Source organism: Triticum aestivum, chromosome 7B, assembly GCF_018294505.1.
Source record: "Triticum aestivum cultivar Chinese Spring chromosome 7B, IWGSC CS RefSeq v2.1, whole genome shotgun sequence".
Taxonomy (NCBI): domain Eukaryota; kingdom Viridiplantae; phylum Streptophyta; class Magnoliopsida; order Poales; family Poaceae; genus Triticum; species Triticum aestivum.
The window spans coordinates 726,216,894-726,288,982 of record NC_057813.1 but is presented as its reverse complement, the minus strand read 5'-3'; the positions used below and the strand labels follow the sequence as shown (position 1 = coordinate 726,288,982).

Genomic DNA, 72,089 nt, shown 5'->3' with positions numbered 1-72,089 from the left:
TCCTCGATGATCTCATCGGATGAACCACGATGTCGAGGATTCAAGCAACCTCGTATACAATTCCCTTCGTCAATCGGTACGTTACTTGCCCGAGATTCCCTCGTTCAATCTCGTTACCGGCAAGTCACTTTACTCGTACCGTAATGCATGATCCCGTGACCAAACACTTGGTCACTTTGATCTCATTATGATGATGCATTACCGACTGGGCCCAGAGATACCTCTCCGTCATACGGAGTGACAAATCCCAGTCTCGATCCGTGTCAACCCAACAGACACTTTCGGAGATACCCATAGTATACCTTTATAGTCACCCAGTTATGTTGCGACGTTTGGTACACCCAAAGCACTCCTACGGTATCCGGGAGTTACACGATCTCATGGTCTAAGGAAAAGATACTTGACATTGGAAAAGCTCTAGCAAACGAACGACACGATCTTGTGCTATGCTTAGGATTGGGTCTTGTCCATCACATCATTCTCCTAATGATGTGATCCCGTTATCAACGACATCCAATGTCCATAGTCAGGAAACCATGACTATCAGTTGATCAACGAGCTAGTCAACTAGAGGCTCACTAGGGACATGTTGTGGTCTGTGTATTCACACATGTATTATGATTTCTGGATAACACAATTATAGCATGAATATCAGACAATTATCATGAACGAGGAAATGTAATAATAATCATTTATTATTGCCTCTAGGGCATATTTCCAACATATGAAACACCTAAATTAACCCCCCAAAACACCCTAAACCCACCCCCTTTCAAAAAAAACAAAAACCTTAGCTCCTGCCAGCTGCTGACGGGTGGATGCCTGTTGGTCCCGGTTGGTGCTACCAACTGGGACCAAAGGCACTCATGCCTGGGCTCACCGCCGCGGCCAAGTGGAGGCCCATCTGTCCCGCTTGGTGTAAGAACCGGGACTAAAGGTATAGGGCTTTAGTACCGACCCTTTAGTCCCGGTTCCCCAACCGGGACAAATGGGCCTTACGAACCGGGACAAATGGCCCTTTTTCTACTAGTGCTACGAGGTTCGGTAGTAACTTGATCTGAAGTTTCATGACCATCATCATTAGCTTCCTCACTAATTTGTGTAGGAATCACTGGAACTGATTTCTGTGATGAACTACTTCCCAATTTGGGAGTAGGTACAGTTACCTCATGAAGTTCTACTTTCCTCCCACTCACTTTTTTTGAGAGAAACTCCTTGCCTAGAAAGGATCCATTCTTAGCAACGAATATCTTGACTTCAGATCTATGATAGAAGGTGTACCCAACAGTCTCCTTTGGGTATCCTATGAAGACACATTTCTCCGATTTGGGTTCAAGCTTATCAGGTTGATGCTTTTTCACATAAGCATCGCAGGACCAAACTTTAAGAAATGACAGTTTAGGTTTCTTGCCAAACCACAGTTCAAATGGTGTCATCTCAATAGATTTAGATGGTTCCCTATTTAACGTGAATGCAGCCGTCTCTAAAGCATAACCCCAAAATGATAGTGGTAAATCGGTAAGAGACATCATAGATCGCACCAGATCTAATAAAGTACGGTTACGATGTTCGGACACACCATTACACTGTGGTGTTCGAGGTGGCGTGAGTTGCGAAACTATTCCACATTGTTTCAAATGAAGACCAAACTTATAAAGTTATAACTCTAATATTCAACTCCACGATTAGATTGTAGAACTTTTATTTTCTTGTTACGATGATTTTCCACTTCACTCTGAATTTCTTTGAACTTTTCAAATGTTTCAGACTTATGTTTCATTAAGTAGATATACCATATCTGCTCAAATCATCTGTGAGGGTCTTCCAACAAGTCAGTTGCTCGCTCCATTGTTCCGGAGAATGGAGTCTTAGTCATCTTGCCCATGAGGCATGGTTCGCAAGCAACAAGTGATTCCAAAAGTCCATCAGCATGGAGTTTCTTCATACTCTTTACACCAATATGACCTAAACGACAGTGCCACGAATAGGTTGCACTATTATTATTAACTTTGAATCCTATGGCTTCAATATTATGAATATGTGTATCACTACAATCGAGATTCAACAAAATAGACCACTCATCAAGGGTGCATGACCATAAAAGATATTACACATATAAATAGAACAACCATTATTCTCTGATTTAAATGAATAACCGTCTCGCATTAAACAAGATCCAGAGATAATGTTCATGCTCAACGCTAGCACCAAATAACAATTATTTAGGTCTAATACTAATCCCAACGGTAGATGTAGAGGTAGCGTGCCGACGGCGATCACATCGGCTTTGGAACCATTTCCCACGTGCATCGTCACCTCGTCCTTAGCCAATCTTCATTTGATCTGTAGCCCCTTTTTCGACTTGCAAATATGAGCAAAAAACCAGTATCAAGTACCCAGGCGCTACTACAAGCATTAGTAAGGTACACATCAATAATATGTATAACAAATATACCTTTCACTTTGCCATCCTTCTTATCCGCCAAATACTTGGGGCAGTTCGACTTCCAGTGACCAGTCCCTTTGCAGTAGAAGCACTCAGTTTCAGGCTTAGATCTAGACCTGGGCTTCTTCCCTTGAGCAGCAACTTGCTTTCTATTCTTCTTCAAGTTCCCCTTCTTCCCTTTGCCCTTTTCCTTCAAACTAGTGGTCTTGTTAACCATCAACACTTGATGCTCCTTCTTGATTTCTACCTCCGCAACCTTTAGCATCGCGAAGAGCTCGGGAATTATCTTTCCCGTCCCTTGCACGAAGCCTTTATAGCTTGGTGGCAGTGATTGAAGGACTCTATCAATGAAACTATCATCAGGAAGATTAACTCCTAGTTGAGTCAAGTGGTTATGATACCCAGATATTTTGAGTATATGTTCACTGACAGAACTATTCTCCTCCATTTTGCAGCTATAGAACTTGTTGGAGACTTCATATCTCTCAATTCGGGCATTTGCTTGAAATATTAACTTCAACTCCTGGAACATGTCATATGCTCCATGATGTTCAAAACGTCTTTGAAGTCCCGATTCTAAGCCGTAAAGCATGGCACACTGATATATCGAGTAGTCATCAGCTTTGCTCTGCCAGACGTTCATAACGTCCGAAGTTGCTCCTGCAGGGGGTCTTGCACCTAGCGGTGCTTCCAGGATGTAATTCTTCTATGCAGCAATGAGGATAGTCCTCAAGTTACGGGCCCAATCCGTGTAGTTGCTACCATCATCTTTCAACTTAGCTTTCTCTAGGAACGCATTAATATTCAAGGGAACGGTAGCACGGGGCATTGATCTACAACAGCATAGACATGCAAAAACTATCAGGTACTAAGCTCATGATAAATTAAAGTTCAATTAATCATATTACTTCAGAACTCCCATTTTGATAGCCATCCCTCTAGTCTTCTAAATGATCACGCGATCCATATCAACTAAACCATATTCGACCATCACATGAGATGGAGTAGTTTTCAATGGTGAACATCTCTATGTTGATCATATCTGCTATATGATTCATGTTCGACCTCTCGGTCTCAGTGTTCCGAGGCCATATCTGCATATGCTAGGCTCGTCAAGCTTAACCCCGAGTATTCTGCACAGGCAAAACTGGCTTGCACCCATTGTATGTGAACATAGAGCTTATCATACCCGATCATCACGTGGTGTCTCGGCACGACGAACTGTAGCAACGGTGCATACTCAGGGAGAACACTTGGACCTTGAAATTTAGTGAGGGATCATCTTATAATGCTACCGCCGTACTAAGCAAAATAATATGCATAAAAGATAAACATCACATGCAATCAAAATATGTGACATGATATGGCCATCATCATCTTGTGCCTTTGATCTGCATCTCCAAAGCACCGTCATGATCTCCATCGTCACCTGCTTGACAGCTTGATCTCCATCGTAGCGTCGTTGTTGTCTCGCTAACTATTGCTTCTACGACTATCGCAACCAATTAGTGATCAAGTAAAGCAATTACATGGCGATTGCATTTCAAACAATAAAGCGACAACCATAAGACTCCTGCCAGTTGCCGATAACTTCTACAAAACATGATCATCTCATACAAAAATTTATATCTCATCACGTCTTGACCATATGACATCACAACATGCCCTGCAAAAACAAGTTAGACATCCTCTACTTTGTTGTTGCAAGTTTTACGTGGCTGCTACGGGCTTCTAGCAAGAACCGTTCTTACCTATGCATGAAAACCACAACGATTTTTTGTCAAGTGTGTTGTTTCAACCTTCAACAAGGACCGGACGTAGTAACACTGGATTCAACTAAAGTTGGAGAAACAAACACCCGCCAGCCACCTGTGTGTGAAGCACGTCGGTAGAACCAGTCTCATGAACGCGGTCATGTAATGTCGGTCCGGGCCGCTTCATCCAGCAATACCACCGAATCAAAGTAAGATGTTGGTGGTAAGCAGTATGACTATTATCGCCCACAACTCTTTGTGTTCTACTCGTGCATATCATCTATGCATACTCGGATGCCACTATTGGGGAACATAGTAATTCAAAAAAATTCCTACGATCACGCAATACCTATCTAGGAGATGCATAGCAACGAGACAGGAGAGTGTGTCCACGTACCCTCGTAGACCAAAAGCGGAAGTGTTATGTTAACGCGGTTGATGTAGTCGAACGTCTTCACGATCCAACCGATCCAAGTACGGAACGTACGGCACCTCCGTATTCAGCACACGTTCAGCTCGATGACGTCCCTCGAGCTCTCGATCCAGTAGAGGGTTGAGGGAGAGTTCCGTCAACATGACGGCGTGGCGACGGTGTTGGTGATGTGATCCGCGCAGGGCTTCGCCTAAGCACTACGATGCTATGACCGGAGGAGTAAACTGTGGAGGGGGCACCACACACGACTAAGACAAATCTTGGTGTGCCTTTTGGGTGCCCTCCGCCCCCCGTATATAAAGGGGGGGGGGAGCGGCCGGCGGCCTAGGAGGGGCGCCAAGGTGGGAGTCCTACTTGGACTCCTAGTCCAAGTAGGATTCGCCCCCCTCCTTCCTTCCAACGGAGGGGAAAGGGGAAAGAGGTGGAGAGGGAGAAGGAAAGGGGGGCCGTGCCCCCCACGCCTTGTCCAATTCGGCTTGGCCTTGGGAGGGCGCCACCTCCTGCGGCTGCCTCCTCCTCTCCACTATGGCCCATGAGGCCCATTAACTTTCCCGTGGGGTTCCGCCAACCTCCCAGTACTCCAAAAAATCCCTGATCGTCTTCGGAACCATTCAGGTGTCCGTATATAACATTCCAATATATGAATCGTTACCTCTCGACCATTTCGAGACTCCTCGTCATGTCCGTGATCTCATCCGGGACTCCGAACAAACTTCGGTCACCAAAACACATAACTCATAATACAAATCGTCATCGAACGTTAAGCGTGCGGACCCTACGGGTTCGAGAACTATGTAGACATGACCGAGACACATCTCCTGTCAATAACTAATAGTGAAACCTAGATGCTCATATTGGCTCCTACATATTCTACGAAGATCTTTATCTGTCAAACCGCATAACAACATACGTCATTCCCTTTGTCATCGGTATGTTACTTGGCCGAGATTCGATCGTCGGTATCATCATACCTAGTTCAGTCTCGTTACCGGAAGTCTCTTTACTCGTTCCGTAATTCATCATCCCGTAACTAACCCTTTAGTCATATTGCTTGCAAGGCTTATAGTGATGTACATTACCGAGAGATCCCAGAGATACCTCTCCGATGCACGGAGTGACAAATCATAATCTCAATCTATGCCAAATCAACAAACACCTTCGGAGACACCTGTAGAGCATCTTTATGATCACTCAGTTATGTTGTGACGTTTGATAGCACACAAAGTGTTCCTCCTGTATTCGGGAGTTGCATAATCTCATAGTCAGAGGAATATGTATAAGTCATGAAGAAAACAATAACAATAAAACTAAACGATCATAATGCTAAGCTAAAGGATGGGTCTTGTCCATCACATCATTCTCTAATGATGTGATCCCGTTCATCAAATGACAGCACATGTCTATGGTTAGGAAACTTGACCATCTTTGATTAACAAGCTAGTTAAGTAGAGGCATACCAGGGACACTCTGCTTTGTCTATGTATTCACACATGTACTAAGTTTTCGGTTAATACAATTCTAGCATGAATAATAAACATTTATCATGATATAAGGAAATATAAATAACAACTTTATTATTGCCTATAGGGCATATTTCCTTCAGCACTCGCCGTCGTGTTAGACTTTGAATGCCTCCAAAGCTTGGAAGGCCTACTAATGTATTGCATGCAAGCATATTGGCAAAATGGATATGGAAATGGACATGCAACCATAAACGGGATGACACAAAAGAGGGTGGCCGCTTGCATACCATGTCTTGCATGCAGATGCCGCTCACGGGGCGGGCCTTGACGCTCTCAAGAGTGGCCCAAAACTTGTTGCGCTCTTGTTGGATCACCCTCCATCGCTTCGAAACGGACACCCACCCGCGCGTTCTTAGTATTTGGTACAGCTGAAACTTCTTGCGCTCACGGAACTCATGGTGGACACGAATCCAAAAGGTTGACGCCTTTTGTTCGGCGCCGACCTTGGGGTCTTGCCCAATGTCTCTCCAACACTCAGAAAGAAGCTTGTCCTCGACCGCCGTGTATGCCTTCATCCGCTTGCTCTTGCTCTTTGGCTTTGCCCCAGCGGCTTGGTTGGCGAGCTCGTCTTCGAACAAAGGCTCCCCTTCGATGTCGCACTCATACTCTTCATCTTGCCCATTGTCCTCCGGAAACTCTTGGTCGAGTGGGAAGCCGTCCATGTCCAGGACGACCTGATCATGCATGAAGGCCACCTGATCTTGCTCAAAGGTGGATGGCGTGAACGCCCCTTGGCCGTCTTGGCTTTGTGTCTCTTCGGGATCGTAGCCGGACCCGGCGGCACCGCCAGCGGCCGCCACACCACCCTTGAAGATGATGTTTTGCATGTCGTCATCGTCGCCGGAGGCCCGCATTCCGTCCCACAGGTTGCGTGCGCCCAGCAGCACGTCCGCTGGCATGTGTTGGAACCGTAGCCCTCTCTCACGCTCGACTAGAGGTAGAAAAAGACACAAGACACAAGAAATTCCGGGCTCGCGCACGAACGCCGCCACGGGCACACGCACGCCCTAATCTTCTTTATCTTTTCAATGGCTACATCGCTGGCTACACACGGCTCAACCAGAACGAAGTGATTACATGGCCCTTTATACCAGCGGCACCTAGCAACTACTTCCTGCGGCACCCGCGCACATACACGCACGATCTCCTGGAGACCCGGCCTGCACACGTACGCACTAATCCAGCTAACAAGCCAACGACCTACATGCATCCCTATCTACTGCGCGCTAACTTTCCTCAACGTCCGGCCACTAACCAGCTAACTACATACATGCAACTAACTAATCAAGATTACTACTAACAGCATGTGCTGCGCGCGTTTCCTTGCGCCTCCAGATGACGAGCCACTGGCCACCGGTGTGGCATTGAGATCGATGGGCACGGGCATAGGCGTGGAAGGCGCCACCACGCTCACCTCGAGCGAGCACTCCTCGGAGAGGCGGGAGGCCTGCGGGTAGACGAGGAATCTGGGTATCGGCTGCGTAGCCGACGTGCGGGGCGAGTCGGGCAGCACCATGCGAGGAGACGCGGATGAGCCAGTGCTGGCCGCGGCCACGGCGGCATTGACGAGGCCGTGCTGGCTAGGGCATAACCCTAGCATATATAGCGCCTCCCTCGTTGCTGCCGCGGCGCGGGCGTTGGTGACCGCCACGATGGCTTCGTCTCTCGCGTCCATCGCGTGCCTCCAGCCCTTCCTCTTCGCCGACTCCCTTGCCCGTTGTTCGGGCGTCAGCGTCTTCTTCAGCTTGGGCGCTGCGGCGGTCTTACGGGGGGCACAAGGCTTGCCTTTGCCGGAGGGGGCGGTCGTCATGCCGGACGAGGCGAGGGAGGCAACGCCGGCGGCGGCGTCTAGGTCGTCGTCCATGGCGGGCGGCGGGAGCGCGCGCTGGCGGGAGGGTTTTGGGGGAAATGAAGGAAAATGGTGGAGGATGCCACCGACCAGCGGGCCAGGAGGAGGAGAAGGCGAGCGCCCGCACGTCCGTCTCGTGTCCGGGCCGATGCAAATCCGGCTTAGAAATGGGCCGGGAATGGGTCGGCAGGCGGACGAAAAGCAGAGGCGCGTCCGTTTGGGTTGGTGCGTTGGGCCGACTTTTCTGTCTGCGCCGACTCAAACGGACGCCCGTGGACGAAATGGGTTGCGCGGTTGGAGTTGCTCTAAGCACTCCAATATCAACCTGCTGATTTGCGGAGTTGGTAAGGAAATGCGGAGCAGGTAGAAAAATCCAGGTAGATGTATTCAAAATAGTATCTACCACGCGGGAGGGCCTGCGGCTGTTTTCCTACCTACTCCGATGTCCTTTTCATGAGCATAAGGACACCGAAATTCATGCCATATTCAACTTCTTCTGCCCGGCTTTATTTGAAAAGCTAGCTAGTAAACGCAAACACATGCAACAATTTCTTTGTCTTGTTGTTCAACTCAGTCGGTCGGTCGTCAATTAGTCGGATGCACATACATCTAAGTTCTTGCTCCATCTGTTCTAGTCTGAGCAAATATTGTTGAGCACATCAAATATTCAAATTGGTGACTTCGCCAATCACTGGGTAGAGACGTTACCGTCGACTAGAAAGCATCATTGATGACTTCGCCAATCACAAGATGTTGCGCCGCCTCAATATCTCGGAGGTACTCTTAATGTAGGATGTGCATGTGTGTGTGTCCATAGGTGTAGTTGTATGGACATGTATGTTTTTTCTTTTGGCATGTTTTTTTAACATTAGTACAGACGCAAGCTCATACATATGCACATGCACTTTCCCCTATGAACGCACACACGTACACCGTACCCCTATGAGCACCTCTGAGAGACTGAGCTAGCATGTCATCTTGAAATTTACGAAGTCATCGTAGGCGCCTCGTCGTCGATGGGAACGTCTCCTCACACTGAAAGCGCATCGCCAGAAATCTTGAAATAAATTCAGGAATAATGCGAGCACCAGGATTTGAACACTAGTGGGCTGGGGATACCACTGTCCCTCTAACCATCCAAACATAGATTGGTTCGCTTCTTTTGGCATGTTAATAAGTGTTTCCTTTATATCATAAAGATGATAATATAATTGACGTAAACAGGTCCTGACAAAGCTGAAAAAACAGCAACAATGTTAGCTTTTGTACATAGAAAAACCAACCAAGAAGTAAAAATACAAACAAGAGCGATGAATCTTATGAGTTTGACACCAACGTCTATCACCTTCCTCTGGCACCACCATATAGCTGCCACCAAAGAAAAAAAATGATGGATCACTTCCACACCCGAACTCAACCTGGCTCCATCGCTGATGCAGCTTTGCGGACCTCCAAGGTGGCTCGCCAATAAAGGTGAAGCCACTGCCGTTGAATAAATCAGACCGGGGCAACACCCCGAACATGCCATCGAACTCCAAATCTGGCAGCCCCACATGACTGGACGTCAAAGGAAGAAACCGTACCTGCCTACTACAAACCACGAATCCAGCACAGAATCCACAATCTTCCAGATGTCATTGATGCGACCACAATCTGCATCCACTCCTGGATTATCTCACAAGACCCATGCAGGTGCTAGAACAAACGTCGTCGCAATGGCGTAGCCCGAGGACACAGGTCCACCACGATGATGCCACCGCCGCCGTACCATCCTTATTTAAACATATCGGTTTTCAAATCCAACCCCAATGTGGATCGCCTCGTCAAGGAAGGATCTAAAGATTTTTTATTCGGCGAAACAATCGCCACCGCCGAACCAAAGACGATCGTACACCCAAAACCCTAAGTTACGAGATATGCCTTTAGCCTTGCAGTATCCCAGTTTGTATAATATTGTACAGCGTAAGGAGGATTACGTGGCTACAGTATTACCATTGGCCCCACTAAACAACTAGTTCAGGCTATCTCTAGTGGGAGAGCGTTGCAACTCCTGGTTGCATCTGGTGCGAAGGCTGATGGATGTTCAACTATGAGACCAACCAGATGTGTTTCAATGGAAATTAACTAGGAATGGTGTGTTCACGGTGAATCCATGTATCTTGATCTAATCAATTCTGACCCAATCCCGCGATGGATTCATATTTGGAAGATTAAAGTTCCGCTGAGAATCAAAATCATCATGTGGTCTGTTCACAAGGAGGTAATTAATTGTCACAAAAGATAATTTACTGAAGCAAAGATGGGTAGGTAGGCCACGTTGTTGTTTTTGTGGCAACGCTGAAACGATACACCACCTATTCATTGATTGCCCTCAGACTAAGTTGCTATGGCGTGCAATACATATAGCCTTTATCATTACCCCTCCAGCGAGTATTGACATGTTGTTTGGGACATTACTTGCTAGAGTGGAACCAGTTAGGGCGGGAAGTATTTAGATAGGAATATGCGCATACTTTGGACTATATGGAACTGCAGGAATGATATGATCTTTATCAGATAAAATCTTATAAACGTTTTGCAGTTTATTCACAAAGCTACAACTTGGATCCGTATATGGTCGTTACTAACTCATACGGACTATAGGGAGCCTTTGGTTACTTGGTGCAACCAATGGAAGACGGTCGCACGGGCTATCTACAACAGATTTGGATGACGGTATACTAATAGGAAAGGTGTTTAGTCATCTAATATTCTTACGTCATAGGTTGTGGCTTTTTTATCCTATTTTCTTACCTTATGTGCCCCCGTTTGCGAGCTGTACTGAGTTTCAGAATTTCTTTGGATTGGATTTTAATAAGATGACCGCATGCATCGATCCGATGCAGAGGCCGGGGGTCATCCTCCTTTCCAAAAAACACCCAAAACCCTAAGCTACTAATGCGTAAACCGATCTGCACGCGTGGATCCGACGATCCCCCCCCCTCACCACCAACGACCGAGGTCGCCGGCGGAGGGGAGCCGCCGCAGGACGACGGCAAAGAGGAAGCGCCTTGACGGCTGGATGCGAGATCGCCTTTCTTTCTTGGAAAAGAAAGCAATCCTAATTTCTTGTATGTGCATGCATGTTTTTTAGGGAGAATTAGGGAGCTTTATTCAACACACACAACCCCAGCATCCAAAGTGCTAGCATGCTTTGCACATAGATGGGCAGAAAAGTTTGTTGTTCTACATACATGTTGAATAATACAATATTTAAAGGAAGAAAAATTGTTAGCCATAATCTTCACTAGTAGAAAAGGGGCCAATGGTCCAGGCCGGTCCAGCCCATTAGTCCCGGTTCAATCCAGAACCGGGACCAATGGGGGCATTGGACCCGGTTCGTGAGCCCCGGGGGCCGGCCGGGCCACGTGGGCCATTGGTCCCGGTTCGTCCCATACGAACCGGAACCAATGGCCCTCGCTCCCGGCCCACCACCATTGGTCCCGGTTGGTGGCTTGAACCGGGACCAAAGGCTGCCCATTAGTCCCGGTTCATGCCACCAACCGGGACTAAAGGGTTGGTCCTCGTTGCGGCCAGAGTTTAGTCCCACCTCGCCAACCGAAGGAGAATCAGACCGGTTTATAAGCCCCTCCCTCTCTGCCATGTTGAGCTCCTCTCAAAATGAAAATAGATGCCCTTATACAGGGAATTTAACCTAAATTCATACTGAATTTCTTTGAAGTTAGTAGAAATTTATTATGAATTTAGGTTGAATTTTCTCTGTAAGCGCATCTATGCTCATTTCTGAGTAGTTTTTTATATAGTTTTTTTTTTCTTTTCTGCTATATTTATTTTTTTTCTTTTTATTTCTGAGTTGTAATAAGTCATTAAAAATAAGCATGTATGCTTATTTTTTAGTAAAGTTAATCACAACTATTTTTCTTCTATTTATTCCTGAATTGTAATAAGTCATTAAAAATAAGCATCTATGCTCATTTTTTAGTAAAGTTAATCACAACTATTTTTTCTTCTATTTATTTCTGAATAGTTTTTTATATAGTTTTTTTTCTTTTCTGCTATATTTATTTTTTTCTTTTTATTTCTGAGTTGTAATAAGTCATTAAAAATAAGCATCTATGCTCATTTTTTAGTAAAGTTAATCACAACTATTTTTTCTCCTATTTATTTCTGAGTAGTTTTTTATATAGTTTTTTTCTTTTCTGCTATATTTATTTTTTCTATTTATTTCTGAGTTGTAATAAGTCATTAAAAATAAAAATGATTTTAGTAAAGTTAATCACAACTATTTTTTCTTCTACTTATTTCTGAGTAGTTTTTTATATAGTTTTTTCGGCACCTTCCCACCATGCGGTAATTTACCGTATGCTAATGGGATGAACCAGTTGACTAGATACCACGTGGTAAATCATTCAGGCCAACACCATGTGATGCAATCACACCTATGGGCAAGGCCGAACCCCGCCCTCAGGGCAGATATCATACAGCTGCCGGAGTAGCGAGTCGCGCATGCCTATCAAAATTTCGATATGACAGCCAACAACTCGGACACCAACTGAGGAGTCCGCGCTACCCAACGGTATAACGGCTGGGTTTACCAGGGTCGGATCAGGAGCCCTCGGACCAACCACAAGAGGACGCTCGGCTACCTCCGAGTATTTGCCTTACAAACTAACTTTGACGCAGAATAGGATTGGTGACGTGGAATGGGCCAGGACACACAAGGGGCCCCCCTAAAGAAGGCAGTCCAGATTCACTCTTGATCCACTCACACCCCCTCCAGTCCGGCCATCATAGGTTCTGCCAAAAAACACCTCTTTTTCATAATCATACATCGTACTCATATGCATAGACATATCATCTTACTACAATGCGTAGACTTAAAAAACACTTAACGGCCGTCGCTTTTCATCGACACCTCGTGTTACGCCCAATTATGCCAGGGGCTTCTCAGTCGCTCGGCACCCCGAACTTATAGCACTATATGCATCAGCTCCGAATCATGTCTTGGGTCATTGGTTGGGTTTGCCCGGCTCCCATGTTTTGGTACCTTACGTTCCGTTATATCGGCTAAGGTAGCGCAGGGAGAACTACTGCGATTGTGTCCCGGATCTGCCGGACGAGCACCTCAGTAGAGAAAGCCGAAAACCGACTGTCATGATACAGCGAGAGCTGGTCAGCTGTTCGAGAGGTTGTAAAATCCTTAAAGATTTATTCCGCACGAATGCCCTCATGAAAATATAATGTCTTTGGCACACTAATCCGCCGCAAGGCGGGCTCCCTTCAGTACACCTTCATAATATAGTTCGGGCTTGCGGTGCTCTTTACCCTCTGGCGGCCCCTTAGTCATTAGCTTCTCCGCATTAAGCTTCCCCCAATGCACTTTTGCATGGGCAAATGCCATACGCGCACCCTCTATGCAGACGGATCGCTTAACAGCATCAAGCTGAGGACAGGCGCCCACAATCCGCTTCACGAGCCCGAAGTAACTGCTCGGAATTGGCTCCGCCGGCCACAGCCGGACAACCAAGTCCTTCATGGCTAGTTCGGCCGCCTGGTGCAGTTCGGCCGCCTATTTATTTCTAAGTAGTTTTTTATATAGTTTTTTTTCTTTTCTGCTATATTTATTTTTTTCTATTTATTTCTGTGTGGTAATAAGTCATTAAAAATAAAAAAGAGGCGCAATGCTAGTTAATTTGCTTCAAGCCTTTCGGAATAGTGTAAACTGCACTGCACATAGCTCCGTGCAGTCTACCCTATTCCTCAAGGCTAGAAGCGAACCAACGTGCAGGTGAGTATTGAGCCTCTTCTTCATCGTCTCTGCACTCAAGGCTTATAAACAGCTGCGAGTGCCTCTCGCTTGGAGAGGTGGTACTAAACTTTCGTGCCGCACCGTGCCAGCACACGGCCATTGGTCCCGGTTCGTGGCTCCAACTGGGACCAATGCCCACCCTTTAGTCCCGGTTGGTAGCACCAACCGGGACCAAAGCCCTCTGCTTCCCGCCCTTTGGGCTGCTGAAAAGAGGCCTTTGGTCCCGGTTGGTGCTACCAACCGGGACTAAAGGGTGCATTGGTCCCGGTTGGAGCCTCGAACCGGGACCAAAGACTTTGCTATATAAGGAAAATTTCAGAACCGCATCCCCACTTCGATCTCTCCTCCTCCTCGATCTCCTGACGCCGCGCGCCGTCGCCGACCCGCCCCGTCGCCGTCGCCGCCCCCGCCCCGCCCCGACGCCGTCGCCGGCCCGCCCTGCCGCACCGCCGTCGCCGCCCCGCGCCGCACCTCGCTGTCGCCGTCGCCGTCGACCTAGTCGTGAGCAACTTAGATGTGTAGTAATTTAGATATGTAGTTCATAGTATGTTAATTTAGATTGTGTAATTAATTTGTTCATATTGTGTTAGATTTTTTTTCTTTTAATAGATTTCTTTGGTGTAATTAATTTGTTCATATTGTGTTAGATTTTTTTTCTGTTAATAGATTTTTTTGGTGTAATTAATTTCTTCATATTGTGTTAGATTTTTTATTTTAATAGATTTTTTTGGTGTAATTAATTTGTTCATATTGTGTTAGATTTTTTTCTGTTAATAGATTTTTTTGGTGTAATTAATTTGTTCATATTGTGTTAGATTTTTTTTCTGTTAATAGATTTTTTTTCTATTAATTTGTGCATAGTATGTTTGGTGATATTTAGATTGTGTTAGTAAGTACTATAATTGAACTAGCTAGTTAGAAAAATATAATTACTATTTGATTTAGATTTTTTTGGTAATATAATTAGTTAGAAAAATATGAGTTAGTTAGAAAAATACTAGTTTATTTTTAGTAAGTACTATATAGTAAGTGCTACTTTGTTTTTAGTAAGTACTACTTTATTTATTTATAATAATAAGTGCTTAGTATAGTTGAACTAGATAGTTGATTTAATTAATAAAACTACTTTATTTAACTATATATAGAAGTAGTTTGTAGTAAGTGCTACTTTATTTATTTATAGTAAGTGCTACTTTATTTATTTATAGTAAGTACTACTTTATTTATTTATAGTAAATGCTTAGTATAGTAGTTGAACTAGATAGTTGATTTAATTAATAAAACTACTTTATTTAACTATATATAGAAGTAGTTCCCGCATCGACGTCGGCGATGCCTATCCCGCATCCTCGTCGTCGTCGACTCGGCGGTGGAGGCTTGCTTGATCAGGGCCATGTTCGGGACTGGGCTCCGCCGGGCTGGTATTGGGAGGTGCTACCTTCCGGGGGACGTAGGTTGGTGAGGAGGCAGCCCGTTGTTGACCCGATCCTTATTTGGTGGCGGTCGCGTGGGCCAGTGACGGTGCCGAGGCTTCCGGACACCGCGGAGGTGGTACGTCACAGTGTCAGCGAGGAGGACGAGCACGTCCGTCGCTACATGGTTGCATTGGAGGGCAGGTTCGACAATACCTGGCAGGTTCTTCAGGGATCTCACTGGAGCTATGATCCTATGATGGTTCCTTATCTTTGGGTGTCCACCACCCACGTCGATACCCGTCGGGCGCTACGGTTTTAGTTGTATTAGTGATGCTATATTAGTGATAATATTCGATGATGTACAAACACCAAGAGATGATGTACTTTTGCTTATAATTATTGAATGCATGCTAGTTTGAATACTACTTTATTTTATGATTTGGTTTTGCTTATTGAATGCTCATATTGGATAAGTTCTCCTTCATTTTAATTATGAACATAGGCCGGAAATGTCATACTCGGACGACGAAAACCGCCCGGGGGAGTGCGACTGGTGCCACGACGACCGAGGTATCTGCGCCAGGTTCATTGAGCTGGACGAAGATCGTCGCTTCAACATTAAGCTCGACGAGACCTTCGATGTTCTTACGGTACGCAACGACGACAATAGTTTTTTTTCGTAATTAATCATGACTTCAAGTATTTTAATCATGACAATATTTTTCATCTTTTCCAATTCGACTAGCTTATCCCATGCTTTACAAGACGCTATGTCTTGGAGGGGATGGGTTTTGAAGACCATGAAAGTTTCGAAACCAAAAACATTATCCTAAGTACCCATCATGGTGTAGATTTTCAAGTAAAGCTGTACAATGCTTAGAGTGTAACCCATTTTGGTTGCAAAAATTGGGAAGCACTTTGCAAGATGTATGGTCTTGATGAGGGTATGCTTGTCACCATGGATCTTGGTGATCCTACAATCGAGCAACAGAGACCTTCGATTTGGGTCCTTGTGGATACACCTCCAATTCTTCCCCCATGTGAGCTTAACATAGTTATTAAGTAATTTATATTGTTTATTTCAAAATAGTTGACAGCTTATTTTCATTGACAGCTTATTTTGATTGTTCAAAGAATGTGCGGAAGATGGTAGACAAAACCCACTACGCCGATGGCTCCGCATTAACTTATAAGGAGAAAAATCATCTGATCGCATTTTGTACTGATCTTGAGAATTATAATGTCTACAATCGAACTCCTCAACATTATGGTCAATACGTGCCACTAGTGCACGTGTTGAACTACGGTAACTACCATGGAGATACCCTGGTAAGATTTTTTACTATTACGACATCCGTGCATCTTTTTGCATACTTCTAAAACTAGTACATCATTGCTAACTACGAAGTTATTACTATGTTTTCCAACAGAGAATCCCAGAGGATTGTGTGCCTCATTTGATGTATGAGAATGGCAGCCTTCATGTTTTGAACATATATACAGGTCACCCTACGAATCTCAACTGTCCATACCGGATTTCTAAAAGAAGTGGAGACATGACAATCAAAGAATGAAAAAAATATATGGACAGTCGTAAGGAGCTTCTTGGAAGCAAAAGGAAGCGAAGCGCAAGAATTGGAGACAGGATGATCTCCATTCTTCATAATGGAGAGTCGGGGTCTATATTGTTTTATGCTATTTTACCTTAAGGGTGTTTAGGTCCTACCTGATACTGATGATCATGTGCTAAGAACAATTATGTAGGGTTGGGTTCGATGACTATGAGGATGATGATCGTATGACTTATTATTAATAACGAGTAAAAGTTGTATAATTATGCATGATTAGTAGGACTTGTTATTATATATGATGATGTATGATGCGAGTATGCATTAGCATGTTATATCAGCGGGTGAAATGAACATAGCAGCAGCGTTGATAAACCAAGGACGAAGATATAAGAGAGGACACTTCTCTCTATTAGCTAGCTAATAACAACCTAAAAATAACCCCCAAAACCCCTAAAGCAGCCACTTTTCTAAAAAAACATGGACTTTTGGTCCCGGTTGGTGCCACCAACCGGGACCAAAGGCCCCCCTGACTGGGCTTGGCGGACCGGCCACGTGGAGGCACATCTGTCCCGGTTCGTGTTTGAACCGGAACTAATGGGTGGAGGTATTTGTAACGACCCATTAGTCCCAGTTCATGAACCGGGACTAAAGGCCCTTACGAACCGAGACTAATAGGTGTTTTTCTACTAGTGCTTGATGCAAGTTTGTTAGTTGACTGCCTACTTAGTAGGAGAGGATTGAGTCACACGCATGATTGGATAAGTTGTTAGTTACCGAGTCAGGGATGAATGCATGTAGTGCCTTAGCTGGTGCGTGCGTGACTTGCGGTGTGGCTGGGCTGTGCGTGCGTGTTTGGCAGTTGGGGTGTGTGTGTGCGCACCGTGTATAAATCTCCCGCCCGTGTATTGCTTGTATGGTGTGAGCCAGCGATGTAGCCATTGAAAAGATAAAGAAGGTTAGGGCGTGCACGCGCCCGTGGCGGCGTTCGTGCGCCGGTCCGGAATTTCTTGTGTCTTGTGTCTTCTTCTACCTCTAGCCGAGAGTGAGAGAGGGCTGCGGTTCCAACAATTGGTATCATGAGCTTGGTGTCTTGGGCGTGCTTGCCCTGTCGGAGGCGTGGCGGCGGTGGCGGCGTTCGCCGGCGGCTGCGCGGTGAAGCTCCGGGCCGTGTGTCGGCCTATGGAGGTGCGTGGAGTGGCGAGGAGGCCGTGGTGGCCGCGGCGGACGCGGCGTGCGCGGCCGACATGGAGGCATCGGCTGCGGTGCGCGGCGAGCGCGTGGTGACGGCGTCGCGTGGCGAGTCCGCGGCTGTGAGGTGTGATGTCGTGCGCGCGAAGAGCATGGTGGTCGCGGAGACGAGGAGGTCGCGGAGGACCTGCGTGGTGGCGCAGAGGTCGCGGCGGCTCGGCGCGACAACCGTGCAGGCGTGTGGCACGGAGCCGCGGCGGCCCCGGCGGACCTGCGCGGTGGCGCGGCATGGTGGCATGGAGGCGTTGCGCTGCGGTTGAGGCCGCGGCGGTGCAGGGCAATAAGACGCGGCGGCGAGCCGGCCACGACCGGTGCGTGTTATGGGTGCGCACTGAACGCGTCGGGACCGCGGGCGCGCGTACGAGCGTGCGGTTGATGTTGGGAGGAGGCGTATGTTGCCATGATGCTCGAGTCTGTGCTCGAGTTCGGCTACATCCTTCCAGCGTTTGTCACTGGCGGCTGCCATGGCGGACGCGGAGGCAGCACGCGGTGAGCGTCTGGTGCTGTCGGGCTCCTCGGGCGAGTCGGATGCGCGCGGGACGCACTGGTGCGGTCGGGCTCGTCGGGCGCGTCGGGTGCGCGCGGGACGTGCGGGGCGCGGAGGGACGCTAGGCGTGTGTCGCGGCGGAGAAGGAGCTCGGCGTATGTCGTCGGGGTCGTGACGGTGCACGGTGCGACTGGCGTCGGTGCGCCAAATCGGGTCCGCGGGCTGCTAGGTCATGGCTGTGACGACGACAACGACGCGAGCTGCATCAACTCTGGCGACGGCGGGAACATGACACGTCGCAGCGGGCGCGGAGGTGCGTGATAACGTCAAGCGAAGGCGTGTCAAAATTAAGGGGGGAATTGTTAGCCATAATCTTGATGCAAGTTTGTTAGTTGACTGCCTAGTTAGTATAGGAGGATTGAGTCACACGCATGCATGGATAAGTTGTTAGTGGCCGAGTCATGGATGCATGCATGTAGTTCCTTAGTTGGTGCGTGCGTGACTTGCGGTGTGGCTGGGCTGTGCGTGCGTGTGTGGCAGTTGGGGTGTGTGTGTACGCACCGTGTATAAATCCCCCGCCCGTGTACTGCTTGTATGGTGTGAGCCAGCGATGTAGCCATTGAAAAGATAAAAAGATTAGGGCGTGCATGCGCCCGTGGCAGCGTTCGTGCGCCGATCCGAAATTTCTTGTGTCTTGTGTCTTCTTCTACCTCTAGCCGAGAGTGAGAGAGGGCTGCGGTTCCAACAAAAATGCTCCCGAATCTCGGATATCATGGGAGCCACTACCGATCAGGGCTCGTGGTTCTTAATAAAGAGATTCACGATCTCCATGCAGTCTGACTCAAGTACTACCCTCTCGAAGCCTCGGAGCTGTGCAAAGATGATGCCATCATGGAGTGCATAGGCTTCAGAGATGAGGGGGTCAGTAATACCTGAGTAAGGTTTACACCAAGCTGCCATGACGGAGGACTGAGACCTAGCCATCCCTCTCACCCCTCGCTTGCGATCATCAACGGCAATGCTGCCGTCCACATTGATCTTGATCCAGTCATCATCAGGAGGGCGCCAGCCATGGCCTGGTAAGATGCATGCATGATCTCGAGAAAGATCCAGCAACTCCAAAGACTCCCAGGTCATCCTCATAGAATGAGCGGGATTGACACATCCTTTGTCATGTGTAATATTGTTCCTAGAAGTCCCAATGGCCCACATAACTGTCACTATCTTTGCCCTGTCAGATTCAGAGAACAAGGTGTCACACATAATACCTTTCGTCCATGTTAGTGGATGTAGATCTGGCCGTTTGACATCAAGCCATTCTGCAGAATGTCTCCAAAATCCTCTAGCATGTGAACATTGTAGTAACGCACGCATCATGTCTTCATCTTCATGGAGACAAATCTTGCAGTTGCTAACTGAAGCAATGTGACGGTGATGTAGGGTAGCTTGAGCTGGCAGAATTTCCTGCAATAATTGCCACCAGAAAACTCGCACTTTTGGTAGAACTTTCAATTTCCAAAGTCGGGACCATAGCTGTTTTTCTGTCTCTGAAGCTTCGCTTATCGCCCCTTCCTCTAGAGCTCGCTGCTCGTTCTGAGTCATTAGAGATCGATACGCTGATTTTTATAGCACCCGGTTCTTTCGTATGCCCATACCAGAACATCTTCAACCCCTCCCCACCCGAGTGGGATATTTATTATTGCATCCACATCTGGTATGAAGTTGTCTCTCACAATATCCATCTTCCATGTCTAGTTGTCCGAATCAATAAGGTCTGAAACCTTATTTATATTAGCATTGCAGATCCGGGCCACCGAAGACATGGACAAAGTTCCCGGAATCCACTTATCATCCAATATCGAGATAGTGGATCCACTGCCGTGACGCTTGATCAAGCCAGTTTTCAACACATCCCTTCCGGCGATGATAGCTCGCCAAGTCGCAGATGCAAATTTCAGAACTGTGGCTTCCATAAAATCACAAGATGGATAATACCTTTCCTTGAGGATTCGCACACACAAGGAATTGGGATTGGTCATCAGTCTCCATCCGTGCTTTCCGAGGAGAGCTAAGTTGAACAATTTGAGATCCTTGAATCCCATCCCACCCTTATGTTTAGGGGAATTGATTGACTCCCAGGACAGCCAGTGCAAAAAACGACGATCCAGATTGCTACTCCACCAATACTTGGCCATATAAGATGCCAAATTCTTACAAACTTTCTTTTTCATCTTGAAGCAACTCACACTGAAAGTGGGTATCGATTGTGCAACAGCTTTTATTCTCACCTCACTCCAGCACAAGAAATCATACGTTCTGAACCACCTTGGCATCTGGCAAGTATCCTCTCCCCAATGTGATCAAAAGTTCCACCGGTTGTCCTTCCCGCCGCGGTGGGTAAACCAAGATAACGCTCACTGAAAGCTTCCATTGAAATATTCATAGTTTCTTAAGTAGTAGCCTGACTGGATCAGGGGTGTTTGGACTGAAATATATGGAACTTTCATCCTTGTTCACTGCCTGTCCCGAGCTTTCCTCATAGATCCTTAGAATTCATTTATTCTATGTGTACTTTGCACCTTTGCCTGCAGGAAGGTCAAGCTATCGCCTGCGAATGATAAGTGGTTAATCCATGGAGATCCATAACTCACTCGAATTCCCTTATCTGCCTGTTGTCCTCCAAAATGATTCAGTACTGATGTAAAACCCTCTGCGCAGATCAGGAATAAATATGGCGATATTGGATCGCCCTATCGGAAGCCCCTCGATAGGGTGAAGAAAGGAAGAAGCTCACCATTGACACGGACTGCAAATCTCACAGATGTGACACATTTCATAATCAGGCGAACAAAATCCACACCAAAACCAAGTTTCAACATCATAGCCTCAAGGTAATGTCATTCGATCCGGTCGTATGCTTTCATCATGTCTAGCTTGATTGCACAAACTGCATTTCCCCCTTCTTCCTTCTTCTCATTGTATGCACACTCTCATGAACAATCAGTACATTATCTGTGATGAGGCGTCTGGGGAGGAAAGCACTCTGTTCAAGACCAATAATGTCATCGAGGCACACTCTTGCACGATTAGGAATTGCTTTTGCAGCAATTTTATAGATAACCGGACAAAGAGAAATAAGACGATATTGGGAGATCATCTGCGGAAACATTACCTTCGGAATCGGAGTAATGGAAGTGTCGTTCATGCCGGTCGGTAACACTCCTTCATTGAGAAAATAAAGTACTACTGGGACGATATCATCTTTAAGAAGAGTCCAGTGGCGCTGAAAAAACCCAGCCGTGAAGCCATCCACTCCCGGGGATTTTTTACGGAGCCATTTGAAAACCAGCACGTCTAACATCCTCGTAGACGTACGGCTTCTCGAGATAATTGGTCATAGTGGCTGTCACCCGGCTTGGCACAACATCAAGCAAATCATTCATCTGCTGAAAACCTTGTGAAGTGTACAGCTGCTGGTAAAATCTTAAACTTCCGCTTTATCCTCTCTTGGACTGTCGCACTTCGTACCATCTGAGCACTAGAGTCTCTCAATTTTATTCATTCACTTCCGCTGGGATGCTTGGGCATGGAAATATCCCGTGTTACGGTCACCATCGCGAAGCCATGAAACTCTTGATCGCTGATGGACCCAGATTCCCTCTTGGTGGAGCGCAAGTCGAAGTTTTTTGACAGTTGCTTTCTCCTCATCAGAGGGTCCCCTCCCCAGCGATTAGCTCCGTAGAGCCGCAAGTCGCCCGCGTAGCTTACGCACCTTATGTGTCAAACAACCAAATTCGTTTGCAACCCACCTCGTGAGATTACCTTGCAAATTGGTGAGTGCATGTACTACACCTTGCAAACCATATTGGCCTGCCCCTTTCTTCCGCGAGTAAAGGACAAGTTTATCATAATCAACATGAGTATGCCACACGTCTTCGTACCTAAAAGGTCTAGGCCCCCTAGGTACACATGAAACAAGTCGCTCCCGAAGGTCAGCTAACACAAGCAATGATCAGATTCTGTCGTCGCAATGTTCCTGACTATGGTATGCTCAAACATGTTTAGGAGTGCTGGATTGCCAAAACATCTGTCAAGCCGAGCCTTCACTTTGATCGCCCGGGCTGCATGTTATCCCACGTGTACTCCAAACCTAACCAACCAAGTTCAGTGAGAGTGCACTCATCCATGACCTCTCTGAACGCCCTCATTTGCCGCTCAGGTCTTGGTGTTCGGGAGAAGTGTTCAGACTCAAACAAGGTCTCGTTAAAATCTACAATGCATATCCATGCATCATGTTGGATGGAATGCAATGTTCTCATGAACCTCCAGTTGTGGCTCCTATCTTCCACTTCCGGAGCTCCATAGAAACCTATGACTCGCCATTGTTTGGATTCATCACTTCGATTTCGCACCATAACATCTATATAGACGGAACTGTAGTTCTTTAATTCAACATGTAACTCAGCAGACCAAAACATACCTTGCCTACCTTTGTTTTGGAGATTGTTGACAGAAACACGTATGGACTGATTTGTTTGCTAGTGCATATAGAGAGAAATAGTCCATACAAAAACTGAAGAGTATGCTGTCTCCGGTGCCAAGTTCGAGGAACTTCACCGAAGTACATCTGCGTTGCAGAGAAGAATGAGCTATATTTGCTGAAGATATGGATATGAGAAGATTGTTGTGAAGGAATTAGCCCATAAAAAATTATTACTGACGTGAAGCAATTGGTTCAGTGTTGTTGTCCGAAGAAATTGCTGCAACGAACAGAAGTCAAAGACAAATCGAAGACGTAGTATTCTTTTCGTCTTTCTTCTTTGGTTCATACGAGTCATAGGACCTCCGTCCTATTAAGAGGGGTATAGGTTCTCGAAGCTTAGATCCATTGTGATTCTTAGCCCAAAACCTATGAAAGATGCGAGAGAAATATCTTTATGCTCCGAATGATTACTTGGCAGCAGTAGACGTTGTTCTTCGTGCCGCAGGAGATATCTTTTGGACTGAGGAGTTAGCATTACTTGCTCCGCAAGTAATGTTACCGTTATGCTCCAATTTCCGACCGTTGGACTCGTATCATTCAGTCGTTGGCTGCTCCTCGTGTCCAATTTGGTCATTTCCCATCAGGGAAGGCTACGACTATAAATAGCCACCCCGCTCCAACATTGTCCGTTGGCTGCTCCGCTTAAGATTTCTGAGAAGATTGATTCGAGCAACCCCTCTTCAAGTGATTTGAGTTTAAGATCCACCGAGAGAAAAATCAAGAGCCCAAATTTAGACAGTGGTTTAGCATCACTGTAGTTCTAAGTTAGAGTTCTTGTACCTATTACTTTTGAGAGCTGTGCACTCTCTAGACGGATAGGTTTCCGCTCGAGTGTTGAAGAGTTGTTGTCTTCACCGAGCTAGATCTTCAGCAACCAAGAGTGATTGTGGTCCGCAAAGATCGATCGAAGGTTTGGAGATCGCCGACAAGCATCTACCACCTGTGAAATAAACCAGAGTCTGATCAGCTCTGTGTTGAAGGAGAATAGGGTGGAGAGAGTTTATCTTCCGTGTCAAGTCACAGCCTCTCCAACCAAATGTAGTCCTTTGGCAGAAGAGTGAACTGGTCTACCAAATCTCTCTATCGCCATCGAGCACCACTGGTTCATTCTACCTTACAGTAATTCCTTCAGCAGATCGCTTTCGTGCTCTATGACGATTGTTTACCTGATAATTATCATCTCTTGTATTTTTCATTTGTATCGATCAACTATGTTATGCACTTTGTATATCATTGTGTTCATCCCGTTGCATTCTCATCACTTGTTTTCATTCATCACTGTCATATCCCTCGGTTCATCTGTGTTGAGTTATCCAAGTTATTTTTTGCTGCTCATGTCATGTTTTATCTCGTGTTACTTCATGTGATTGCATGTAGCATTACTATCGTTGTGACTAAACTTGTGTTGTCGCAAGCCCGTGCCATAATTGCTTCCTACGTAGATGAATATGCTCCCCAACATCATGCTTGATTGAGCTATTTTTCGTTGTACGTTATTTCCGCTGCTGTGTTTGGGATCAGTTGAAAAGTTTCGAAAGAAATTTTAAATCTCCCATTCACCCCCCCCCCCCCCCCCGTCTGGTCGATATACTCTCGGTCCTAACAATACCGATTCCTCCACTGAGTCCAATATTGTTCACTGCAAAGCAGCCAACAAAACCCAACAAGTTCTGCAGGCTCTCAACTCTTTTGGCTGTAATCTTATTCTCCATAACAAATAGGAGAGCGACCCTTCCTACTTCACAACATTGTGAAGCTCGCGAACTGCCCCAGGGTTCCCAAGCCCCCGGCAGTTCCATCTCAAACAACTCATTTAGTTAGGCGGGGCTGCTCTGCAGCCGTCGCCAGAGTTTCTGAATCCTGGGAATTTGAGGGTGTAGGTTTTTTATTTTTTGGATTTGGCTCTGAACCACCCTCCACCTCACTGGTAGCTTCCTGGTCATTGCCCTTAGCTACGAACACCACCATGGTTGTGATGTTTTCTTTCTCCTGTACTTGCTCTGACGATCCTACCGCTAGCATCTGAACTTGTCTGTACATAGTTTTCTGTCCCTGCTGTCCTCCTTTTCTCTTGTTACTATTCCGTGGCTTATTCTTTTTGTGAGGAGAAACAACTTCTGGATTAGCTTCAGACTGTGACGCCGTCCCATGAGCATTCTTGGTGCTATTTTGACTTGATTGTTGCTCTCTGTACGCACTCTCATTCGACATTGATCTCTTTTTCTCCTCTGGAGCCCTCAAGCTAGTTTTGAATGGCAAGTCGCCTTTCTCATCTCTAGTCACAGGCATCGGGCAGAGAAGATCCGAGTGACATAGACGACCGCAGGAGAAGCAAAAACATGGAACATGTTCAGACTGGACATCATACCAGTCTCTGCTCTATCTCACTGCTGAATCAATCAGGACCCATCTCCGCAAAGGTTTACCGACATCAATTGTTACCCTTGCCCTCAGGAAACCTCCTACTTGATTAAAGTGGACAGACAATGCGCTCTCATCAATTTGCTTTCCCACTGCCAATCCCCACACATAATTCTTCAGATTAAAGGGTAGGTTCATAACCCTAGCCCAAATCTGTAGCTTATCAAACTGCAGCTCTGACGGCCGCATGCATTCCTTGAACTCCACAAAAATCACAGCATGCCAGCTGACATGCCATGGAGATCCCTCCAAGACCCGATCACTATCGCGCCAGGACTCAAACTCCACCACAAACATATTCTCTTCCACCGGTCGGAACGCCAGCCCCTGAGGGTTGCGCCATGCGAGACGCAAAGCATTGGTGATCGTCTATCTGTGCAGCAGGTGAAAAATTTGCCGGGCCCCTCCTCCCAACCCTAGCCGCTCCAACACCTCAACCCCCCTCCCCCCTCTTCCCTTCCTCGCCGCCGCCTGAGGCAGCCGCCGGGCAAGCTCGGGGCGCCAAGGATGGTGGTGGCGGGGCCTTGGTTGCCCTGCTTCTGCTTGGGGAACCCCAGATCTGGAGTGGCGGCCCCAGTGGCAAGGCACGGCCGGCTAGCAGCCGTGCGGGCGGTGGATCTGGTGTCCCGGCCGCGCGGGCGGCGGGATCCTGTGGTCGTTGGCGGCCGGCAGCGGCTTCTGCGGCGGCCGGTGCGCGCGATCTATCGCCTCCCCTCCTCCCATGTTCGGTGTGCGGGCCAACCTGGTCGGGCCGCGCTTCCTCTTGAACTAGTAGAAAAAGGGCCATTTGTCCTGGTTCATAAGGGCCAACCGTGACTAAAGGGTCGGTACTAAAGCCCCCCATGTCCCGGTTCTTATACGAACCGGGACTAATGGCCACCCACGTGGCCGCTGCCTGGAGCTCCACCTTTGCTCCCGGTTGGTAACACCAACCGGGACTAAAGGAATTTTTTCAATTTTTTTTGAAATTTTGAGAATTTTTTTTAAAAAAAATTCAATTTTTTAACTTTTGAATTTTTTTAGAATCTAATCTCTAATCACCCCTCGTCACTGCTCAATTTAACCTCTAATCTCTAATCACGCCTCATCATTCCAAATCATCTAACTTCCCGGCCGGTCACCGATCCTCTCACTACACCAGCCTGAGCACGCTTAACTTCCGGGTTCTATTCCCCCTCGTTTCCAAGTCTGCACTTGTTGTTTTCCTAACAATAGTAAGATGTCAATCCTATTAACCCTCAGGAGTTTAGCTTGATTATGAAGTCACACGTTACACTGTTTGAGTTTGAAACTATTATTCTAAATCACAATAATTATTTAATTAGTAACACTAATATTTCTTGAATAAGTAGCTTGACCACGATTTGACCACAGTTTGACCAGATTTGACCAAAATTGAAAAAAACTGAAATAATTATTTAGTAACACTAATATTCTTGAATAATTATTTAGTACCACTAATACTTCTTGAATAAGTAGTTTGACTAGATTTAACCAAAATTAAAAAAAACTGAAATTTGAGCATAACTTTTTTTCCTTTTAGAATTTGAGGATTCAAAAAATTTGCTAGCTAGTAGATGTAGTAACATAACTACATCTCGAAGAATTTTAATTTTTGAATTTTTTATCATTTTCTTTTGTTTTTTTCAAAACTGAAATAGCGATACACGGGGGGGTAGGATTTGAAAATTGAGGCCATGAAAGGTTAGACCTTTAGTCCCTTTAGTCCCGGTTGGAGCCACGAACCGGGACTAATGCCTCAATCCCTTTAGTCCCGGTTGGTGGCTCGAACCGGGACTAAATGTCTAACCTTTACTCCCGGTTGGAGCCACCAACCGGGACTAAAGGGCATCGCACACTTTAGTCCCGTTTCGTGGTTGGGGACTAAAGGTCCCATTTGAACCGGGTACTAATGCCTGCACAACGTCCTAGCCGCTTGAACCGGGACTAATGGTCACATTAGTCTCGGTTCGTAATGCAACCTGGATTAATGCTCTTTTCTGGCCGAACCAAAGCCCTGTTTTCTACTAGTGTTGGTTGCAGGTTCAGGAGGCGCTGCTGGTGGCGGGGATCTAGTTCGGGCGAAATCCTAGGCCGGCCATGACCGGCCGCGCCGATGGCGACGCCTGAGGGCGTCGTTCCCCTCCTTCACTTCACCTTCCCCTAGGTCTCCCGGGTGAAATCCCTACGCTTTGGGAACCTTGGGGCTGGGTGGCGCTTGTGGGTGATGGGTGACGGCAGCGGTGCGGCTCTATCCTAGCATGGATTTATGTCCGTTGCTTGGAGATGGACTCGCATAGGTGGAGGTCGCAGGCTGGCGTCGTGGTGGCGTCAATGGTGGAGGACCTGCCAAGGCTCGCATAGGTGAAGGTCATCGTTTGGCGTCGTGGTGGCGTCGATGGCGGAGGACCTGCCAAGGTTGTCACCTCAATCTGCTCTGAAGATGGACCAATGGAAGATGGCGGCGACGACACATGTGACTGTGTCGGACCGATTTGAGCCTGGACCTGGCAGATGGCTCGGTTGGGGCCTCCGGCATTAGATGTTAGGCTTAGGTGAAAGGTTTGGGTATGTGGCCAAGCTTGCACCCCTTCATCATTTGGATAGGAGTAGCGGCAGATGTTGTCAAGATGGCGGATTCAGACATATTGTTGTTCTACTTTGTAAGGTCCTCGAAAATAATTAATAAAATGGCTGCACGCATCTCCCAGATGCAGAGGCCGGAGGTCATCCTCCTTTTCCAAAAAAGAAATATGTGCAGCGGGTGCCGGTGCAGAACCTTCCCCGCTAGAGCCCACTGTTGCTTTGCCCCCTCCTCAATATCATTAAGCACAAGCGGTGTTGCTTCCTCCTCGGGGAGATCTAACTTTCCCATTGCTTCCTCCATGCGCGTCCTTGCCGTCCTGGGCGAGAGCGAACCCTTGCCTCGCTCTTGGTCAGATGCCGAGGCCATCGCTAGTCACCATGATGTGCACCGTCGACGAGAGCAATCAAAACGAGCGCCGCCATCGTCACTGAAAACCCAAATCGCTTCACAAGGGCTCCTAGTTTTTCGAGGAAAAAATTATATGTACATGTATGTGAGCGTCTATGATTATACTGTTTGAAAAGAATTCTACTATGAGAATTGTATATGGCCACATGCCTCCACTTGAGTTATGATCAATCTGTGGATGATTGGAGATTTAGGGGGTTCTACGGAGCCCCAAGAGCTGAAGATCGGCATTATAGCTGGCGCTTCCTTTGTACATTGCATACCTTGCCCCACAATGAATGGTTGTGCATGGGAGACTTCAATGAGACGCTATATGGCAACGAACATTTCAGCAACTCGGCGAGACCAGAGTGGCAGATGCGATGTTTCGTGATCTGATGGATGACTGCTCCTTCCAAGAACTTGGCTGGTCAGGTGTACCCTATAATGGGACAATCGGCAAGCTGGAGGTGCGAATTTTAAAGCCCGTTTGGACCGGGCCTTTGCCACTGAGGGGATCCGACAGATGTACAAGTTTAGTAATAATTAGAGTACGACATGTATGTGCAGCTGAGTCAGATCACTGTTTCATCATTGCAAAATTATCTCAGCTAGTCAGCTGCCTCCAGCGGTGTCTCCTAATCGACTGTCTAGCCAGGACAGTACGACAACTTCAGAAACGTCTTGACAAGTTGCGTTGCCAATCTGTCGGGCGAGGACCCTCCGATGAAGAGAAGAAAATTGTACTTAAATTAAGAGAGGCTCTTCGACAGGAGGAGATATGGATGCGGCAACATTCTAGGGTGCCTTGGCTCTGTGAGGGTGACCACAACACAAGACTCTTCCATGCACAAGTCAAACAGGGCCAACGTATGAACATAATTTCAGAGTTGCAAAGATCCAATGGTACTGTTTGTGCGAATGAAGATGAAGATAAAGCAGAGATCCTTCAGTTCTATCAGCGGCTATTACTAAATAGTATAACTCAGCTAGCTAGGAGCCCCTGCAATGTTTTAAAGCTCTGAGCCGTCGGATCATGCGTATGAATGCGCAGGAGTCGCTCGGTCGTCCAGGTTGTTAGACACGTACGAACTACCGTTTCGCGGGCCGCTTCTCGGCAGAATATAGCTGCAGTTTCTGTCCCAGATTGGGCCCTATATGATAGAAGGCCCAGGTCCAGTCCACGTGCAAAACATACAACCATTCATACCTGAACAACATTCCCTCGGAAAAAGGAGAACCTGAACAGGCAGGTTGTCCACGTCTCTTCGTCTATCCATGAGCCATTTCTCAAAAAAAAAGACGCTGATAACTGTCACACGTGTGGTGTATCGGGTGATTGTGCCGCACGCCCTGTGTGGCACGAAGACGACCCCGTCCGTACGACCGCGTCCGAGCGTATGCAGCCACAGCAAAGCACGTCCGATGTGTGGCAAAATCGCCCACACGTCCAGGCAAACGACCTCGCTGCCCGCACGACCCAGCACGCCAGTCGTCCCGGCCTCCTTTCGATCCCCAGTCCGACTCACCGCGTCGTCTCCTACCTCTCGATCCCCTACCTCCATCACGTTCCTTCTCTGATTGCCATGGCAACCAGAGCAAATCCATAGCGCCTTCCCACCGCTAACCCCCCCCCCCCAACCCCGCCCTCCAAAGACAACGAGCTAAAAACAGGTGTTTCTCCGATCTCCTTCTGTTTCTCGTCCTTCTACTATCCAGAAATTTGAAATTGCAAATTTGCCCACGAAGATGGCGACTGGATCCATGCTATCAGGACAAATACTCCACGGATTTGTGTGTATTCGCATTTTCCCACCAACATACGCAAGATCTGCTATGTACTATGCTAGAGTTGAGCTAAGCTTCTCGGTTGGCTTGGTGCGAGTAGTTGGTAATGAAGGATGCGTAGGAATCACTAAGAAAAGGGAGTTAGAAAGAGAAATTTGGCATAGGGATGTAGCAAAAATAATTGCCACTTGTATCTAACATCAGTTGCCACCTATCGTTGACGTTAGCTGCCACCATATTATCTTGTTGCTTGCCATCGCTCAAAATGATAGCTGGCACCCAGATTTCAGAAAAGAGAACGAATGTGCATGTCCTACTTGCCATGATGTGTTGGTTGTCTACGCACGAAATGTGATAAGATTGCCGTTTAATCTTCTACGTGCAAACAGCAGGAAAGCATTTTGCGGATTGTTGATTCGTTCTTGTTCATGCAGTGACTGAAAACACATTGGCAGAAAAAAACGGAAGAATGAATTACGAAGACGACACTGATCCATGGTTTTTTCAAAGGCCGGAAACGGCCCCTTGGGATGCAGCAGAGTACAATCAACTCATTTCTGCAGGGTTGTTGCTGCCACTACTAGAGCAGTACGCGGGCATCGGTATGATGCATGACAAGAAAAAAGAACAGTTGCCATGTTCGCGATGATGAAGATGTCATTCTACTTATGTCCTACAATGTCATTTTTCGCAGGTTCTTATGACCAAACCACGTTCAGGGGGGGCACCATGACAAGTTCAGTCGCAGGGCGCTAACACTGACAAATGTACGGGCAACCAACTTCAAGTAGCTAATGCGGAAAATCAAGGTAACACGTACAAAAAAGAAACATACTGGTGTGGACATGAAATTAAACTTGCAAGGATGGCAAAAGACTCACGAGTTATGTGTCGTGGTTCTAAGCCTGACAGTAGAGTGGGGCGTAGGTATGGAGAGGCAAGGTCCTAGCTATGGAGAGGTTGTAAACACAAGGGATGTACGAGTTCAGGCCCTTCTCGGGAGAAGTAATAGCCCTACGTCTCGGAGCCCGGAGGCGGTCGAGTGGATTATGAGTATATGAGTTACAAGGTGCCGAACCCCTCTACCTGTGGAGGGGGGTGGCTTATATAGAGTGCGCCAGGACCCCAGCCAGCCCACGTAGGAGAGGATGTAAGGTGAGTTAAGTCTGGGGCGTTACTGGTAACGCCCCACATAAAGTGTCTTTACTATCATAAAGCCTACTTAATTACAGGCCGTTGCAGTGCAGAGTGCCTCTTGACCTCCTGGTGGTCGAGTGAGTCTTCATGGTCGAGTCCTTCAAGTCAGTCGAGTGAGTCCCTCGTTGGTCGACTGGAAGGCGACCTCTTCTAAGGGTGTCCTTGGGTAAGGTACTTAGATCAGGTCCATGACCCTACCCTAGGTACATGACCCCATCATTAGCCCCCGAATGGATTGAGGCTTCGAGTGAGGAAGGAGTTGATGTTGTTTCCGATTAACCTTTGCACACTGGTCGTGCGTTGTTCTGGACCAAAGAATCTCTTCGTCGATAGTGAGCAACTTGTCTTCAGTCGACTCGATCCATTCTCTTCTTTCGTCGAGTGATCTTTCGGGCTTCGACGATCTCCGAGCGACGGATCGCGGGAAACCCCGCGTCTGACAGACTGATCTGCCGTTCGCGGATTCCGCGGGATGCGAAATTTGGGGACGCGCGCGAAGCGGAGCGGACCGCGGCGTTCGGATGGGACGGGACATAGACGCCTCGATCTCCGCGCCGCTTTCTTCGCCACGTATCCCGTCTGCATAACTGTTCCTGGATATGATTAGATCGACCGGGCCCACCTGTCATCCACTCGGAAGGGACCTTATAAATGCGCCCGGCGAGGATTTCTGTACTGTGCCTCAGCATTCTCTCTCTCTCTGCTCCCTTCGTCCCCGTCCAGCGCGCTCGCTCTCGCCCCCGCACAACTTCCCCTCGCGCATCTCGCCGGCAACCATGGCCAAGGAGAAGACGGCGGCGCTGGAACGTGCGAAGAAGGCGTCGGCGTCGGAGAAGGCGAAGGGGAGATCTACCAGCCGCGGCGGGTCTTCGTCCAGATCCCGCCTGCCGAAGGGCTGGGTCCAAGGAGACTGGATCCAGTCGACCATCACAGAAAAGACCTCCTCGACATGGCCAACGAGGGCTTGATCCCTCATGGAGCTGCGAGGCTTCCGGGGAAGGAGTGGCAGCCCCAGCCAGAAGAGGGTGAGTGTGTGCTCTTGGCCACCCATGTTGATCGTGGATTTTCTTTGCCGCCGAGTATTTTCTTCCGTGGCTTCTTGAACTTCTTTGGAGCGCAGCTCCACCACTTTACCCCAAATTCTATCGCCTATCTTGCCGCGTTCGTGTCCATGTGTGAGGGTTTCCTGGGCTGTCGACCGCACTGGGGTTTGTTCAAGCATATATTCACGTGTCGCTCTCAGACCGTGAAGAAGGCGAGCCCAGGCGATGAAAGAACCCGAGTCGTCCAAATGTGTGGGGGTCTGGGGATCCAGGTGAGGAATAAGAGCACCTTCCCGCCCATGACCTTTCCCGAGTCAGTCAGAGGCTGGCAGTCGACCTGGTTCTACTGCCAGGACCAGTCGACGCCGGGGCAGTCGAGTGGACTCCCTCAGTTTACCATGGACCGAGTGAACAAGCCCTCCTCTCTGAAGTTGATTCCGGAGGAGAAAGCTGACGTGAAGATGTTGATGGAGCGCGTGGTGCAGTTGGTTCGGGAGGGAGTGACGGGCATGGATCTCCTGGAGGTCTTCCTTAGGCGTCGCATCCAGCCCCTTCAGTTCCGGAGCCACTGCATGTGGTTGTACTGTGGGACTGAAGACGAGACTCGAGTCCATCCAGAAGCAGTCGACGATGTCACTCTGGAAAGATGGATGGTAGCCGTTACCGGAAACAAGGATAACCCACGCGGAGCCAGAAGGATTCCTCCACTCGACCACAACAGCGATCCAAACAAGGTACGCTTGCTCTGCTCTCCACTGTGTTCTTGTCACATTCATTTCTGTTTATCCTGCCGACTGGTCGATTGATCCTTGTCTTGATATCTGCTAGGCCCTCACCGAGCTGTACTCGATGCCCAATGGGGCACAAGCTCCGACTGAGGAGGGTGAGGCGAGTGGGGGCGAGAGCCAGGAAGAGGAGGAATGGGACTCGGACGTTGCAGAGGATGATGATGACGATGATGATGATGACGGTGATGAAGATGACGTTGAAGACGAGGAAGAAGAGGAGGAGGAGGTCGTACCACCGCGCTCAGAAAGGCGGTCGAAGCTTGTCCACGACCCTTCGACTGAACGTGGCAAGGGGGTTGCGACCGTTGCTCAGTCGACCAAGCGCCCTCGGACCACCTCTCCGGTGCCGACTGAAAAGGCGCCGAAGCAGCCCAGGGCGGCCTCGTCGAAGCCGATCAAGCTCCTGCCGAAGATGAAGGTGTCCATCCCCACCATATCAGGGTAATCGTGCTGCTTAAGTCTTCTTATTTTGTGTGAACTTTGTCTCTGGTCGACGCTGAAGTTAGTCGACTGATCCTTTGGAGTTGCAGTGCTGCTACTTCTGAAACCTCAGCCCGGGCTGATGACCATGAGATGGAGGACGCAGCAACTTCGAAACCAGGTACTGTATTCTTAACGCCGTTCTTAGTCGACTGACTCGCGATCTCTGATCCTGATTCTTCTCCGTAGCTCCACCCAATGCTGTTATCAATCTCCCTGATGATGATGAGGATGAAGAACCACTGAAGCGCAGGAGGAGTAGGAAAGCGTCCGCCAGCAAGGTGCCCCAGGATGTGACGGCGCCTGAGATTCTGATTGCGGAGGAAGAGAACACCACTCGACACACGGTGTCCTTCGCAGATCCATTGACGAGTGCTCAGCAGCCCTCCCTCTTCACGACGCACCACGTCCCAGAGGACCAAGCTGGCGCGGCGAAGGAGCGATACGCCAGGCGGGAATCATGATGGAGCAGTTGAAGACCATCCGGGATGCGAGCCAGGCAGCTTATGACGCCAGTTCTGCCCTCCAAAGCAATGTTCAGGTCAGTCGACCACCGTTTGTTCTGTTGGATATGCTACCAAAAACTTTTCCTTTCCGGAATTTATAGTAGTCACCCACTGGGTGTGTCGATTAAACTCCGTGTTAGCGGGGGCACGCTGAGTGCACCCGCTGGGTGTAGTCCCCAAGGCTAAGGTCGACTGCTGGCAGTCGGCCTTAGGCTTTATGATGTCAATCTTTCTGTCAGTCGACTATGTCGACTGGATTTCACAAACCGGTGGGGGCACGCTGAGTGCACCCACTGGGTGTAGTCCCCGAGACTGTGGTCGACTGCTTGCAGTTGATCACAGTCTTAAAGAATACATCTCTCTTTTTTTTTGAGGTCGACTGGTCGACTTTGTCTTCAACAGGATTAGTGGGGGCACGCTGAGTGCACCCACTGGGTGTAGTCCCCGAGACTACGGTCGAATGCTTGTATTCGGCTGTAGTCTTAGAAACGTGTGTTTTTTCCTTTTTCACTCGGAAGTGAATTATATTTGACATTTAGTCGATTGGTTCTTCGCAGAACTCCTGTGATCTTGTGGCTCGCTACTCTGAGCTGGAAAACAAGCACACTCAACTCGAGCTGAGCTTGAAGCTGGTTCAGGAGAAGCTGACGAAGGCAAAGGAGGAGACCGAAGGTATGTTTGGTGAGACCCTGACGACTGCTTTTCCCCTTGCTTGTTTCAAAATCTGATCTTGCTGTAACTTGCAGGTAAGGTAAGGGAGGCCCAACAGAAGAAAGACCTCGAACTAGCTGAGAAGATCAAGCTTGCTGACGAGAAGTTAGCTTCAGTCACCAAGCTTGAACAAGACAATACCAATCTGAAAGCTGCTCTTGGGATCGCCAACAAGGAGGTCAGTCGACTAAAAACTGATAAAGCTGCCCTGACCGACCAAGTCAGTAAGTTGACTGGGAAGAAAACTGATCTGGAGGCCTTCCTGAGTGGTCTTGCCAAGAAGCTGTTTCTTATGCTTGAAGGTAAACCTCTATGCTCGGCAAACATTTCCAATTGTGGTTTTTCCATTCGACCATCCCCTTGACTTAGTGATCATCCTTGCAGAATTTTGTCAAAACTTTGAAGAAGAAACTAGCCGGCTGGAGCCAAACCTCGACCCCGTCAATTCTCCGGTGAACGACGAAGTTGCCATGGATGTTTTCCGACTGGAGTCTCGTGTTGCAGCTGTCGTGGACTATCTCGCAAGGCTGAAGGCCGCCACATCTCGCATCGACTCGACGCTCTGGCCTGAGGAGACACTTCAGAATGACCTTGAGTCGCTGATGGCCCGCTTGAACACGATCCCTGGTCGAGTGCAGGAATGGAAGAAGTCCTCGGCTCGGTGTGGTGCAGATGTTGCTCTGTGTCTGGCCCGAGTCCACTGTAAAGATGCGCGAGAAGAGAAGCTGGCGGCCCTTCGGGTGGCCAACACCAAGAAACACGACTTCAGGTCCTTTATGGAAACTTTCCTTGCAGCTGCCACTCGGATCGCCGACGGAATTGACCTTGATGAATTCGTTGCACCTTCCAGCCCTCCACAGGAGGGGTAAAAAACTTCTTCTGGCTCGACGCTTTAAATTTGCCTCGGTATGCCGAGTGGAATTGTAACCGATAAACCTTAACAGGCTTAACGCCTGAGCACTTTCGGTTCCTTTAGATATCGATTCAAACTTGAATTTGGTGCTTGAATACGATTGCCTTTGGCTCGAAATGTCTTTTGCAGGTTCAAAGCAAGGCGCCTTTACTGCAATCGACTTATTCTTTAGTCCACTTAGGCGAGCACTGGGCTGCGGCTAAGCCTCCGAGTGGAAGCCCGGCTTACCACTCGGTAGGATTTCTATAACTTAGGCGAGCACTGGGCTGCAGCTAAGCCCCGAGTGAGAGGTTTACTCTTCACTCGGTAGGATTTTGATAACTTAGGCTAGCACTGGGCTGCAGCTAAGCCTCCGAGTGAGAGGTTTTCTCTTCACTCGGTAGGAATTTTATAACTTAGGCGAGTGTTTGGACTGCAGCTAAGCCCCCGAGTGAGAGGCTTGCTCTTCACTCGGTGGGATTTTTTACAACTTAGGCGAGCACAGGGTTGCAGCTAAGCCCCCGAGTGAAAGTCTGGCTTACCACTCGATAGGATTTTGATAACTTAGGCGAAACGGATTCGCAGCTAAGCCTCCGAGTGGGAGTCTGGCTCACCACTCGGTAGGATTTTTGTAACTTAGGCGAGTGCTTGGACTACAGCTAAGCCCCCCGAGTGAGAGGATTGCTCGCCACTTGGAGTGATTTTTTAAACTTAGGCGAGCACAGGGCTGCAGCTAAGCCCCCGAGTGAAAGGTTTGCTCTTCACTCGGTAGGATTTTTACAAACTTAGGCGAGTGCTTGCACTGCAGCTAAGCCTCCGAGTGAGAGGGTTGCTCTTCACTCGGTAGGGTTTTTGTAACTTAGGCGAGTCCTTGGACTGCAGCTAAGCCCCCGAGTGAGAGGTTTGCTCTTCACTCGGTAGGATTTTTATAACTTACGCGAGTGCTTGGACTGCAGCTAAGCCCCCGAGTGAGAGGTTTGCTCTTCACTCGGTAGGATTTTTATAACTTAGGCGAGTGCTTGGACTGCAGCTAAGCCCCCGAGTGAGAGGTTGCTCTCCACTCGGTAGGATTTTGACAAACTTAGGCGAGTCCTTGGACTGCAGCTAAGCCTCCGAGTGGAAGTCTGGCTTACCACTCGGTAGGATTTTGATAACTTAGGCGAAACGGATTCGCAGCTAAGCCTCCGAGTGGGAGTCTGGCTCACCACTCGGTAGGATTTTTACAAACTTAGGCGAAACGGATTCGCGGCTAAGTCACCCACTGAGGGGGAATTTTATTGGACAAAAATAAAAAGTGACAGAAATTATGGAGGAACTATGACACTATTATTTTGAGGTCCATGAACTACAGAAGTACTTTATTGCAACTCATCCGAGTGATAAAACTTAAGTATAAAATGGGCGGAGTAGTTCCGCGTTCCAAGCTCGGGGCTCGTCGATATTATGCTCGACGTTGTAAAGACGGTACGCCCCGTTGTGGAGAACCTTGGTGACGATGAAGGGACCTTCCCAAGAAGGAGCAAGCTTGTGTGGTTTGTGCTGATCCACTCGGAGAACTAAATCTCCTTCCTGGAAGGCTCGACCTCTCACATTTCTGGCGTGGAAACGACGCAAATCTTGTTGGTAGATGGTCGACCGGATCAGAGCCATCTCCCTTTCTTCCTCTAAAAGGTCGACTGCGTCCTGCCGCGCTTGTTCAGCCTCTGCTTCGTTGTAGATTTCAACTCGAGGAGCATTGTGGAGAAGATCACTCGGCAAGACTGCTTCAGCTCCGTAGACCAAGAAGAATGGAGTTCTTCCGGTCGACCGATTAGGTGTGGTCCGCAGCCCCCAAAGCACTGAGGGAAGTTCGTCGACCCAAGCTCCAGCCGCGTGTTTGAGATCACGCATCAGTCGGGGCTTCAATCCCTTAAGAATCAGTCCATTAGCTCGCTCTGCTTGTCCATTCGACTGCGGATGGGCGACTGAAGCGTAGTCGACCCGTGTGCCTTGGGAGTTGCAGAAATCTCTGAATTCCTCCGAGTCAAAGTTCGACCCATTATCCGTAATGATGCTGTGCGGGACTCCATATCTGAATATTAGTTCCCTGATGAAGCTAACAGCAGTACCGGTGTCAAGGTTCTTGATTGGTTTAGCCTCGATCCACTTGGTGAACTTGTCGACTGCCACCAGTACATGCGTGAAGCCGCTTCGTCCTGTTCTCAAAGGACCGACCATGTCCAATCCCCATACTGCGAAAGGCCAGACGAGTGGGATGGTCTTCAGAGCCGACGCAGGCTTGTGCGACATATTCGAGTAGAACTGACATCCCTCGCACTTATCCACTATCTCTTTTGCCATCTCATTCGCCTTTGGCCAGTAAAATCCGGCTCGGTATGCTTTGGCCACGATGGTCCGAGAGGACGCATGATGACCACAGGTCCCCGAGTGGATATCATTGAGGATGAGTCGACCTTCTTCTGGTGTTATGCACTTCTGACCAACTCCAGTCGCGCTTTCTCTGTATAATTGTCCTTTGATTACGGTAAAGGCCTTAGATCGACGGACGATCTGTCGAGCCTCTTCCTCATCCTCCGGAAGCTCTTTTCTCAGGATATACGCGACATATGGAACTGTCCAGTCGGGAATGACCACCAAGACCTCCATGATCAAGTCGACCACCGCTGGGACTTCAACTCAGTCGGATCTGTGGCACTCTTGGGCTGTGGAGTTTCTTCGGTGAAAGGATCTTCTTTGACTGACGGAGTGTGTATATGCTCCAAGAACACACCACTCGGAATGGCTTCTCTCTTGGAACCTATCTTTGCTAGATCATCAGCTGCTTGATTTTTCAGTCGGGGTATATGATGGAGCTCCAACCCCTCGAACTTCTTTTCCAGCTTCCTCACTGCACTGCAGTATCCAGTCATGGCTGGGCTTCTCACGTCCCACTCTTTCATCACCTGGTTGACCACTAAATCCGAGTCGCCATAGACCATCAGGCGACGGACGCCGAGTGAAATGGCCATGCGCAACCCATATAAGAGGGCCTCATATTCTGCCTCATTGTTGGAGGAATCAAAGTGAATCTGGAGCACATATCTGAGCTTATCTCCTCTGGGGGAAACCAGGACAACCCCAGCACCGGAACCATTCAACATCTTAGAGCCATCAAAGAACATGGTCCAATGCTCCGAGTGAACTTCAGTCGGCTGCTGTTGTTCAATCCACTCGGCGAGGAAATCTGCTATTGCCTGGGACTTAATGGCTTTCTTTGCCTCAAACTTGATATCAAGGGGAAGAAGTTCAATCGCCCATTTGGCCACTCGACCAGTTGCATCTCTGTTGTGCAAAATCTCTGATAGTGGAGCGTCGCTGACGACTGTGATGGAATGATCAGAAAAATAATGAGCAACCTTCTTTGTGGTCATGTATATTCCATACACAAGCTTCTGATAATGAGGATATCTCTGCTTGGATGGAGTCAAGACTTCAGACAAATAATACACTGGGCGCTGAACTTTGAGAGCTTTTCCTTCTTCTTCCCGCTCGACCGTAAGCACAGTACTGACGACTTGTCCTGTGGCTGCGATATAGAGCAACAGAGGCTCTTTGCTGATTGGAGCAGCAAGCACCGGCTGGGTGGAGAGCAGAGCTTTTAGCTCGGCAAACGCTGCATCAGCTTCTGGAGTCCACTCGAACTTGTCTGTCTTCTTCATCAGTCGGTAAAGAGGCAATGCCTTTTCACCGAGTCGTGAGATGAATCGACTTAATGCGGCCAAGCATCCAGTAAGCTTCTGGACATCGTGCACTCGCACAGGGCGTTTCATTCGGAGAATAGTGCCAATCTTCTCTGGGTTAGCGTCGATTCCCCGTTCGGAAACGAGAAAACCGAGTAACTTGCCACCAGGAACTCCAAATGTGCACTTTGATGGATTGAGCTTGATATCATATCTTCTGAGGTTGGCAAATGTTTCGGCGAGATCAGCGAGCAGGTCGGAACCTTTTCGTGACTTGACAACGATATCATCCATATATGCTTCCACATTCCGACTGATTTGAGTGAGTAGACACTTCTGAATCATTCGCATAAATGTGGCTCCGGCATTCTTGAGGCCGAATGGCATGGTGATATAGCAGAAGCACCCGAATGGAGTGATGAAAGCTGTTTTTACCTCGTCGGGTCCGTACAGACGGATCTGGTGGTACCCGGAGTAGGCATCTAGAAAAGACAGCCTCTCGCATCCCGCGGTCGAGTCAACAATTTGATCTATGCGAGGGAGAGGAAAATGATCTTTCGGGCAGGCCCGGTTGATGTGCTTGAAATCAATGCACATTCGGAGCGACTTGTCCTTCTTAGGAACCATGACGACATTAGCGAGCCACTCGGAGTGGTATATCTCTCGGATAAATCCTGCCGCCAACAGTCGAGCCACTTCCTCACCAATGGCTTTTCTCTTCTGGACGGCGGACCGCCGAAGATGCTCTTTGACTGGTTTTGCAGATGAGTCGACTCTTAGGCGATGCTCAGCCAGTCCCCTGGGAACACCTGGCATGTCAGCGGGCTTCCATGCAAAAATGTCCCAGTTCTCACGGAGGAACTGGATGAGCGCTTCTTCCTATTTTGGGTCGAGTGTTGTGGAGATGCGGGTCGGAGCTGCATCGGGGTCGGTCGGGTGAATGTGAACAGGCTTCGTCTCACCGGACGACTGAAATGCAGACTCTGTGGCGGGTTTCTTTGATCGCAGCAAGTCACTCGGATCTGCGTTTTGCTTGTATTCCTCGAACTCGACCGCTGTCACCTGGGAATCGGCAATCTTTGAGCCCTTCTGAAAGCACTCTTCTGCCTTTTTCCGATCACCGGTGACAGTGATCACTCCTTTGGGGCCGGGCATCTTCAATTTGAGGTACACGTAACATGGTCGAGCCATGAACCGTGCGTAAGCTGGTCTCCCCAAAATGGCATGATATGCACTCTGAAAATCCACGACCTCAAACGTCAACTTTTCTTTGCGAAAATGTTTCGAATCACCAAACACCACGTCCAAAGCTATTTGGCCGAGTGACTCGGCTTTCTTCCCTGGTATAACTCCATGAAAGCTCATGTTACTAGTGCTCAGTCGGGACATCGGAATGCCCATTCCTTTCAGTGTGTCTGCATACAACAAATTCAGCCCGCTTCCACCATCCATCAGCACTTTTGTCAGTCGAGTGCCTTCGACAACTGGATCGACCACCAAAGCTTGCCTCCCAGGGGTGGCAATATGAGTCGGGTGATCAGATTGGTCGAATGTGATGGGTATTTGAGACCATTTCAGATAATTTGCTTTTGCTGGGGCAACCATGTTCACCTCTCGGTTAATGACTTTCAGTCGACTCCTGCTTTCCACATCTGCAAAGATCATCAGAGTGGAGTTGATATGCGGATATCCTTCCTCACTGTCCTCCTTGTCTTCGGCCTTGTCCGACTCCTTCTCCTTGTCCTTAGACTGTTTTCCCTGAAACTGCTGGATCAGGAGTCGACATTGGCGAGTGGTGTGCTTCGGGTAGATGATATTCCCCTCTTCGTCTTTCTTCGTGTGGATGTGACATGGCATATCCATTACGTCGTTCCCTTCTTTATCCTTTACCTTCTTGGGGTTCCAGGATCCTTTTGGTTTCCCCTTAAACTTTCCCTGAGTCACGGCCAGAGCCTCTCCAGGAGCTGCCGGTTCAGCCTTCCGCTTCTGTTTCCGACTGGTGTTTCCTTTTTCCGACTGACTCGGCTTGTGCTTGCCGCTTCGGAGTCGGTCTTCTTCTTCGCCGTTGGCGTACTTGGTAGCAATCTCCATCATCCGACTCAAGGTCATGTCACCGGTTCGACCAAACTTCAAACTCAGTTCTCTGTTCTTGACGCCATCTTTGAAGGCGCAGACTGCCTGATGATCAGACACATTCTCCACAGTGTGGTGCAAAGTGATCCACCTCTGAATATACTCTCTGAGAGTCTCATTAGCCTTCTGCACGCAGACTTGCAACTCTGTCAATCCAGCTGGTCGCTTGCAAGTTCCTTCAAACGTTCTGATGAACACTCGGGACAGATCTTCCCAAGTGTAAATGCTGCTAGGAGGTAATTGAGTCAACCATGCCCTGGCAGAACCTTCCAGCATGAGGGGCAAATGCTTCATGGCCACCTCGTCGTTCCCACCACCAATCTGAACTGCCACTCGGTAGTCTTCAAGCCAAGTTTCAGGCTTAGACTCACCAGTGAACTTGCTGACTCCTGTTGCCAACCTGAAATTGGGACGGATAACTGCGGCTCTGATAGCTCTGCTGAAACATTCAGGACCAGAAACATGCACTCGACTGCTTGTGGGCGCGTCTCTGTCGAGTCCGCCTCGATGGGCTCTGTTCCGGTCGACCAAACCTTGCACGATAATGGATCGCGCGTCGAAGCCTGGTTCTCTGGGGTCGACTGGAACCCTTCGCCCTGTACTGTACTGACGCCTGTCATCTTGCTGCCGAGGAGCGTAAGACCCACCCCTCGGAGGGGAATTGGGCACTCGACGCCTATCATCTCGGTCGAGTCGGTCGCCATATTGATCTCGTCGATTCTCGCGCCCTTCACGCCGCGGAGGCGATCTGGGGCTGTGAGCCGACTGAACCGTATTCGCAGTGACGGATCGACTGTGAATTCTGTTGCGCGACTGAGACATGGCTGAATTCTGATCTCCTGCTGCCCGGAGCAGATCCCTCATCTGCAGCAAACCTCTGCCAGCTTCCGACTGAGAAGGCTGGATGGACTCTGCTATACGGGTCGCAGCTGCTAAATTCTGGATTGGGGTTCGATATACCTGAGTCGGCGGGAAGAGTTGACGTCGACTGGTGTCGGGAACTCGTTGCCGCGCGCGCTCGTCGAGTGCTCGCTGAAGATTCTCTAGTCGAGTGCATTCGGCCAAATTGGCCAGACGTGCCTCCTCCAAGGCACGAGCCTCGGGGGTTTCTCCTGCGATGGGAGTACGCAGAGCATCCACGTTCCTTTGCAGAGAGTCGAGTGGCTCGGGCTGGTACTCTTCGTGGCCTCGTGCGGGGTCGCCTCCATCACCTGCTCCACCATCACGGGCGAAGCCAGGGGGACTGCGGGGCCCGTCGACCATCAAGATTTCCGCCGCTGGATCACTGCTACCGCACTCGGATGCCGTCTCTACGGAGCCAGTCGACAGATCGAACAAGCCGTAGAGAGATTCGTCGGGCTCGATTGCCGCAACTTGGGTGGTGGCCGATTGGCGAGCCACCGTGTGCCTCACCCATCGCTGAAGCCTCGACCGGCCCGAGCGCTTGCGCTGGCGGGAGACCGGGAGGGTGGATGATGGAGGAGCCGACCGATACGGGGTCGACGGTTGCCGCAGCAGAACGCCGCGGACACATGCGCGAAAATGCATCACACCGCGGACGGGGAGCGCATCAACGTCGAGTGGAGCCTCCTAGAGCCAGGCGGAGTCGTCGGCGATGAAGGTGAGAGTGCCGAGACAGATCTCTCGACCCTCGACCAAAACTCCAGCAGCCACCATGATGAAAGTACTCGGAAGAATCGCAACTTCTCCACAAAATCGCTAAAACACCTGCCCCACGGTGGGCGCCAACTGTCGTGGTTCTAAGCCTGACAGTAGAGTGGGGGTAGGTATGGAGAGGCAAGGTCCTAGCTATGGAGAGGTTGTAAACACAAGGGATGTACGAGTTCAGGCCCTTCTCGGGAGAAGTAATAGCCCTACGTCTCGGAGCCCGGAGGCGGTCGAGTGGATTATGAGTATATGAGTTACAAGGTGCCGAACCCCTCTACCTGTGGAGGGGGGTGGCTTATATAGAGTGCGCCAGGACCCCAGCCAGCCCACGTAGGAGAGGATGTAAGGTGAGTTAAATCCGGGGCGTTACTGGTAACGCCCCACATAAAGTGTCTTTACTATCATAAAGCCTACTTAATTACAGGCCGTTGCAGTGCAGAGTGCCTCTTGACCTTCTGGTGGTCGAGTGAGTCTTCATGGTCGAGTCCTTCAAGTTAGTCGAGTGAGTCCCTCGTTGGTCGACTGGAAGGCGACCTCTTCTAAGGGTGTCCTTGGGCAAGGTACTTAGATCAGGTCCATGACCCTACCCTAGGTACATGACCCCATCATTATGTCCGAAAAATATAGGACCTTCATGCAACACGTGGCATCAGGCGGCAACCGTGTACCTGCCATCAACGTCGAACACAGGTGAGTCCATGAAGTGAAGTTGTGGATAGTGAATTAGGAGAAGGAACATAGCTGACAGCTGCAGTTGCCATGCCTGGACAGCTGGAGTTGCCATGCATGGACAACTGCAGTTGCCATGTGTCATAAAATGTGATTGCAAATGTCTAAACAACTGTGGATGACACGTGTGAACAAACATGTGTGGCATGGATGCACCGCTACATGTGCCATGTTGAACAAACTACAATTGTCACGCATTGACCAACTGCTAACATGATCACAGGTTGTTACGGTAGAAGCATGACACGTCTCCAACGTATCTATAATTTTTGATTGTTTCCTGATATTATATTACCCCTTTTGGATGTTTATGTGCTTTATTTTACTCATTTGTATCATTTTTGGGACTAACCTACTAACCGGAGGCCCAGCCCGTATTGCTGTTTTTTTGCCTATTTCAGTATTTCGAAGAAAAGGAATATCAAACGGATTCCAAACGGAATGAAACCTTCGGAAGCGTGATTTTTGTAACGAACGTGATCCAGAGGACTTGGAGTGCAAGTCAAGAAGCAGCCGAGGCGGCCACGAGACAGGAGGGCGCGTCCACCCCCTCTGGGCGCGCCCCCTATCTTGTGGGCCCCTCGGGCGGCAACCGACGTACTTCTTCCTCCTATATAAGCCTACGTACCTCGAAAACATCCAGGGAACCAACGAAACACAATTTCCACCGCCGTAACGTTCTGTATCCGTGAGATCCCATCTTGGAGCCTTCGCCAGCGCTCCGCCGGAGGGGGAATCGACCATGCAGGGCTTCTAGATCAACACCTTAGCCCCTCCGATGAGTTGTGAGTAGTTTACCACAGACCTTCGGGTCCATAGTTATTAGCTAGATGGCTTCTTCTCTCTTTTTGGATCTCAATACAATGTTCTCCCCCTCTCTTGTGGTGATCTATTCGATGTAAACTCTTTTTGCGGTGTGTTTGTCGAGATCCGATGAATTGTGGGTTTATGATCAAGTTTATCTATCAGAAATATTTGAATCACCTCTGAATTCTTTTATGTATGATTGAGTTATCTTTGCAAGTCTCTTCGAATTATCAGTTTGGTTTGGCCTACTAGATTGATCTTTCTTGCAATGGGAGAGGTGCTTAGCTTTGGGTTTAATCTTGCGGTGTCCTTACCCAGTGACAGAAATGGTTGCAAGACACGTATTGTATTGTCGCCATCGAGGATAAAATGATGGGGTTTATATCATATTGCTTGAGTTTATCCCTCTACATCACGTCATCTTGCTTAATGCGTTACTCTGTTCTTTATGAACTTAATACTCTAGATGCAGGCAGGAGTCGGTCGATGTGTGGAGTAATAGTAGTAGATGCAGGCAGGAGTCGGTCTACTTGTCACGGACGTGATGCCTATATACATGATCATGCCTAGATAATCTCATAATTATTAACTTTTCTATCAATTGCTCGATAGTAATTTGTTCACCCACCGTAATACTTATGATAGCTTGAGAGAAGCCACTAGTGAAACCTATGGCCTCCGGATGTATCTCTTATCATATTAGTTTCCAATCTACTTTTATTTGCATCTTTACTTTTTTCATCTATATTATAAAATACCAAAAATATATTTATCTTATCATATTATCTCTATCAGATCTCACTTTCGCAAGTGGCCGTGAAGGGATTGACAACCCCTTTATTGCGTTGGTTGCAAGTTCTTTGTTTGTTTGTGTAGGTGCGTGGGACTTTTGAGGAGTCTCCTACTAGATTGATACCTTGGTTCTCAAAAACTAAGGGAAATACTTACGCTACTATTGCTGCATCACCCTTTCCTCTTCAAGGAAAACCAACGCAAGTTCAAGACGTAGCAAATCACATCGGCAAACGTCTCATGGCAAGCTTCACAGTTGCAGGACAACGCTATTGCAGATAGAGCACATCAAATTGGAATGATAGACTAGATAAGATCAGCACGTGCGGCACAACACGGTAAAAAAATGTGAACCAAAACACAGTACTGCATTTGCTTTTGTGGGAATAGCATGTGAGGAAAAGTAGATTTGTAACGGTGGCGGTGAAAAAAACAAACAAAAAATGCTACCAAGTGGTTGCGTGCAAAAGAGTCATCTATTGTCTTCGGGATTTGCCAATTGCTATATGATTGTGTGCAAAATTCAAGATTGATCGCATTTTCCTAGTGAGCTCGAACCTAGAATACAAGTTTTGATGCTAGAAGATACCGGTTGCCATGTCTTGGCAACATTAGTTGCCATGTATCTTGGACTGTAGCTGCCATGGCTATAGAACCCAAGTTTTGATGCTAAAAGATGCTGGTTGCCATGTCTTATCAACAGTAGTTGCCATGTTTGTTGAACTGTAGCTGCCATGACTGGAGAACTACAGTTGCCATGCATGGCCATATGCAGATTCACGGTCTGTTGTGTGAATGATGTCATGCCAAATCACATGCAGTTGTTGTATTCCATTGCGATAAGCATGCCATTCAAGCAAAATTCTTACGCTCATACCTGTTTTTTTATTGCAGGACCTTCAACTACAATCAACAGCGGCGCGGGGACATCTACTGCAAAAATTTTACCAGCATCCCCATCTCACCAGCAGCCCCCTTCTGCTCATCAGTAAATCCATCGTTCAAAATTGTCAGGCGTTCTTGCGAAGCCCTATTGCGATGACGTTTCTTCTTCTGCATAACAGAAAATGGATCATTTGTTGCCATGTTCAGTGTCATGAAAAATTTAGGTCTAACTGAAGATTGAAAACTCAATGTGACATTGAAAACATATGGGGGGGTGGAAAAGTGACCTCTTCGCCATCTTTTGCCCGACCAGTGGCGCGATTCTTTTGCGGTGCATCCATGAAGTCATCATCATCATCTTGATGGTCGCCACGAGCCATTGTGCTACGATAGGAACAGAACAAAATGTCAGGGTGAAATGAACTTATGAAGGAGGCGGTTGAAACCTAACAGAATGTACTTGCCACATGGGCTAAAATGAAAGTGGCAAAAGATTAGGCAATATCATAGGAACACCCACACCCCCTATGATTGTCCAACAAGAAATGTGGCAACTAAACACATTCGCAACTCATCACAAAATGTTCAAGTCGCCATGTTAGCACAAGAAAGTACAGAGAAAGGCACACATCTTCAACTGCACAAACAAATAATGTGGCAACTCACACGCTGCCCTCATATAAAAACGAAATGAGTTGTCATATGTTCATAGGAAAATGTACTAGGTTGAAATTCCCATGTTAAAATGCAAGATTCAAAAAATGCTGAAAAGATCCACTAAACAACCTGTAATGTGGCAATTCAAACAATGGCCTCATATTAAAAATGAGTTGCCATGTAACACAGCCAAATATGTTCAGATATCACAAGTCAGCATGGCAAAACACAAATTGAGTCTACGGTACAGTGAATTTGCCACATTATAATGACTACAGCATGGCAACAGCCATAGTGTGATCACAAAAATAGTTGCCACATGGAAAACATATATGTGGCAACTGACACAGTTGATCAGGAAATTAGTTGCCACATGGAAAACATATCTGTGGCAACTGACACAGTTGATCAGGAAATTAGTTGCCATCCAGTGCAGATAGTTGTTGAAACTGTCATGGCTGCCTTTATACTACACTTTGAAATACCACTACCTAGATCTAGGGTTCATTGGCAACTATCACAACGTGAAATTCAACAATGAAAAACTTCCTCCACTGATCGCAAATAACATTTCGAGGCAATACATAACTAACATCTAGAAAAACACCGCCTCAATCGCAAGGCAGAACCAGGATGTGGCTGCGGACAGGCCGAGCCACACCGGCATGACTGTCACCGCGGCGGCGACAAAACTGCGCAATGCCACCAAAAAACAGCAATCACGGGACTCCGCCGCCGACGGGAACGCCGGAGCACCGCGAATCCGCCGAAATCTTGAGCGGAAAATTGGCCACAGATTGGGGGAGGGAATGCAGGCGAGGAATGTGAGCGTGCGAAAGAGCATTACCTTCAATCTGCGAGGCACTCCAGTGAAGACACTCCGGTCCAACGAGCCCCACCGACGGTCGCGAATGCCGTCGACTCTTCCGCCTCCGCCGCCGCCTTCTCCTCTCGACTTCTCCTCCAATCGACTGAACTACTGTGTGGGTTGGGTGAGTAATGAAGTGGAGCAAGTAAATGGAACTGTGAGTGGAGGGGGGGACGAACTGTGAGACGTGGTTGACGGCAACCGCAGGCGGGCGTGGCGTGCCGGCGCCAAGCAGTTCCACCGCACGCCCTCGAGTGGCAACCATTGACCGCGGAGAGGAAACAGGCGTGCGGCGAACTCTCACACATGCCACACACGCGAGGTGTCCTACGTGGCACACAAAATCACCCACTTCGTGCCAAGATTCATGCAGAAGTGACTGGACGGCGATGGAGGTGTGTGGATGAGTTGGCTAACGCCCACACGTGTTTTCGAAAAAAATAATATCGCTGAGCCGCGCGGCGCTATCCCTACCCCCGAGATCCTCTCTCCGTGGACGCTTCGCCTCTGCCGTGCTTCGTCCCGGCGGCGAGCTTCTGCAACAGGTCTGCTTAGGCCTCGGTACCCTCCAGTACTCCTCCTCTACTCTTACTCGGCAGCACCCCACGGTGGATTTCTTCTTTACTTGTTTGTAATGCCGTCTCCTACAACGCTCTTCCATGGCGGTTGCGACGGCCGCATGCGCCGTTGGCGTCCTTCGCCGGCTGTCTGCCTCCTGCGTCCGCCTCCATGTCCTTGCAGCTCAGGGTGGACGAAACAAGCGGTCTTTCAGACCGGCTCGTAGCCCGCTCGGTCCAGGCCGGCTCGGTCCTAGCCGGACGAAAAATACAGTCGGTCCGAGCTGCAGATTCCGGCCCGAAAATTCGTCGGTCGGGTCCGGGCTTTCACCGAGCCAGCTCGCAGGACCAACAAACCGATGCATCGGCATGGCGGGAGCGTGGCCGGAGCGCGGCGGGAGCATGGTGAGTACCGAGTGGGGCGTGGCTGGGGCTTGGCTGGGGCATGGCGGGGCTGTGGCGAGGGCGTGGTGGGGCTATGGCGGGTGGGTGGCGACCCAGGCATGGTGGGGGCGCAAGAAAACTACCGTCGTACGTCCGCCACCGCGGGGCTGTCGTCCGCGCGGCCACTGGACTCTCTGGCCCCGGTAACCTTGTCCATTGGATGCGCCAGAGACTGATTAGTCGTCTCAGCCAAAGAAATCGACATGGGAGGTCCTACGGCACCACATCGATCATCGTCCCATTCGTCTCAGTTCACTGGCCATCCGTCACTGTTGGGCTGCCATTGGTGATGTTCTTGGTTACTCTAGCTTCCTTTGGTTCTGCTGTACCTTGCAGACATCTCGTAGATGAGCTGCGCTTCCTCTAGCTGGAGCAGCCGCCGTCGGAGCTCGAGTACGTGCTCTGGCTTATGTACTGGCAGGTCCTCTCGGTCCTCTCGGTCCGTCCCGGGCTTTGCCGCCACCGGTCCGGTCCCTAGAAACAGGACCGCCAGACTGGTCGGTCCGGTCCGGCTCGGTCCGCCGGCGGCCGGTCCAACTAACTGTTGAGTAAATAGGCAATTTCTCGCTTAAATTAATCCACGAGTAAATCACTAGCATGGGATTGACTAAGTTGATGACGTACTGACTTTGATCTAAACATGCACGTACTAAGTAAACAGTAGACAAATCTACACATACTGCTAGTACTGCTAATATGAAAATAATCAGGAGCGGGATAAACGAGTTATACCCTCCAGTAGGCCATGCAGAGGTCGCGGCTTTGGTGGCAGCAGCTGCGTCCTCGGCGGCCTTCTTGTCGGCTTCAGCTTTCTCGGCGGCGGCACGGTCGGGGTCGGTGGACATGGTGATGATGAAGGCGACGCGGACGTAGAGGAAGTAGACGATCGGAAGCGAGCAGTCGCATAATCGCTGCCCAAAAACCTATTCGCCTCTCACCCCGTACAGGAACCAGAAGGGCGTGGCGTGGCGTGGCGTGGCGGGCATGGTGGAACTAAACTTTCCACCACCTTGTCATGCCACCTACATGGGGCCCTTAGAGATCAAATCTGAAATTGTTATATGGGCTCTAGGCCCACCTCACATTTCAACACTGACGGCTCGGTCAGGGACCGGACCAGCCCGGACCGTATCCACCCTGGCTTGCAGCTGTAACACGCGGCCCTCCCTATTCAGTACCTGAGAGACGCCTCTTCGTTTGACCCTCCCTTTCCCCAGGCGGTGGCTATGGTGACGGGTTGCGGCGAAGGAGATTTGACAAAGTCGATCGTGACCCGGGAGAGAACTTGCAGTGTGTTGCCAGCATCTCATTCTTATTTTACGCTGCAGGATCTTTGGTGCTTCCTAATCAAGGAACGTCTCTCCGCCAAAAGGCTGTAGAGATTTGATTCAGATCTGCAAGATCTGATTTTATGATTGATTTAATAATTTCAGATAGATTGATAATCTCCAAGGAGGATGACGTTGTTGATTTGTTTTGCTGGTGTGTGATGGGCATCCCGGGAGCATGCAGTTGGAACAGTCGTTGTACTGTTTTGTATGGCAGATTCCTTACTGTTTCTCAGTCCTGGAGTTCATCATGTATTATGCATAGAGCATAGTTGTGTACATGCATTAGCTTATAGGTTATATACGAATTTACTAGCAGATTTTATGGGCCCATTTTCTTTGTTAAATTGTTCATTGCAAAATCACGGGTGGTACTTCAAGCTCTATTCGGTAAGCTTTATAAGTTCTGTGTGGTGCTACTTTTTGTTGGCTATTTGATCAAATGCTCGTGCACTTTAAAGATTTACCTTGTAGCATTTTTGTTATGCTGCATTGCATGTTTTAGTTCACTGAAATTCTTGATACGTTCGACAGCCAGGCCATGGACAACACCGTGTAGATGCCACTAATTAAGTGATGCAAGCCAGTTTATGAGGTCGTTGCTTATACGTCGATTCTACATTTTGCAGGCCTTTGATGTTTGTGGTTTGGAGAGGTTCGTTGATGGTGGCATCACCTTGGGAGCTGTTACTTTTCACAGAACTTTGGGAACCATATCCTTTATAAGGCATGTAATTATGCAGAAGAATAGTAATTGTTAGCGCTGCTAAGATGCTTTACATCAATTGTTTTTCTGCCTCCAGAATATTTCTCGCATTAATTCAGTAAATTGCTCCGAAGGTACTATAGCAAACAGTCATCTTCATATTCGAGGTATTGTAGTTTCGAACACTCATACTTAACAGATATATTAGTACCATCTAAATTTTTACCGACATTGGCATCATTTTCTATTAAAAATGGACGAGCGCGGCAACGTGCGCCTTTATGTTCTAGTATAAAAGGAAAGGTGCACTCGACATTAGCTTGCTGATGGCTCATGCTCCCACCTGGGTAACACCGGTCATGGCGGCTATGTTGGACAAACCATATGAAGCAAAAGAAGTTCGCGATGCATTATTCCAGATGGCCCCTTCCAAGGCACCTGGAGTTGATGGCTTCACGGCTGGCTTTTTCCAACAACACTGGGCCCTTCTTAAAGATGATGTCAGGCGAGCAGTTCTTGGTTTTTTGAATGGAGGTGATCTGCCAGTAGGATTTAATGACACTGCTGTTACCTTAATTCCCAAGGTACGGCACCCGCAATCGATTACACAGTATCGTCCCATTGCTCTCTGCCCTGTAATGTACAAGATTGTAGCTAAAGCTGTAACAAATTGGATGCAAGGGTGCATGAATGAGATAATTAGCAAGGAGCAAAGTGCGTTCGTCCCGGTCGTCTCATGACAGACAATGTCTTACTTGCCTATGAGAGTGTCCATACGATGAAGAGAAGAAATATGGGACGGAATCACTCTCGTGCTGTTAAATTAGACATGATGAAAGCCTACAACGGAGTTGAATGGCATTACTTGGAAACCATTCTTCTGAAACTCGGTTTTAGCATCAACTTTGTTTGACTTGTCATGAAGTGTGTAACTTCGGTCAGGTTCTCAGTACGTGTGAATGGTGAACGCCTTCCATACATTACACCTTGTGGATTACGTCAAGGAGATCCTATTTCACCATTTTTGTTCCTATTGTGTGTAGAAGGTTTAGCATCTCTTCTGAATTCTTACGGTAACTTTGTTGACAGGGGCATCAGAGTGAGCTTTAGATCCCCCTGGGTGAATCACTTGCTATTTGCGGACGATTGCTTAATATTTATCCAAGCAAACAGCGAGAGTGCAATAAGGGAGAGATGCTGAGGGAAGGGGCCGCTGGTGGCGGGGAAGAGGGCAGAGGACGGTGCAGCTATGGAGGAGGGGTCGCCGGTGAGGTGGTGGTGTGGCGGTGGTGGGTGGAGGAAGATTGGATTGGATTGAATCGGATCGAAGGTTAGGTTCGGACCTCCGCTCCGCTGGAAAGACATTTTCTTTTCTTTGTTTTTCGTTTCATCATTTTTGAACCCCAAATCAAATATTTGGGCCTCTCCGAGTGGGAGCGGGAGCGTGGAGTGTCTGGTTCTGGGGCGGAACCGAAATTTTCATCTCCCCCTCCATAGTGTCGACCGCCTTCCCCATCTTCTCTCCAGCGGCCTCACCGCACGTGCGGCCGTACATCAAGGACGGGATCTGCCGGCGGTACTGGGAGAGGGGGACGCATGCTGCCGTGGGGCGACATGCACCTCCCGAACAACTAGCACCTGAGCCCGTTTCGGCTGCCCGTGCCCGCCTGCTGGACCTCCTCAACAGCTTGAGCTACGCCGTTGACTCCCTCTAGAGGACACTTGGTTTCGCGACGAGCACGGCCTGCGTCGGCATTTTGCCGGTCGTGCTCCGAGCCTACCACGGTTGCGCGGATGTGCACGGGAACGCACGCGCTCTCCCTTGCCGTCACCACCTCCCACCATGTCCGCCAAAGAAGAGGAGGAGGAGGAGGCGGGTGCTCGAGGGCTCCGTGCGGGAGCATGACCACGCCCGGTGGGAGGGCCCGGACGTGATGCTGGCTCAGTCGGCCGCCAGCGGCGACATCGCCATCCCTGGTCTGGAACAATCTCAAGGAGTGACTTCCGTTAGTCGTGTGACAATCTCAATCTTCTCAAAGTTTGTTAGATAATGAGATTGAGAGGGTATCTTAATAAAAGGTGTAAATTACGTTGTTGGGCACGTTCACTTTTTTTCTTTTCGTGTAGGCCACGTTAACTATCATCCGGCCGGATGTTATGATCTGCCGCACGTGTTTGAGTTAGAGATATTATAGGAGATGTAAAATATATAGGTAGAGGTATAGGGGTTGTGCGTCGCAACCTTTGTTGCCCTCCCTCTCCCTCCGTCCCTCCCTGATTCCAGGCAGCACAGCAATTTTCTTAGTTACCAATACCATGAAGAAGATAATCTCCGACGACGGGCTGCCCAGCAGCAGTTCTGCGGAGACCACCAAAGGCAAAGGGCAGCCGTCACCGGCGCCGGCGGCTGGATCGGCGGCGCACCTCGACGGCGGCGATGACAAAGTCTTTCAGGTACGCACGCGTGCGCTCTATATCATCAGCTACCAAGGCTAACTCGATCTCGGCCTGTGTGTTCATGCATGTGAGTTTGTACGTCGATATATGAATCCACTAATGGTGCTTACTAATTTTTGTGTGCAGCACGTGCTGGTCACTTTGGTCATGTTCGTTTGCTTCGTCATGTACGCCTTGTTATTGTGGTCGGGGCTAGGGCATTGGTACAACGTAATCTTCACCGCCATCACCTTCCTCTACTCCATGGTCATGATCCACCTGTGGCTTATCAAACGGCGAGACCAGAAGAAGACATGTGAGACCGAAGCATGCGAATTGACAACTGTTATTAGCACACCCGGAGCGCGAGAGGTATTTGCCGATCGACGCATGACACCTAATAAACCAGTAGTATTCCCACATGGAGTACTATAGATTTTGTTTTCGCTTATCAACCCGTTTCTGATTCATTTTCGTGGATTAATTGTTTACTGCAGTTGATGCTGCTGGCAACCGGGATCATGTTAATCTCCTTGGGGGTGGCAATCTTCGTATTTCGCCCAGATTCCTATGACTTGGCCTTCGTTGCTCTCACGGTCTTTTTATCCACGACGGTCACGTTTGTTTCCCTCGAAGAAGCGAAAGTTGAAAGGAAGCCTTCAGAAGAACTTAGCGCTGCCTCAGATCTAGTCTAGTTCCAAAAGCATTGGCATCTAAAATGCAACTGCCAAGTTTGTTTTATTTACTGAATAAACTCGACATATAAACCCTATAGAAGAAGAAGATTTGTTTTCATGTTACTTCTCTTGATTTTGGCATGAATGGGCATGAATGGCTGTAATCTCTAGCAGTTTCTTTGGTTGGGGGGAGTTGGAGCTAGGGAATGGGAGTTTAAGGTTGGTGAGAGTTAAAATCTCTTGATTGGTTCACGGACATGGGGATTAACAAGGGAAGGGGAAGAGGAATTAGGACACCCAACTCCCATCAATCTCTTCCCTGAAGGAAAGGGAGTTGGCATGTGGAAAATAAGTTGTTAGAGATTTGTTGGCCAACCTTCCGCCACTAGAAGAAAAACCCCAGAGAAATCCTACTGATTTACTTGCGGCGGCATCATTTTTACTCCAAATAATCAGAGAGCGCTAACTGCTTTAGTCCTACTGATTTCGTTGCTTTCACGGTCTCTTTATCGACGGCAGCCATGTCCATTTTCCTCAAATAAGCCAAAGTTGAAAGGAAGCGTTTAGAAGAACTTAATGCTGCCTTAGATCTAGTCTAGTTCCAAAGCATTGGCATCCAAAATGCAACTTACGAGTTTGTTTCATTTAGTGAATAAACTCGATATACCATACAGAAGAAGAAGATCTGGTTTCATGTTACTTTTCAGGATTTTGGCATGGGTGGGCATGAGTCTTTATAATCTCCAACGGTTTCTATAAGAGACATTTTACGGTACATCAAATCAATTTGGGCCGTTCGTTTCTATCGCTTGGAGGGCCCAACTAAGCCAATACTATAACAGGATTTTCGGTGCTATTGACGTAGCTACGAAATCAGTAAGGTGTTTCCCAGCATTGCGAATTTCTTACTGCGGTATGCTCGAGTTATAAAATTGTAATCCGATGGAAACAACTCTATCAAGTTGTACCATCGATACTTATGTAAACCGAAGACGAGTCTCACATCGTGAGACCTAGCTACCAGCCACTGCCCTTGCCACAACGTTGCCCCTTCCCTTCTGTCCTAAGCTTGCTGGCGGCGAGTATGGCAATGGGGCATCATTCACTGTAGTATAGTTTTAGAATGTTATTCTCCCCGTCCTTTCTCTACTCAGGTGTAGTTCAACTGGTGGTGTGTATCTGGTGGATCTTCTTAAGTCATGTTGACGTTGGTCTCTAGCGAATTTGTTTAGATCTAGTTAGCCTTAATTTTTGGCGGATATGTCCAAATTTGGTCAGTGTCCGTGGTCATTGATGCGTTTGCGGGTTTGTTTCTTTCGATCTACATTTTTCTTCGCCAGTGATGGATGCCGTCTGGTGTGCTGGCCCTTTGGGGCCTTAGCACGACGATATTCCGACTGTCATCTAGAAGGAGATTTACCTGACTCGGTGAAGGATGGCGGATGACGTTGGTGCACGTTCAGTTGTTCGTTCCGGTGCTTGCTGTCATCTCTAGATGGTCCAAGAACCCGATTGTCATTCTTATTACCTCACCTCTGTAACATTTTATTAATAGATTGATTCCTTGTTGTTTTCGGGATAGCTCATCATCCATGCCAATGAAAGACTGTTTTCCTGTGTATAATATTATATTAAAAAAACGTGTCCGCAAGAATTACGTACAGGGACAAACAACCTGACGGCAACCAGGCCCGGCCGCGACCAACAGCCATAAATCTACGTACGGGAAGCAACAACCTTCCCTTCTTTTCTTTTGCGGGAAGCAACAACCAAAGGGCAGCCGGCGGCTGCGTACGTCGATGAGGCTCGCACAATACTCTCCATGGTACGTAGTGCGCGCATAGATTGATACACACCAGTCCGGTAATTAATTCGATCACGTTTGTGCTACTATTTATTAATTGGTGCATGATAGTAGTAGTAAAAGATATGATCTGCGTGGCTGCGTGCATGCAGCACTTCGTGTTCACTTGGATCATGCTCGTCTTCTTCCTTGCCCCGGCCTTCCCGCTTTGGTCGCGGCCGGGCGATTGGCATTGCTTCGCCATCCACGGCATAGGGTACCTCTACTCAGCGGTGATGATCAATCTACTCATCATCAAGCGCCGGGGGCAGAAGAAGACCTGGGAACTGGAAAACGGTTGTGTTGAAGAATTGGCCACCGAGCCACAGGTAATAGTATATGGTTACTAGATGCGTTTTTCTTTATAGGGATACTAGATGCGTTTTTCTTTTTAGGGATACTAGATGAGTTTTTGGCGAGTTTACTTGGCATGTTTTTCTATCTATTTTTTGCTTATTTAGCATGACTTATTCATGTGTTGATCCATGCAGATGCAGTTGACGTCCATACTGATGTTGGCGGCAACCGCGGTCACCTTGATCTCCTTGGGGCTGATGGTCTTGGTCTTCCGGCCTAATTGGCATCACTTGGCCTTAATCGCGTTGTTAGTCTCGCTGTCTACTTCATTGATGGTTTTAATCCTGCCTGTTCCAGAATTTGAGTGGGAACGAGCGCTTGTTTATGAAAAGATGCAAAGTTTAGTCTGAAGCCTCGGTTCGGAAGGTGCAACTGTTTAGTTTATTTTTGTTTCAGTGACTAAGTTAGCTTTTCAAGATATTCGAAGGTTGCATCGATTAATCGGGATCAAGGCAGTAGAAGATAACATGTCATACTAGTACCTGGTAATGTGGCTGTGTGTGATCTGATGACTCCAAAAATATTTACTACTATCTGTAATGACAATTGACTGGGAAGACATGGCCCTTCGTTATTCAAAAGTAATAATCTGATGACAAGACATATAGTTTACTACCGCTATCATTGTCGGCAGCATTGATGCTTTTTTTTTCCATTGAAAATGCCTTTTTTTAATGTGAAGAGGGATGCACACTAAAGCAAAACGACAGTCAGCCCCTCACATCGCCCGCATCTCCCCCACGAGAGACCAGGTAAACCCTAGTGCCCAGCCAGCCCAAGAGGCTACTCCTTGCTTGATGCCGCCTGGGAAAAGCCTGGTCGGCTTCGGCGTCGGTAGGGCTGTTCCCTCCTCCCCGTTTCGTCTTCCGCAACGATCGACATGGACGCCATGCTATGAAGTGTGCCTGGTGGTGGTGTTGTCTGCGGTCATGCGGGTGGCGCGGGCTAGAGACACGATAACTATGTGGCGCCGATGCAGCATTTGCTGTTCATCGGGCGGAACCCTTAGGGCTGTTGCGGTGAGGCAGCGTGTGAGGCCGTAGTGGCTTTGGGAGGCACGGAAGGTCTTCCTCTCCTTGGTGGACGCGTCATGGTCTTCCTGGACTTGGGGCTCATTGGTTAACAGATCTGTTTGAGCGGTGTGGGATGATCTGAAGGGCTTGGGCGCGCCAATGGTTGCGGCTGGGTATGGACAACGTCGACTGGTCCGGCTCCCTCGGTGGGGGCATGCCTGCCAGCCTCTGGCTGGATCTAGTGCCTAGTCGTTGGCAGGCGACACAGGGTAGTGGTTGAGGCTCGGCAGGGCTGAGGCATGGGGCATGGATCATGGTTGTGCGGTAGAGGTCACTCGCGGGGTGCAGGGTCTTAGCGCTGGTGCGGAGGTTCATAATGGGATGTTAGAGAGCGGGCTGGACCTAGACTCGATGGCTGCTGTGAGCCCTGGGTTGGAAGAAGTTGCCTTCTACTCGTCCAACCGGTATTGGTGTATTGTGATGTGGACGATTGGTGGTGCCTCAAGATATGGATGCCTGGGCGACGGGCCTAGATGGTTGTCCTCCTAGTAGGCTCCCGGCTGGGCATGATGTCGAAAGTGAAGGCTATACATGTTAGTTTTGTGGGTGGCGAGGGCTTGTTCTCTGTTGTTGGCATGTTGACGCCCAAATCTGGATATGGAGGTATGTGCTTGTCGCAGTTGCGTTGGATGCCACGCTAGCATTCATGGCTGAGCCGTCAAGCGAAAGCTCCACGGTTTGGCGCCAACAGCGGAGACCCCCATGAGCATCGCTCTCCTCTTGCAGCCAACATCGTGGTTAGGATTCCGGGTGAAGACCCTCGTCCAATTTAAACTCGACACCAGCAAAATACTTTTCACCTTTTTCTCTCCTAAATGTGTTGTCGTGGAGCATATATGTCAAAGAGCGTGGCGTGGTCTTCGGACCTTCCTTTGTCCTTTTTCAAAAACAGAGCCTCTTGTGTTTTATTTTGTTCGATTATCCTATAATCTACTTTGTAAGAGTGTTTCCTAACTACCTTATATCGTTTGACCATGTAGTGTTTTATCAACCTGTTTTGAGGAGCTAAAATGGTACTAGTTCTTTCTCTGATGCCCTGGTTTTGCTTATGTCTGACGCTTTTATGCCTCTGTCATTCTTTTTTGCCGGTTTGGCCCTCTGTGGATGATGAAAAGCAGACCTGACTGCCTATTCCTCCACACAAAGAAAGTCTCACCCGGGAGGGTTAAGTTTCAGCACCCTAGAGTTTACTTAAGCTCACAAGATCAAGCTGAACGCCCCTACCACGATATATACGTGCGTTCCGCTGCTTGTCTCCATCTTGTGAAAGTTTTTTTTAATTCTTGTGAAAGTTTGTTGATATAATAAGATTGAGAGGGTATGTTTTTCTAGGGGATTGAGAGGGTATGTTAAAAGGTGTAAATTTACCACGTGACACGCATGGTAGCCAAAATTTCAAAAAAAGAAGATGTAAATTAAATTGCAGGTAGTTTCACCTTTCTCTGGCCGGTTGTTATGATCTGCCGCTCGTTTGTTAGAGATATATATTTGGGATACGTGTATTTGGTAGTTTAGTATTTGTAATCCGTCGAGAGGCATCTTGTCCTTTAAATCTTGTACTCAATATATACTCGCGCGAACCAACCTGTGGTTGGATGGTTAGAGGGTGGTGTTGGAAATATGCCCTAGAGGCAATAATAAAAGGATTTTTATTATATTTCCTTGTTCATGATAATTGTCTTTTATTCATGCTATAATTGTAATACACGTGTGAATACATAGACCACAATATGTCCCTAGTGAGCCTCTAGTTGACTAGCTCGTTGATCAACAGATAGTCATGGTTTCCTGACTATGGACATTGGATGTCATTGATAACGGGATCACATCATTAGGAGAATGATGTGATGGACAAGACCCAATCCTAAGCATAGCACAAGATCGTGTAGTTCGTTTGCTAGAGCTTTTTCCAATGTCAAGTATCTTTTCCTTAGACCATGAGATCGTGTAACTCCCGGATACCGTAGGAGTGCTTTGGGTGTACCAAACGTCACAACGTAACTGGGTGACTATAAAGGTGCACTACAGGTACCTCCGAAAGTGTCTGTTGGGTTTACACGGATCGAGACTGGGATTTGTCACTCCGTATGATGGAGAGGTATCTCTGGGCCCACTCGGTAATGCATCATCATAATGAGCTCAAAGTGACCAAGTGTGTAGTCACGGGATCATGCATTACGGTACGAGTAAAGGGAATTGTATACGGGGTTGCTTGAATCCTCGACATCGTGGTTCATCTGATGAGATCATCGAGGAGATTGTGGGAGCCAACATGGGTATCTAGATCCCGCTGTTGGTTATTGACCGTGAGCCGTCCCGGTCATGTCTACATGTCTCTCGAACCCGTAGGGTCTACACACTTAAGGTTCGGTGACGCTAGGGTTGTATGAATATGAGTATGCAGCAAACCGAAAGTTGTTCGGAGTCCCGGATGAGATCCTGGACGTCGGGAGGAGTTCCGGAATGGTCCGGAGGTAAATAATTATATATGGGAAGTCGAGTTTCGGCCATCGGGAAAGTTTCGGGGTCCACCGGTATTGTACCGGGACCACCGGAAGGGTCCCGGGGGTCCACCGGGTGAGGCCACCTATCCCGGAGGGCCCCATGGGCTGAAGTGGGAGGGGAACCAGCCCCTGGTAGGCTGGTGCCCCCCCCCCCCGGCCCCCCTCTGCGCCTAGGGTTGGGAACCCTAGGGGAGGGGGTGCCTCCACTTGCCTTGGCCGCCGCCCCCCCTAGGAGATCCCATCTCGTAGGGCCGGCACCCCCTGGGGTCCCTATATAAAGAGGGGGGTGGGAGGGCAGCCGCACCCAACACCTGGCGCCTCCCTCCCCTCCCTGCTACACCTCTCCCTCCCGTAGTTGCTTGGCGAAGCCCTGCCGGAGCCCTGCTGCATCCACCACCACGCCGTCGTGCTGCTGGATCTTCATCAACCTCTCCTTTCCCCTTGCTGGATCAAGAAGCAGGAGACGTCACGCTGACCGTACGTGTGTTGAGCGCGGAGGTGCCGTCCATTCGGCGCTAGGATCTCCGGTGATTTGGATCACGATGAGAACGACTCCCTCAACCCCGTTCACTTGAACGCTTCCGCACGCGATCTACAAAGGTATGTAGATGCACTCCTATCACTCGTTGCTAGATTAACTCATAGATGGATCTTGGTGAACGTAGGAAAAATTTTATTTTATGCAACGTTCCCCAACAGTGGCATCATGAGCTAGGTCTATGTGTAGTTCTCTATTACAGGAGTAGAACACAATTTGTTGTGGGCATAGATGTTGTCAACTTTCTTGCCGCTACTATTCTTATTTTGCTTCAGCGATATTGTGGGATGAAGCGGCCCGGACCGACCTTACACATACACTTACGTGAGACAGGTTCCACCGACTGACATGCACTAGTTGCATAAGGTGGCTAGCGGGTGTCTGTCTCTCCCACTTTAGTTGGAGCGGATTCGACGAAAAGGGTCCTTATGAAGGGTAAATAGAAGTTGACAAATCACGTTGTGGCTTTTTCGTAGGTAAGAAAACGTTCTTGCTAGAACCCTATTGCAGCCATGTAAAAGATGCAACAACAATTAGAGGACGTCTAACTTGTTTTTGCAGCAATTGCCTTGTGATGTGATATGGCCAAAAGTTGTGATGTATGATGAATGATATATTGTGATGTATAAGATCATGTTCTTGTAATAGGAATCACGACTTGCATGTCGATGAGTATGACAACCGGCAGGAGCCATAGGAGTTGTCTTAATTATTGTATGACCTGCGTGTCATTGATTCAACGCCATGTAATTACTTTGCCTTATTGCTAAACCGTTAGCTATATTAGTAGAAGTAATAGTTGGCGAGCAACTTCATGGAGACACGTGGAGATCATGATGATGGAGATTATGGTGTCATGTCGGTGACAAGATGATCATGGAGCCCCGAAGATGGAGATCAAAGGAGCTATATGATATTGGCCATATCATGTCACTACTATATAATTGCATGTGATGTTTATTATGTTTATGCATCTTGTTTACTTAGAACGACGGTAGTAAATAAGATGATCCCTTATAATAATTTCAAGAAAGTGTTCTCACTAACTGTGCGCCGTTGCTAAAGTTCGTCGTTTCGAAGCACCACGTGATGATCGGGTGTGATAGATTCCTACGTTCACGTACAACGGGTGTAAGACAGTTTTACACATGCAAAACACTTAGGTTAACTTGACGAGCCTAGCATGTACGGACATGGCCTCGGAACACAAGAGACCGAAAGGTCGAACATGCGTCGTATGGAAGATACGATCAACATGGAGATGTTCACCGACGATGACTAATCTGTCTCACGTGATGATCGGACACGGCCTAGTCGACTCGGATCATGTAACACTTAGATGACTAGAGGGATGTCAAATCTGAGTGGGAGTTCATTAAATAATTTGATTAGATGAACTTAATTATCATGAACATTAGTCTAAAATCTTTGCAAAAATTGTCTTATAGATCAAATGGCCAACGCTCATGTCAACATGAACTTCAACGCGTTCCTAGAGAAAACCAAGCTGAAAGATGATGGCAGCAACTATTCGGACTGGGTCCGGAACCTGAGGATCATCCTCATAGCTGCCAAGAGAACCAAGACGTTATGAACGCTTGGCAGTCTCATGCTGATGATTACTCCCTCGTTCAGTGCGGCATGCTTTACAGCTTATAACCGGGGCTCCAAAAGCGTTTTGAGCAACACGGAGCATATGAGATGTTCGAGGAGCTAAAACTAGTTTTCCAAGCTCATGCCCGGGTCGAGAGATATGAAGTCTCCGACAAGTTCTATAGTTGTAAGATGGAGGAAAATAGTTCTGTCAGTGAGCACATACTCAAAATGTCTGGCTTGCACAACCGCCTGTCCCAGCTAGACATTAACCTCCCGGACGAGGCGGTCATTGACAGAATCCTTCAGTCGCTCCCACCGAGCTACAAGAGCTTTGTGATGAACTATAATATGCAGGGGATGGTGAAAACTATTCCTGAAGTATTTTCAATGCTGAAGTCAGTAGAGGTAGAAATCAAGAAGGAACATCAAGTGTTGATGGTCAATAAAACCACTAAGTTCAAGAAGGGCAAGGGTAAGAAGAACTTCAAGAAGGACGGCAAGGATGTTGCCGCGCCCGGTAAGCCAGTTGCCGGGAAGAAGTCAAAGAATGGACCCAAACCTGAGACTGAGTGTTTTATTGCAAAGGGAAGCGTCACTGGAAGCGGAACTGCCCCAAATACTTAGCAGACAAGAAGGCTGGCAACACTAAAGGTATATTTGATATACATGTAATTGATGTGTACCTTACCAGTACTCGTAGTAACTCCTGGGTATTTGATACCGGTGCCATTGCTCATATATGTAACTCACAGCAGGAGCTGCAGAATAAGCGGAGACTAGCGAAGGGCGAGGTGACGATGCGTGTGGGGAATGGTTCCAAGGTCGATGTGATCGCCGTCGGCACGCTACCTCTACATTTACCTACGGGATTAGTTTTAAACCTCAATAATTGTTATTTAGTGCCAAGTTTGAGCATGAACATTGTATCAGGATCTCGTTTAATGCGAGATGGCTACTCATTTAAATCTGAGAATAATGGTTGTTCTATTTATATGAGAGATATGTTTTATGGTCATGCTCCAATGGTCAATGGTTTATTCTTGATGAATCTCGAACGTGATGTTACACACATTCATAGTGTGAATACCAAAAGATGTAAAGTTGATAACGATAGTCCCACATACTTGTGGCACTGCCGCCTTGGTCACATTAGTGTCAAGCGCATGAAGAAGCTCCATGCTGATGGACTTTTAAAGTCTCTCGATTATGAATCATTTGACACATGCGAACCATGCCTCATGGGCAAAATGATAAAGACTCCGTTCTCCGGAACAATGGAGCGAGCAACCAACTTATTGGAAATCATACATACTGATATGTGCGGTCCAATGAGCGCTGAAGCTCGCGGAGCATATCGTTATGTTCTCACTCTCACAGATGACTTAAGTAGATATGGTTATGTCTACTTCATGAAACACAAGTCTGAGACCTTTGAAAAGTTCAAGGAATTTCAGAATGAGGTAGAGAATCAACGTGACCGAAAAATAAAGTTCTTACGATCAGATCATGGAGGAGAATATTTAAGTCATGAATTTGGTACACACTTAAGGAAATATGGAATCGTTTCACAACTCACGCCGCCTGGAACACCTCAGCGTAACGGTGTGTCTGAACGTCGTAATCGCACTCTATTGGATATGGTGCGATCTATGATGTCTCTTACTGATTTACCGCTATCATTTTGGGGATACGCTCTAGAGACAGCTACATTCACTTTAAATAGGGCACCGTCTAAATCCGTTGAGACGACACCGTATGAATTATGGTTTGGGAAGAAACCTAAGCTGTCGTTTCTAAAAGTTTGGGGATGCGATGCTTATGTCAAGAAACTTCAACCTGAAAAGCTCGAACCCAAGTCGGAAAAATGCGTCTTCATAGGATACCCTAAGGAAACCATTGGGTATACCTTCTACCTTAGATCCGAAGGCAAGATCTTTGTTGCCAAAAACGGATCCTTTCTGGAAAAAGAGTTTCTCTCGAAAGGAGTAAGTGGGAGGAAAGTAGAACTCGATGAAGTACTACCTCTTGAACCGGAAAGTAGTGCAACTCAGGAAAATGTTCCTGTGGTGCCTACACCGACTGTAGAGGAAATTAATAATGATGATCAAGGTACTTCGGATCAAGTTGCTACTGAACTTCGTAGGTCCACAAGGACACGTTCCACACCAGAGTGGTACGGCAACCCTGTCCTGGAAATCATGTTGTTGGACAACGGTGAACCTTCGAACTATGAAGAAGCGATGGCGGGCCCAGATTCCAACAAATGGCTTGAAGCCATGCAATCCGAGATAGGATTCATGTATGAAAACAAAGTATGGACTTTGACAGACTTGTCCGATGATCGGCGAGCGATAGAAAACAAATGGATCTTTAAGAAGAAGACGGACGCGGATGATAATGTTACCATCTATAAAGCTCGACTTGTCGCTAAGGGTTATTCAAGGGGTTGACTACGATGAGACTTTCTCTCCCGTAGTGAAGCTGAAGTCCGTCTGAATCATGTTAGCAATTGCCGTATACTATGATTATGAGATATGGAAAATGGACGTCAAAACGGCATTCCTTAACGGCTATCTTAAGGAAGAACTGTATATGATGCAGCCGGAAGGTTTTGTCGACCCTAAGAATGCTAACAAGGTATGCAAGCTCCAGCGATCCATTTATGGGCTGGTGCAAGCATTTCGGAGTTGGAACATTCGCTTTGATGAGATGATCAAAGTGTTTGGGTTTATGCAGACTTATGGAGAAGCCTGTGTTTACAAGAAAGTGAGTGGGAGCTCTGTAGCATTTCTCATATTATATGTAGATGACATACTTTTGATGGGAAATGATATAGAACTTTTGGAAAGCATTAAGGCCTACTTGAATAAGAGTTTTTCAATGAAGGACCTTGGAGAAGCTGCTTACATATTAGGCATCAAGATCTATAGGGATAGATCGAGACGCCTCATAGGTCTCTCACAAAGCACATACCTCGATAAGATATTGAAGAAGTTCAAAATGGATCAGTCCAAGAAAGGGTTCTTGCCTGTATTACAAGGTGTGAAATTGAGCTCGGCTCAATGTCCGACCACGGCAGAAGATATAGAAGAGATGAGTGTCATCCCCTATGCCTCAGCCATAGGGTCTATTATGTATGCCATGCTGTGTACCAGACCTGATGTAAACCTTGCCGTAAGTTTGGTAGGAAGGTACCAAAGTAATCCCGGCAAGGAACACTGGACAGCGGTCAAGAATATCCTGAAGTATCTGAAAAGGACTAAGGACATGTTTCTCGTTTATGGAGGTGACGAAGAGCTCATCGTAAAGGGTTACGTCGACGCCAGCTTCGACACAGATCTGGATGACTCTAAGTCACAAACCGGATATGTTTATATGTTGAATGGTGGAGCAGTAAGCTGGTGCAGCTGCAAGCAGAGCGTCGTGGCGGGATCTACATGTGAAGCGGAGTACATGGCAGCCTCGGAGGCAGCGCATGAAGCAATTTGGGTGAAAGAGTTCATCACCGACCTAGGAGTCATACCCAATGCGTCGGGGCCGATCAAACTCTTCTATGACAACACTGGAGCTATTGCACTTGCCAAGGAGCCCAGGTTTCACAAGAAGACCAGGCACGTCAAGCGTCGCTTCAACTCCATTCGTGAAAATGTTCAAGATGGAGACATAGAAATTTGCAAGTGGGATACTGTTGGAAATATGCCCATGATCAACATGATCAACATCAACATCAGAACTCCATGGGTGTTCGATTCATCACAATGTAACTAGATTATTGACTCTAGTGCAAGTGGGAGACTGTTGGAAATATGCCCTAGAGGCAATAATAAAAGGATTATTATTATATTCCCTTGTTCATGATAATTGTCTTTTATTCATGCTATAATTGTATTATCCGGAAATCGTAATACATGTGTGAATACGTAGACCACAATATGTCCCTAGTGAGCCTCTAGTTGACTAGCTCGTTGATCAACAGATGGTCATGGTTTCCTGACTATGGACATTGGATGTCATTGATAATGGGATCACATCATTAGGAGAATAATGTGATGGACAAGACCCAATCCTAAGCATAGCACAAGATCGTGTAGTTCGTTTGCTAGAGCTTTTTCCAATGTCAAGTATCTTTTCCTTAGACCATGAGATCGTGTAAATCCCGGATACCGTAGGAATGCTTTGGGTGTACCAAACGTCACAACGTAACTGGGTGACTATAAAGGTGCACTACAGGTACCTCCGAAAGTGTGTGTTGGGTTGACACGGATTGAGACTGGGATTTGTCACTCCGTATGACGGAGAGGTATCTCTGGGCCCACTCGGTAATGCATCATCATAATGAGCTCAAAGTGATCAAGTGTTTAGTCACGGGATCATGCATTACGGTACGAGTAAAGTGAATTGCCGGTAACGAGATTGAACGAAGTATTGGGATACCGACGATCGAATCTCGGGCAAGTAACGTACGGATTGACAAAGGGAATTGTATACGGGGTTGCTTGAATCCTCGACATCGTGGTTCATCTGATGAGATCATCGAGGAGCTTGTGGGAGCCAACATGGGTATCCAGATCCCGCTGTTGGTTATTGACCGAGAGCCATCCCGGTCATATCTACATGTCTCCCGAACCCGTAGGGTCTACACACTTAAGGTTCGGTGACGCTAGGGTTGTATGAATATGAGTATGCAGCAAACCGAAAGTTGTTCGGAGTCCCGGATGAGATCCCGAACGTCATGAGGAGTTCCGGAATGGTCCGGAGGTAAAGAATTATATATGGGAAGTCGAGTTTCGGCCATCGGGAAAGTTTCGGGGTCCACCGGTATTGTACCGGGACCACCGAAAGGGTCCCGGGGGTCCACCGGGTGGGGCCACCTGTCCCGGAGGGCCCCATAGGCTGAAGTGGGAGGGGAACCAGCCCCTGGTGGGCTGGTGCGCCCCCCCCCCTGGGCCCCCCTCTGCGCCTAGGGTTGGGAACCCTAGGGGAGGGGGCGCCTCCACTTGCCTTGGGGGCACTCCACCCCCCTTGGCCGCCGCCCCCCAAGGAGATCCCATCTCCTAGGGCCGGCACCCCCCTGGGGTCCCTATATAAAGAGGGGGGGTGGGAGGGCAGCCGCACCCAACACCTGGCGCCTCCCTCCCCTCCCTGCTACACCTCTTCCTCCCGTAGTTGCTTGGCGAAGCCCTGCCGGAGCCCTGCTGCATCCACCACCATGCCGTCGTCCTGCTGGATCTTCATCAACCTCTCCTTCCACCTTGCTGGATCAAGGAGGAGACGTCACGCTGACCGTACGTGTGTTGAACGCGGAGGTGCCGTCCGTTGGGCGCTAGGATCTCCGGTGATTTGGATCACGATGAGAACGACTCCCTCAACCCCGTTCTCTTGAACGCTTCCGCACGCGATCTACAAAGGTATGTAGATGCACTCCTATCACTCGTTGCTAGATGAACTCATAGATGGATCTTGGTGAACGTAGGAATTTTTTTATTTTATGCAACGTTCCCCAACAGGTGGTATCCTTGCCCACCAGGGTTCAAGTCCTAGTGCTCGCATTTATTCCTGAATTATTTTAGGATTTCCGGCGAAGCGCATTTAGTGGGATGAGACGTTCCTGTCGAGACGAGGTGCCTATGGTGACTTCGTAAATTTTAAGATGATATGCCGGCTCATTCTTTCGGAAGTGCTCATAGGGGTAGGGTGTGCGTGTGTGCGTTCATAGGAGTGAGTGTATGCGCGTGTATATGTGCGCTTGCACTGTACTGTGTACAAAAAAACTCAATATATACTCGCCCTCGAGGCTCAGTAATACAATCCATCATACATCCAATGCATTACGCCAATCAATACGTCCCTCTCTATCACTTCTAACATGGTATCAACCTTACCTTGATCCTAAACCCGAGCCGCCGCCGACCCGCGCGCCGCCCCCGGGGTGGTCGGCCTCCATGACCGGCGTCGGGGACCGCGCCGCACATACCTAGGGTTCGTCAACCGGCCGTGTTGACCGGCTGCCCTAGAGAGTCTTTTTCCCGAGCCCTTGCTCCGGGTTTTTTCTCTCTCCCGCGGGTCATCTTGATCGGCGTTTTTCTTTTTGGTTTTCCGATCTAAGTTTGATCGGTTTGCGTCGCCCGCTGCTCTCGCCGACCCACCGCGCCTCTACTACAACACCAGCGCGACCTGCCGGCCTCTCCTCCGACCCGGCGGCCATGCGCGCCGAGGTGGCCCGTCACAACCTGTCGCCGTCCGCGCGTCGGCCTGCCCATCGCCCTGCACCAGCCATCGCCGCCATGCTCCCACCAGGATTCTTCATCATCCATCGCATCTGTGCGGTCCCGTCCACTAGTAGAAAAAGGAGCTTTAAAACCGGTTTGTAAGGGCCTTTAGTGCCAGTTATGGAACCGGCACTAAAGTGTGGGCACTAAAGCCCCCCCCCCCTTTAGTACCGGTTCGGCACGAACCGGCGCTAAAGTGCCACCACGTGGCGTGAGCTCACGCCCTGGTATGGGGGACCTTTAGTACCGGTTGGTGTTACCAACCGGTACTAAAGGTTTTTTTTTTGAATTTTTTAAAAAAATTTGGGAAAAAAATTTATTTTTTTTCGATTTTTAATTTTTCTAAATTATTTGATGATTTAGTCTCTAATCACCTCTCCTAACTGCTCAAGTGTGGATCACTCATTCCAAATGATCTAACTTCCCGACCGGTCACCCATCCCTGTCACAACTCCAGCCCGCGCACGCTTAACTTTCGGGTTCTATTCTCCTTCGTTTCCAAGTCTGCACTTGTTGTTTTCCTGACAATAGTAAGATGTTAATCCTATTAACCCTCAGGAGTTTAGCTTGAGCATGAAGTCACACATTTCACCGTTTGAGTTTGAAACTATTATTCTAAAAAAACAGTAATTATTTAGTAACGCTAATATTTCTTGAATAAGTTTGACCATAGTTTGACCACAGTTTGACCATAGTTTGACCAGATTTGACCAAAATTCAAAAAATTGAAATAATTATTTAGTAACACTAATATTCTTGAATAATTATGTAGTAACATTAATACTTCTTGAATAAGTAGTTTGACCAGATTTAACCAATTTTTTTTAAAAAAACTGAAATTTGACCATATCTTTTTTTCCTTTTGGAATTCGAGGATTCTAAAAATTCCAAACAGGCCGTAGGCGGTCTCCATCGGATGCGGATTTTCGTGCTGAATTTTTTGATATATTATACGTTTTTTCCGACATCGTATGCAAAAGTTATAACCGTTTAACATTTTCCCTACACTTTTTGCAAAACATGTCCAAATTTAAATTTTCAAATTTTCCTAACTAGTAGATGTAGTAATATAACTACCTCTCGAAGGATTTTTTTTTTTTTAAGTTTTTGTCATTTTCTTTTGATTTTTTCAAAACTGAAATGGCGACAGGGGGGGGTTAGAGTTTGAAAATTGTGCTATAGTGCCGGTTTGTGTCACAAACCGGTACTATAGGTCAGACCCCTTTAGTACCGGTTCGTGCCACGAACCGGTACTAAAGGTGATCGTGGGTCACCGGCCTGACGCCAGCCTGCCACCACCCCTTTAGTACCGGTTCGTGCCACGAACCGGTACAAAAGGTTCAACACGAACCGGCATTAATGCAAATCCGTTCGAACCGGCACTAATGGTACCATTAGTACCGGGCCTAAATCAAACCGGCACTAATGTGCTTCACGTTTGACCATTTTTCTACTAGTGGTCGCTGGCTGCCTCGGCCTTGCCGGTTACCTTTGGGCCGGCTGCATCGGACTCACTGGCTACGCCATCATTGTCGGCTTCATTTTGGACTCCGCCGCCACCCCGCCTCCATCAAGTGGCGTCCCCGACCTTGCCACCAAGTGGCATCATCCGCCTGCCGCCGCGATGCGCCTCATCTACGTCGTGAGACCGACCTGGCCGTCGGTTACGTGCACTTCCGAAAATCCCGTGAAGATTGTCCCAAGTACAACGTGCCCCTCCACCGATGGAGCAACGGGTTGCCGCTGCTTCGCCCCATCGGGCTGCAACGCCGTCGCCCCGTGGTTTCTCTTCCGGCTGCACCGACCCGCGTCACCGCTGCGTCGCCCCTTTGGTTCATAGTGCCGCGGCCCGGGGTCCGCCACCGCCCCGAGGCCATCCGCTCCCGGACGTCTCTGTGGCTGCACCGATCGTGGCGCCACCACTACGTTACCCCGCCGGGCCATAGCGAGTGTGGCACGCGGCCTCCACCGCCGCCCGAGGCCGTCCCCGCGGCTGCACCGACTCACGTGCCGCCGCTGCACCTCCCCTTCGGGCTGTAGCACCGCTGCACGCGGTCCCCCAACCGCCTCGAGGCCTGCCGCCGTCGCCCCGACCTGCCCGCCACCGCTACGTCGCCCCTTCGAGCCGTCGCGCTGCGGCCCGCTGTCCAATGTCGTCCCCGGCGTCGACATCTCGTGGTATGCGCCGCGCCACCTCCCTTGGCGCCGGAACGCCATCGTCCGTGCCGGTCTTCGTCACGATGTTGGGTTCCTCGCCTACTTGGAGCACCGCTGCCGCGCTACTAACTTAACCGCCGCTATCACTCTTCGCCAGCCGCCACCGACACTACCTCTTTAGCCGCCGCCGCCCGTCCACCCCCTTCGTCTTCGTCCAAGCACGAGCCCATCGCCAGCGTCGCAGTCATCTATCCCGACCACTTCATCTACTCCGACCATCGTTGGTGACATCGGCCCCGCGCCGATGGACGCCAGAATCATCGTCAAGTTCTTCTTTGCTGGCCCCTCCGACTTCTCCGACATGACGTACAGCTCGTGCAGGTCCCTCGTCTACGCATTCCCGGTCCTGGCATCACCGATGCGTGCCTTCGTCCACGACGTGTCCCCGGGCCTGGCAAGCCTGGTGCGGCGCTTCGTCAACTTCGTCTTCATCCGTTTACGCATGCCCGGTGCTGGCAACACCAACGCGTGCCTTCATCTACGATGTGTCCCCGTGCTTGGCAAACCCGGCACGACGCCTCGTCAACAGCGTCTTCTCCCTGGCGCACCACTACTTCGACATCAATGCGCCCATGACTAACTTGGCGCCCCCTTGCGCCTGGGGCTACACGGCGATACCCTCGACACCAGCTACCCTAACTCGACATCGACCACGGCGTTCTTCGCACGACTACCTTGACCAGGGCTACACCACCCTACGCTCTTGGCTACCTCGACATCGGCACAAAGGGTTATCATCCGCTTGAGCAACTCGTCGGCTCCCTCTACAGTCAACGCATCCACGTCGCTCCCACTCCGACTGTGGGGGGATGTCAGCCCGTTGGCTGCTCTTCTCTCCAGTCTGACCGTCCGTGACACTCCTGTTGTTCGCAACGCTATCGCTACGACTCCGGGGGATGTTAGAGATATATTTGGGATATGTGTGTATTTGGTAGTCTAGGATTTGTAATCCATCTCCTACCTTATCAGAGACGTCTTGCCCTCCAAGTCTTGTGCTCAATATATACTCGCCCTCGAGGCTCAATAATACAACTCATCATACATCTAACGCATCACGCCAATCAATCCCTCCCTTTCTATCCTTTTAACACTGTTTAGAGCTAGAGATAGATTTTGTTAGTAAAATATCCAGGTAGAAACGTAGTTTGTTACCTTCCATCCCTCTGTCCTTGATTGCCCGCAGCACGTTTGTTAGGTGCCATGATGGAGATAATCTCCAACGAGCTGCCGAGCAGCAGTTCTACGAAGACCAAGGCAATGGGCAGCCGTTGCCGGCGGCTGGATCTGCGGCGCACCTCGGCGACGACGATTACAGTGTCTTTCAGGTACGTACATGCGTGATACCATCACTAAATCATGGCATGACTGTATGCATACCAAGGCTAATTTGATCTTGGTGTGTTCATGT

At 48.5% G+C, this 72,089-nt stretch overlaps 1 protein-coding gene across 1 annotated transcript; it reads left to right on the top strand.

The window, feature by feature from the left end:
- Window positions 1–53,364: 53,364 nt before the first annotated feature.
- Window positions 53,365–54,425, top strand: LOC123162245 (uncharacterized). Its single transcript, XM_044580020.1, has 3 exons — window positions 53,365–53,625; window positions 53,755–53,979; window positions 54,105–54,425. The coding sequence occupies exons 1-3, from the start codon at window positions 53,488–53,490 to the stop codon at window positions 54,300–54,302; spliced, it is 561 nt and encodes a 186-aa protein (XP_044435955.1). The 5' UTR covers window positions 53,365–53,487; the 3' UTR covers window positions 54,303–54,425.
- Window positions 54,426–72,089: the final 17,664 nt, after the last annotated feature.

What these genes read in the sequence shown, in the direction of transcription:
- LOC123162245 (XM_044580020.1), top strand. Translation starts at nt 53,488, where the DNA reads ATGAAGAAGATAATCTCCGACGACGGGCTGCCCAGCAGCAGTTCTGCG. An exon ending in GCGATGACAAAGTCTTTCAG is followed by an intron (nt 53,626 to 53,754) that starts GTACGCACGCGT and finishes TTTTGTGTGCAG; the next exon opens with CACGTGCTGGTCACTTTGGT. An exon ending in GCACACCCGGAGCGCGAGAG is followed by an intron (nt 53,980 to 54,104) that starts GTATTTGCCGAT and finishes TGTTTACTGCAG; the next exon opens with TTGATGCTGCTGGCAACCGG.